This window comes from Schistocerca nitens, chromosome 9, assembly GCF_023898315.1.
Source record: "Schistocerca nitens isolate TAMUIC-IGC-003100 chromosome 9, iqSchNite1.1, whole genome shotgun sequence".
In the NCBI taxonomy this organism is placed as follows: Eukaryota; Metazoa; Arthropoda; class Insecta; order Orthoptera; family Acrididae; genus Schistocerca; species Schistocerca nitens.
In genome coordinates, this window is record NC_064622.1 from 382,053,646 (window position 1) to 382,125,734 (window position 72,089).

Here is a 72,089-nt window from a genome sequence, read left to right on the forward strand (position 1 = left end):
CATGTTTCTGCTGACTGGAGAGTAAATTTTTTCATCGTACTTTTTTCCGGTCTTTGGACCAAACTGAGCAGCTACTGAAGGCGGTTTTTGATAGAGTGGTTACCTGTGGTTTTATGAACGTAACATAATCTTTTATTTCTGATGTTTCTGGATTATGTAGCATCCATTTTGTTTTCGGTGTCTCTCTGGAGGCATATGATGTACTTAAGTATGGGGTCAGAGGATAGCAACGAAAACTTGACCAACAGCTTTGCCAAGTAACCACTCATTACCGCAAATTACAAAAAAAAAAAAAAAAAAAGATTGTAAAAATGACTAAAATCACATCACTTTATAAGTAATCACCCCATTCTCCAAAGCTTTGCTATACAGAAATCCAAACTGTAGCCTAAAAAGCAGGTTTTCTGATATTCTAACAGACAGTCCAGTCAAAGACAGAATCGCAACTGGAAAGGACAATAAGAAGAAACGGCGTGCATAGTAAAAAAGGGCGATGTGGCTAAAGTTTGCAAGAAGAAAAGACTTCCCGGAAAACGTCGAGCAGAATTTTCTTCTGTGGGTACTCATGACAGAATGTCAGACATTAGCTGTTCCGAAAGTAAGAATAGCTTGGCTGTCCTTAATGGTAGTTCAGAGACTGGAGAACCTCTAACAGGCGAAGACCTTCCACCGTCAGCTTCCTGCCAAGAGGATGATGAGGACTCCCGTTTGGAACTCCCAAGAAGCCTGGAGAATCTCAAAAAGATGCCAACAGACCACATCGAAGAAGACCAAAGAATCTCCAATAGTCTCAGGGTATCCTTATCGTCCTGAAACCATGTAAATGACATTGTTTTGATGACGTATCCTGCCGGCCGATACCCAGGAAATACAGCCAGAACCGATGGCAGTTATATTTGCTTATCCGCCATGGTCAAAATGAAAAAAGCTGGGGATGATCGAAGGAAGATGATTCAGTTTAATGCAACCAAAGTAAAACTGTGTCAAAATTGAACTCACCTATTCAAATAAATGAAACCGTAACTGCCATAGTCGACTTAAAAATTCGAGTTAATTATGTCTGAATAACTATATGTAGCTATAATAACTTACGGTATTTATTTTTCTTGAAGAATTCATTGTCTGTTCGTACATTACAGTTCATGCTGCCGTTTATACACTGAAAGAGAATTTATAGTTGTTCAAGTAATCTTGAGCAATTTACTTTTTAAAGAATTTATTCTTTGAAAAGGAAGATAACCAATTTTATGAAATAAAATGTTTGTCCTAGAAAAAATTAAATTTTAGCTTCTGTATGAAAATGTAATTTATTGTATTAAAATATTAAGAATTATATTTTATTTAAAATTTATGTTTTGTAGCATTTTTATTCTGGTTTTCTTCCTATTTCTGCTGTAATAAGATACATTGTTACATTGTTTGTGCTTCATGCAAGTAAGCATTACAGAGAGGGAGAGAGAGAGAGAGAGAGAGAAAGAAAGGGAGAGGGATGGAATCTAATAAAACATTAGTGGAGTTCACAAACATCACCACTTAGCAGCTGCCTCAGCACACTTTCACACTGGCTCAAGCTCTCTCTCTCTCTCTCTCTCTCTCTCTCTCTCTGTCTGTCTCTCTCTCTCTCTCTCTCTCTCTGTCAGTCTGTCTATCTCGAATTACGTATGTAGTATCATATATTATGTAAGTCCTCTTGGTATTTCGTTTGCAGCTGATAAGTTCCTTGTAAGTAGTGGTTTGGTTGACGTATTAAAAGATGGAATTTTACATAACATTAGTGGAGATGACACGCATTGTCTCTTAGCAGCTGGCTCACACGTTACCTAACATCTCTACCACTGATGCGTGAGGGTCACTTTCACACTAGCAAAAGGTTTGTCTCTCTCTCTCTCTCTCACATACACACAATTCCTGGATTAAGATAGATGAATTCATGGCTGCAGTATTATTAAAGTGAAGTATGAAACGCAGAGGTGTGTATGTCGAAGGGTGTGAACTTACACAGTTCAAGTAATGATGCTTACGTAAATTTTTTGGACGTAGCTTTAATTCAAGTGAAGGTTACATACGTTTTCTACAAAGCTAATTCTGTACTATTGGCAAATATATTTGAACAAGGCGCCAGTTTTACGCAATTCAAGTGAAACTTAGTTTTTTTTTACCGTCATGTAAATATTGTAGTATTGGCAAATATATTAGGACATGATGCCATTTCTGGCTGTGCTCATTTACAAACGTCTCTACCACTGATGTATGGAGATCAATTTCCAACTAGCTCAAGGTCTTCCTCTGTCTGTCTACAGAATTCAAGTGAACCTTATGTAAACGCGCAGTTACACTGCAATTAGCTGTTTCTTTTTAATGACCGCTGTGATTGTCTTGTGTGGTTGACATTTGGGAATGGTGCGGGACAGGGAGGTATACACCTGGGATAGTTCTGCACTCCCGGATTTTTTTTTTAAATATGCTACTACTGCCACTGTCATATTCGATTTTTAAATGTCCTGCCACTGCTATACCACTTTGTAAAATTTTCTGGCAACGCCATCTTGCATTTTTTAAGTTTCACGCCGCCACCATCTTGGATTTATGATTTTCCCTCTGCCTCCACCTTGGACGGTTTGGCAACTGCAGTGCCGACTAGTGGCAGCTGCTTGAACTGCGCATCACGTTGTATATACCCATACTTCACTTGGTAAGATTTCTTGGAAGATCCATGTGTTTTAGGTACGTTTTTATAGTCTTCTTGTGTTTTTTGACAAACAAGTGCATCAAATCGTTATGTGGAGTCGAGTGGCACGAAGGACCAGCTTCTGCACTACTTCACGTAAAACTGTTGGGTACTGGCTTAGTGTGCCAAGAGTCACTAAAGTAGACCATAAAAAACTGATAATCGTTGATCTAGACAAATTTATAGCATGGAGAAAGAACTTCTTCCTACAAGCTGTGAATGCCCTGAGGAAATTCCTGTTATTTTCTGTTGACCAAGAGAATTTTGCAGCCACCTGTCTACTAGACCTACCTTCTCCTGAATGACGGACTATAACCGTTGCAACACGGAGAGAGAAACGCTTATGAAGCATCATACCACTAGACCAGCCCAGGAAATTGAGGTCTTAAATTGCACAGAAAGTCACTGGAGCAGTTCAGAGCTGCAATTAACCGTGAAACGTTCCGAACTGCGTAAAAATGAAGCACAATGCTGTTCCTTACACCATGAACCTTCAGTCCAATCCAACGGTCATCGAAGAAGTGAACAGTTGCAGTTTACGCTCCTGTCAACGACGAGGTTTTGGAGCCCAAGCATCGATACGACAGTTGTGAGTAATGAAAATAGCCTTTTTTCTTACGAAAATCACACTATCTTCTTCAGAGCGGATTTAAGGGTTCAAGGAAGCTGAACGACTATTTGAATCTGATTCCTCGCTAATGCTGGTCAGGTTTCATCCAACTCACAAAGCAATCATTGATACTCTTGCATGTGTTATTAACAGAAGAGGCACTAATTAAGTTACTGTCTGGGTAGTTCATCGACTACAAAATACGCCAGGGAACCGAAGAAATGAGTTATTTAATTATGCTTGGCTTTCATTTAGATCTCAAATAACGCTCCACTTATGTCGAAATGGAAAACTACTCGTGAATGGAAGAAACCAGGGGACAGGGAAAGCCGTTGGAAGACGGCCCATTGCTCTTGCAGCTGCTATGAGTAACCGGTCTGCCTTGAAATTGTAGGCGATGCGTGTGGAGCGGTGGTGGAAAAATATGAACTCGAAAGCCGCGCTTCCTGGATAACGCGTTCCGCGTCTCATGTACCGGTGAACTTTGGAGCCGAGATCCTTCTGACTTCCTGCCCTGTGGCGGCTGTTACGTGTACACTGGAGGCTAGTATACATAAGGCAACGCTTAACGAAACCTTGGCGAATTGGTCTCTCATTGCGCAGGAGAGTACAGCTTCCTGTGACACCTCCACAATGATAAACCCTCTGTGCAGGACTCAGGACCCGATCCTATATGCTTGCCTTTACGGATATTGCATTTACCGATTGAGTTATCCAGGTATGAGACACTATTCGCTTCGTAGACTCAGTTCTGTCAGATTCAGTTCTGTCTATGAAGGCAGATGCTACTTTTAATAGTTCATTCGATGAGATCGTTGGCTGCTAAGGGCAAGGATTAGAATCGAATCTGTGAACGATGCGGACTAGTTCCGGACGAAACACAAAAATACATCCTAAGGGCGCACCCGCACATTTTCCGGTTACCTGAGATTTATACTCCTTCAATATTAAGTATCCGTATTCCGCACTTTTTCTTCCCACTTAAGGGGAGCCGGAGGTGGTCAAATCCAAAAAATTACGATTTTCTTTTTTTGCTACCGAAAAGTAATTGGAACATTCCTCTTTAATGTAAACTTTGAATTATTGTTCAACTCGCCCTAGACGTGGAGTTATTACAATTTTCCCCCACGCCTGTAGAGGAAATGGGCGGCCGCTGAATGCATCTAACACCCTCTCGTGACTTCCTGGCGAACTGCTTGGGATTTTCTCTGCCTGTTACGCATACAGCGCCTTACGTTACGCATACAGCGAGTGTGCAACGGTTGGCTACATTGTTTACTGTGACAAATATTACCCGCATTTCCTTACAGCTTACTCCTATTTTCCTCAGAATTTCGAACATCTTGCTCCATTTAATATTGTCGTACACTTTTGTTCTGGTTACGATGCCACGTTTTAGTAACCGTGTATATAAGAAGAGGAAGAACGTAGGGAAAAGAAAATTAACACCAATACCAAGTTGCGATACTACAATGAATAAGAGCGCGGAACATCGTCTCTTTGCTGTTTACCGTTTCGAATTTGTTCAGTGTTGCGCCTGTTGTTGGTAGTATTGTACTTCTTGTGTAAAGCGGGTAATATGCAGTATGTACGAGAATCAGGAGGGAACAATAAAACCAATTTTTCATGACTTAGCACAGCCAGAATTGTTACACAAATGTCTACACGGAAAGACGCGGAATCCTAATGAGAGTGTAAACAATTTGATTTGGAAAGTGATTCCTAAAAGGGTGTTTGTAAGCATAAAAACACTGCACTTTGGCATTTATGATGCAATAGCAACCTACAACCAAGGGAACAGTGTGAAGTGTGAAGTTCTGAAGGCATTAGGATTTACAGCTGGGGTGAACACTGTACGGGCACTAAGAAATATTGACAGAGAAAGGATAAGAGGAGCAGAAAGAAGAGAAAGGCATATGAAGTATGATGGAACAACACGCCAGAAAAGAAGGCAGAAGAGGAAGCTTTTGGAGGATGAAGAGAAGACCCTGATAATCCATCCTATAGTGCAGGAATGTATTGAGAAACTTTGATAGCCATTTCCCGTAAATTAGAATTTTTCGAATATAAGGAACATTTTCTCAAAATCCATTCAAGCTAGAGAGATGAAATTTTTATACAGCACTCCTAGTGGTCAAACGTACATTGTAACACAGCCATATGGCAATATGTTCAGTAGTTTCATTTCAGTTTAATTATAAAGCAATTATTTGTAAAATAAATTGGGTCGTTAATAAAAAAAAATAATTGGAAGGAAACTAGAAAAGATACTCCAAAATCCCTCTGTCATAACTGCAATACTAAACCACTCTATATGTAAAAAAAATTCAAATTTTTCTATTTGGTAGTTTATTCATAAATGTTCCTCAAACTTAGTGATTTTAACACGGGCAGCATAGGCACCTCCGGCTCCCCTTAATAAGAGTGTGGGTTGGCCAGCAAATGAACTAGGACTTGGTAGGCGTGATTAAAAACGTGTATACGAAGTATTGTAACATATACGGCAAAGTTGTTTGCCGTTTCTTCCTGTACGGCATCATTGTATGTTTCCTTCTACGGCAGAAATTCGTATGCTAAGTCAGGGAAAAATCACCGTGAGCACTGACGGAATCATACCACTACAGACGCTCCAGACTGAAAATACTCATTTGGTAAAACACCATGTGTTGAGGCATGAAGAAATACGTAACTGCCTGCTGCACGCCTTCGTCCAACAGGTATCATCGACCCTTCAAGGCCTTTCTTAAGGGACCGAAGGTGTGATAATCGCATGGGAGAGAGATCAGGACTGTCCGCATCTCATGGCCTAGTGGCTAGCGTCGCTACCCCTGGATCAAGGGATCCCGAGTTAGATTCCCGGCCGGGTTGGAGATTTTCTCTGCCCAGGGACTGGGTGATTGTGTTGTCCTAATCATTCCATCATCATCACCTTCATCATTTGTGATAGCGTCAAGACTGGATGCTGAAGAAAATGGACTATGTAAGAATGGGCACTTTGTACGGGCGCTGATAACCGCGCAGTTGAGCGTCTAACAAACCAAACATCATTAGAGATCAAGACTATAGCGCGGCTGGTCGACGGTCTACCATTTGAGTTGGGATAACTTATGCGTTACGGCATTTTGGGTATAGAAACGTGCGTTATAATGAAGCAGCAGCACCCGTTTTCGCGGTTTCCCCGGAAGTTTCGCCTTAATTGCACACTGTGAGCTCTCCAGCATTACGCCGTACCGTTCCCCAGTGATGGAGATATCAGGTTCCTTAAAGTCAATAAATAATGATAGACCGCCCCGGTATCATAGAAGATGGCGAGAATCACCTTTCCGCATATGACCGTCTCTTGAATTTCACGGGAAGCGAGGAAGATGGATGAAACTACTATAGCGTTGACGATTTCCACTACGGTTGCCAATGGTGGCTGCAGTTTTTGTCGCCTACAACAACAAGGAACATGTTGCCTTCAACGTTGAAACAGAATTTGAGGCAACTTCTCACAACGGTGGTTTTCGACAAGCATGTTCTTCGTTCTCCGATGGATATCTGCCTGTGTTTGTCCTTCGGCAACCAAGGCAAAATGAAAGCACCTTGGACCTGTTTTGACTCATTTGGCAATAACATCGCCATAGTTCGTGTTTCGCATTTACCACACGCACGGCGGAAAAACACGAATACCACATTAATCACTTGGCTACATGTCGGTGCTTCTACAGCTACACTGGAGTCCCGCTACAGTGCATATACTCCGCAGCAACGCCCTCAAACGAAATCTTTTTGATTGCATCTTATACAAATGGCCAAAGTCATTATTTTTAATGAGCACGCATTCCACGCGGTATTACTACAGTGAAGCGTGCTCGTACTTTAAGAAGCCTGCGCTTGCAGCAGTGCTATGTAGTCCGCACAGGACGCCTCAGACATGTGTGTGTGTGTGTGTGTGTGCGTGTGTGTGTGAAAGAGAGAGAGAGAGAGAGAGATCACCGTCAGAGACCGCCTCAGTCTATTTAAGGGTATCCGAGCCACTCTCGGCCTCAGTTCTCTATGTGTATTATTACAGCTCTTTGTGTACGTAATTGTTTCTGCTGAATGCTACTTAAATAATGTGTTCAACATGTTAATGCTTCCATACAATAGAGTGTTAAGTCTACTAGTCGTGATGTATTTATACCTACTTCCAAAACGACTGGCAACGAGTGTGGTTCGTTCTCCGCGCAAATTTCTACTTTGGTTGGTCCTCTGTTTATTCTCATAATGACTGATGGTGTTGCTGAGGACATTTTACGTCGGTTAGTCGAATAGCATCATTCGCCACGGCCTTGCACCACCAGTCAGAGGCGCTGGACAATCAAATTCAGGTACTTCAACCACTGATTCTGTTGTGTCTAGTCGGCATGCTCCTCAGCCTCTGTCGCCTGCTATTTTGTCCTCCGCGGCCCCCATGGTTTTCCGACTTCCCTTTTATACATACGATGATGACTAGGACGCAATCGAGAAGTGTGTGCGACAGTACTCTCAAACTTTTGGGATTACTGACGCTGTTTTCTTTCGTACCTTGTTCCTTTCTTGGATAGCGCAAAGAATGTATCAAGTCCTATGTCAACTAGCCCCTTTGCAGGATCCATCTTCTTTAACGCTGTACCAAATGTGAGAACATCTTTCGAAATAGTACTATAAGCGCACCAATTTTATTGCATCCCGGGTTCAGTTTTGTCGCTGAGGAAGCAATCACATCAATCCTACCGAGCATGGGCGGCTGAACTCCATGGGCCAAGTCGTCATTCTCATTGTGTGGCCGATGTACATAAAGAACCGTATGCTATCAAATGGTGAGAGGTGTTATCATTCGTTTACCTCCGGATCGCGAGTTGCTCGATCGTGCTCTCCATTGTGAAAATCGACCCCTCTCCGAGGTTTCAGCTAAGGCGCAGTCGTTCGAGGTGTCGCGAGCTGCAGGTAACCAACTTGTGTCATGGTTTGAGGTATCGGGGACCCAGCACTCTCCTCCACACCAATCTTCAGATAGTTCTCAGGTGGAAACACGGCACAATCACAGAGTCAAGCCGACCGGCGTCGTTGCGAGCAGCAGTCGCACCAACAAAGTAAACAGGCAAGTAGACTGCAGCGAATGCGTTCCACGGCCGGCCGCTGTGGCGCTTCAGTTCGGAACCGCGTTGCTGCTACGGTCGCAGGTTCGAATCCTGCCTCGGGCATGGATGTGTTTAGGTTAGTTAGGTTTAAGTAGTTCTAAGTCTAGATGATTAATGACCTCAGATGTTAAGTCCCCTAGTGCTCAGAACCATTTATTTGCGTTCCACGCTCCCGTCCCTCCCTAATTGTTTCATTAATCATGAGCGCCCAGACTGTCCAAACGCTGGACTGCCTAGCATAATAGCAAGTAAAAAGGTCACAATGCTCCTGCTCGTAATGCAAAAGTTCGGCACAACGAACGTGCTGCAGACATGAACGTAAACATTGTATCGGGCATTTCTGTTGCGCCGAATCAGCGTTTCATTGATGTTATGGTTTTTCGTAAATTTCGACATATGCAAGTGTATAAAGAAGCTAGAGTAACCTCTTTAAACTCACGAACTTATAAGGACTTGGGCACCCCTCCGCGTCTCCCTGTGTCACGAATGTTAGAAATTTCTAAACAGTACTCCTATTCTCGGCAATTCCTTGTCCCAGTGACCTACAAGTCAGTAGTTCAGTAACTTAAATTTTTTGTTGTACCTAACATAGGTACGTAGAATCTTTCTGGATTATATACTTTTAAGTTGTCTGGTTTTACCATTTCAGATGAAGTGAATTTACTGTCTGAAGAAGTGCCGTATGAACAGTTAGATGCATTACGTTCTGAGTTTTCCTCTTTGTTCTCTCCTGGATTGCGGTGTGCCAACAATTTTCAAGCAGACATTACCATGAAACCTTCCTCTCGGCCTCGTATCTACCGGGCCCGACCTGTTCCAGTGGCCCGCAGGGTACAGGTCAAAGATGAGTTAGGTCACCTCACGGAATCCGGCGTGGTTCGGTCTATTGCATCGAGTGAATGATCTACCCCTTACTTGAGTAAGGAAACCAGTGGGCCGGTTACGCCTCTGTGGCGACTTAAAGTTTCTGTGAACGCACAGTCTATAGAGGGTAAATACCCGACATCGCGACCGGCCGAACTGTTTACAAAGTTATTAGGTAGCCAATATTTCTCAAAAATTTGCTTGGCGGATGGCTCTCTACAACTCTCTTTAGATACAGAGTAACATAGTATGTTAATTGCCAATATCCCTTTTGGAATCTACCAATACGTAATTTTTTTTTCTGCCTTCCAAGCGGCCGAATAGAAGTGTAATTTAGAAAAATTACAATTTTTTTCAACCCTCTATCGTTTCTCGCGTTGGTCTCAAACCCCTGCATCAGCACGTTGTTGCTGTTGCGTCGCTTTCACGCCCTACATTAGCAAATAACTTCAGGTTTTTCAAGGGAAAGTCGTCTACTACAAAATTTTTTTACCTGGGGAAGCGACAATGTCCCAGTAGCTACATGCGTTGGTGCGCAAAGGGCCTCATTTTCGCCGATTGCCGGCTTGTGAAACAGCGTTTTCCGCCCTGCTTAGTGATGTACGAACCACGCCTCCACTTGGCTCCACAGTACGGATTGGCTCATAGCTATCCCGATGGCTCCGAGCTGCCTATTGCTAGCGCCTCAAAAACGTCGACTACTGCTCAAACTAGAGATAGCAAAAGAAGCCGTGGCCATTGTGGGAGTGTATGCTGTGAACAAATACAATGTTTTTCTCTACGGTATCAAATTCCACCGCTCAAAACCATTGGTTTCCTTATTCAGTCCTTTTTCGTCGTTACCAGCTAAAGCGAGACATCGAATTCAACGCTGGGCTCTTTTTCCTTACGTGGAATGACTACGTGATCCATTTGCCCTCTACGAGTCAAAATGCAAATGCCGATGCATTGTCGTGTCTGCCGGCTGGTTCAGACCCAGGAATTGGTCAAGATGAATTGCTTTGTTTCCTCATTGATGTTGCCGCACAATAGTCGGTTGAAGGTTTACCTGTACGTAACACGAAGGCTTTAGCATCGATTCCGTTTTGCGGAAGATCATAACATTCGTACAACAGCTTGGACGGATTCACCGCCGTCTCGTACATTCGAGCCCCTCCATAATTATTACATCTCAGTTGTGGATGGTGCTCCCCTTTTATACACGGATCACCCAGCCACTTGGATAGTGATCTCCTCAGTGCTTCGTTCGAATGTTCTCCGGTTATTACATGCAGATCATTGGGTGTATCAAGGACCAAAACATTGGCCCGTTGACACGTGTTTAGGCCCGGCTAGTACCGTGACGTTACCCGCTTGTATGCCTCTTAGAGCGCCAAGTAACTGCCGGCCGGAGTGGCCGAGCGGTTCTAGGTGCTACAGTCTGGAGCCGAGCGACCGCTCCGGTCGCAGGTTCGAATCCTGCCTCGGGCATGGATGTGTGTAATGTCCTTAGGTTGGTTAGGTTTAATTAGTTCTAAGTTCTAGGCGACTGATGACCTCAGAAGTTAAGTCGCATAGTGCTCAGAGCCATATGAACCATTTGAACCGAGCCAAGTAACTCCCCGGGCATCAAAAATGGCTCTGAGCACTATGCGACTTAACTTCTGAGGTCATCAGTCGCCTAGAACTTAGAACTAATTAAACCTAACTAACCTAAGGACATCACACACATCCATGCCCGAGGCAGGATTTGAACCTGCGACCGTAGCGGTCGCTCGGCTCCAGACTGTAGCGCCTAGAACCGCACAGCCACTCGGGCCGGCCCCCGGGCATCGTCGCCTCCTTGGCCGAATCCGTCGCACACATCAGACCGTATACGTGTGTATTTCGCTGGTTCCTTTCTCAACGCGTTTCGGCTGTTGGTCTTTGACGCATATTTTCATTTTCCGTATGTCGTTCATTTTGTTTCCACATTCACAACTGTTACCGTCGCAGCCTTATTCAAAATTTTTCACTCGAAGCCTTGCACACACCGTTAGTGTCCGATAACGATCCACAATTTTCATCGCAAAAGTTTGCGGAATTTTATGATTCACATAGTATCCAGCATATCCTCGCCCCGCCATTCCATCCACAGTCTAACGGTGAGGCGGAACGCCTAGTGCGAACGTTCAGAACTCAGACGAAAGATATGTTGCCAACTCTTCGTACGACATTGTCTAATATCGATTTCTCTCTTCGTTCCGTTTCACGACGTTCGGCTAGAAGAGCCAGGAAGAGGTACTCCACGGGTGCGAGCCGAGGACACTGCTACGCCTCCTGCGTCTTCACCTGGACGTCAAACCGCGCAGCCGGCGCTCCTCTTTCGGCCGCGTGTGGCTGTCTACGAGGGCGGTTTCGGACGTCGCCCTAAATGGATTCCAGCTGTCATCGCCAGATGCCGTGGGGCGGCGTCTCTGCGACATCCGTATGGAGGATGGCCTCTGCTCGAGTCAGCATGACAGCTTCTCCTTCGACTGAACGGGTCGGTACCCCACGATGTCACACCATCACCTCCGAGCCCGTCCACATCGGCCGTCACATCATCTGCTGTTCCCTGTTCTCCTCTCCCGCGCGGCCTACGGCATCCAATGGCCGAACCAGCAGTTTCTCTATTGCTTCCGTCAACCGTTCCTGAGCAACCGCTGATACCAGTATCATCAGCACTGGGAGCACGTCACCACAACCGATGCCCGAGGTCAACATGGAAACAGCTCCGGCGTCGCCGGTGTTGCCGTATGGTTGGACATGAGAAAGTGAACGCATTATGCGTTCGCACCCGAAGCACTGCAGACCGTACCCTCTCATTGCAGTACGCCACCTTAGCCAGAGCCCAGTGGAGGAGGAGGACAGCATGGACGTCTCAAGAGTCTGTGGACACCATGAGAGAGGAGGAATTCATTGGAGCGTTCGCGTACTTTCAAAAGGCCGCCTCAAAAAAGGTTCAAATGGCTCTGAGCACTATGGGACTTAACATCTGTGGTCATCAGTCCCCTAGAACTTTGAACTACTTAAACCTAACTAACCTAAGGACATCACACACGTCCATGCCCGAGGCAGGATTCGAACCTGCGACCGTAGCGGTCGCGCGGTTCCAGACTGAAGCGCCTAGAACCCGCTCGGCCACCACAGACGGCAGGGCGCCTCAGATTTGGGTGTGTGTGTGTGTGTGTGTGAGAGAGAGAGAGAGAGAGAGATCTCCGTTAGAGCTCGCTACGGTCTCGGTCTATTTCAGGCTATTTTAGCTACGCTTGGCCTCAGTTCTCTATGTGTATTGCTACAGCTCTCTGTGTACGTAACTTGTTCCTCCTGAATTTTTCTTAAGTACTTTTTTTCAAGCTGTTAATGCTTCAGTGGAATAATGTGTTCAGTCTATTAGTGGAGTTGTACTTATACCTAATTACAGCATTTACACTTTCTGTTTTCGTTTTATCCAGTTTACACTTGAGTTGTGCCACAGGATGCGCTCCGTAGCCAGACAAGGAGAGAATCAGAAAAGCGTAGCATGTCAATCGCTAACTCGCGAGACTGGAGGTGAACCATACTGGAGTCTAATCCCAGCTCTGGATTAACATCCGTTGGTTCAGTAGAGAGGCCAGCCACACTGCAGTCGCCAGCCAGTTTCCTACTTGCTTCTAGATGAATAATCGGCTGAGTGGTCACTTTCGCCTAATGAACAGTCACAGTATGCAAAGAAGAGAATTAGAGCGACCGTGTCATCTGTTGTTGTTGTGGTCTTCAGTCCAGAGCATGATTTTATGTGTGTTCCCTACGCTTGGCTTCCCCGTGCGAGTATTACCAAGTAGTTAAAAAGTTCCTGGGCTTTGACACCACAGCATCCCTCTTCTGGGAAGGAGGTCTCAACAAGACAGACGAAATGTCGGATCCGAAGGTTCTGGGAAGAATGACGTGGTGTTAACACTGGAGAAATTTTAATTTCATAGATGGCGAGCATGAAAGTCTCCCTTCTTACGTCCTTTCTTATATATGACAGTTGCCAACATCACTAGCGTGGAAGTAAATATCCTCGGAGTAATGTAGCAACTTTCATCACTTAGTAAAAGCAAGTCTTCTGGTCCAGACTGTATAGCAATTAGGTTCCTTTCAGAGTATGCTGAAGCATTAGCTCCATACTTGTCAATCATATATAACCGTTCGCTCGACGAAAGATCCGTATCCAAAGACTGCAAAGTTGCACAGGCCACACCAATATTCGAGAAAGGTAGTAGGAGTAATCCACTTAATTACAGGCCCATATCATTAATATCGACATGCAGCAGGATTTTGGAACGTATGTTGTGTTGTAACATTACGAATTACCTCGAAGAAAACGGTCTATTGACACACAGTCAACATGGGTTTAGAAAATATCGTTCTTGTGAAACACAACTAGCTCTTTATTCACATAAAGTGTTGAGTGCTACTGACAAGGGATTTCAGATAGATTCCGTATTTCTGGATTTCCAGAAGGCTTTTGACACTGTACCACACAAGCAGCTTATAGTGAAATTGCGTGCTTATGGAATATCGTCTCAGTTATGTGACTGGATTTGTGACTTCTTGCCAGAATGGCCACAGTTCGTAGAACTGACGGAAAGTCATCGAGTAAAACGGAAATGATTTCTGGTTTTCCCCAAGGTAGTTTTTTAGACCCTTTGCTGTTCCTTACCTATATAAACGATTTGGGAGACAATCTGAGCAGGCGTCTTAGATTGTTTTTGCAGATGACGCCGTCGTCTATCGACTAATAAAGTCATCAGAAGATCGAAACAAATAGTAAATCGATTTAGAAAAGATATCAGAATGGTGCGAAAATTGGCAGTTGATCCTAAGTGTGAGGTCATCCACATGAGTGCTAAAAGGAATCCGTTAAACTTCGGTTACACGATAAATCAGTCAAATATAAAGGCCGTAAATTCAACTAAATACCTAGGAATTACGATTACGAACAACTTAAATTGGAAGGAACACATAGAAAATATTGTTATGAAGGCTAACCAAAGACTGCGTTTTATTGGCAGGACACTTAGAAAATGTAACAGATTTACTAAGGAGACTGCCTACTCTACGTTTGTCTGTCCTCTTTTAGAATACTGCTGCGCGGTGTGGGATCCTTACCAGATAGGATTGGCGGAGTACATCGAAAAAGTTCAAAGAAGAGCAGCACGTTTTGTATTATCGCGAAATATGGGAGAGAGTGTCACTGAAATGATACAGGATTTGTGCTGGACATCATTAAAAGAAAGGCGTTTTTCGTTGCGGCGAAATCTTCTCATTAAATTCCAATCACCAGCTTTCTCCTCCGAATGTGAAAATATTTTGTTCACACCGACCCACACAGGTAGAAACGATCTCCACGATAAAATAAGGAACATCAGAGCTAGTACGGAAAGATATATAAGTGTTCGTTCTTTCCGTGCGCTATACGAGATTGGAATAATAGAGAATTGTGAAGGTGGTTCGATGAACCCTCTGCACAGTATCCATGTAGATGTAGATGTAGATATGTACACTGATGAGGCAAAACATTACGACCACCTACACTCCTGGAAATTGAAATAAGAACACCGTGAATTCATTGTCCCAGGAAGGGGAAACTTTATTGACACATTCCTGGGGTCAGATACATCACATGATCACACTGACAGAACCACAGGCACATAGACACAGGCAACAGAGCATGCACAATGTCGGCACTAGTACAGTGTATATCCACCTTTCGCAGCAATGCAGGCTGCTATTCTCCCATGGAGACGATCGTAGAGATGCTGGATGTAGTCCTGTGGAACGGCTTGCCATGCCATTTCCACCTGGCGCCTCAGTTGGACCAGCGTTCGTGCTGGACGTGCAGACCGCCTGAGACGACGCTTCATCCAGTCCCAAACATGCTCAATGGGGGACAGATCCGGAGATCTTGCTGGCCAGGGTAGTTGACTTACACCTTCTAGAGCACGTTGGGTGGCACGGGATACATGCGGACGTGCATTGTCCTGTTGGAACAGCAAGTTCCCTTGCCGGTCTAGGAATGGTAGAACGATGGGTTCGATGACGGTTTGGATGTACCGTGCACTATTCAGTGTCCCCTCGACGATCACCAGTGGTGTACGGCCAGTGTAGGAGATCGCTCCCCACACCATGATGCCGGGTGTTGGCCCTGTGTGCCTCGGTCGTATGCAGTCCTGATTGTGGCGCTCACCTGCACGGCGCCAAACACGCATACGACCATCATTGGCACCAAGGCAGTAGCGACTCTCATCGCTGAAGACGACACGTCTCCATTCGTCCCTCCATTCACGCCTGTCGCGACACGACTGGAGGCGGGCTGCACGATGTAGGGGCGTGAGCGGAAGACGGCCTAACGGTGTGCGGGACCGTAGCCCAGCTTCATGGAGACGGTTGCGAATGGTCCTCGCCGATACCCCAGGAGCAACAGTGTCCCTAATTTGCTGGGAAGTGGCGGTGCGGTCCCCTACGGCACTGCGTAGGATCCTACGGTCTTGGCGTGCATCCGTGCGTCGCTGCGGTCCGGTCCCAGGTCGACGGGCACGTGCACCTTCCGCCGACCACTGGCGACAACATCGATGTACTGTGGAGACCTCACGCCCCACGTGTTGAGCAATTCGGCGGTACGTCCACCTGGCCTCCCGCATGCCCACTATACGCCCTCGCTCAAAGTCCGTCAACTGCACATACGGTTCACGTCCACGCTGTCGCGGCATGCTACCAGTGTTAAAGACTGCGATGGAGCTCCGTATGCCACGGCAAACTGGCTGACACTGACGGCGGCGGTGCACAAATGCTGCGCAGCTAGCGCCATTCGACGACCAACACCGCGGTTCCTGGTGTGTCCGCTGTGCCGTGCGTGTGATCATTGCTTGTACAGCCCTCTCGCAGTGTCCGGAGCAAGTATGGTGGGTCTGACACACCGGTGTCAATGTGTTCTTTTTTCCATTTCCAGGAGTGTATTTAATAGCAAGTTGGTCTGTCTTTGGAACGAAATATATCATTGATTCTCCATATCTGGGATGTGACAGTTTGTTGGTAGGTTTGTAGAGGTATGTGGCATTAGATGTCTACGCACAGATCATATAGTTCGCGTACATAACGGGCCGCTGATTTGAGTATACAGTGATGGCGCCCGATAGCGATCCAGATGGGTTTCATAGAATTTACACCAGGCGAAATCAGTGTCCGAGACAACAACGTGAGCGCACTACAATGCCACTGTAACACGCTTGTAGCTTCGAGACACGTGCAATTATATTACTGAAAGACGACGTCGACGTCGGGGAAGACATCAAGCATGAAGGGATGTACGTGGTTCGCAGCTGTCACGGTGTCTTCGATTACTACCACAGGGACCACGCGAGCGCAGGAGAACGTCTCCCATTGCATAATACTGCTCCCATCAGCCTGCGTTCGTGGCGCGCTGCACGTTTCGAGCCGCCGTTCTCCTCGAGGACGGCGTTTGTGGAGACGACCATTGAAACAGAGTAGCAAAAATGTGTTTCACCCAAAGAACCGACACGTTTCCATTACTCGGTGATCGAATCCCGATTGTCCTGTGCGCACTGCAGTCGTTATTGACGATGCCGTTCAAATGGTTCAAATGGCTCTGAGCACTATGTACTCAACTGCTGTGGTTCAAATGGCTCTGAGCACTATGGGACTCAACTACTGAGGTCATTAGTCCCCTAGAACTTAGAACTAGTTAAACCTAACTAACCTAAGGACATCACAAACATCCATGCCCAAGGCAGGATTCGAACCTGCGACCGTAGCGGTCTTGCGGTTCCAGACTGCAGCGCCTTTAACCGCCTGGCCACTTCGGCCGGCCAACTGCTGTGGTCATCAGTCCCCTAGAACTTAGAACTACTTAAACCTAACTAACCTAAGGACATCACACACATCCATGCCCAGGCAGGATTCGAACCTGCGACCGTAGCAGTCGCACGGTTCCGGACTGCGTGCCTAGAACCGCGAGACCACCGCGGCCGGCGACGATGCCGTTGGGTCAACATGTGAACACGTAGGGGAGTCCTTCAGCGGAGCTCGATGTTCAACAATTTACGATGAACGGTGTGCTCCGAAACACTTGTCCGTTCATCGACACTGTGCTCTTTTGGCGGAGGTGCCACAGATCACCATGTAATCTACATTAAGAGCAGTTGTTGGTGAATAGTCGTGGATGTCCAACCATGTAGTGCCTAATGGTAGTTTCACTGGCCTTATACCCCTTTCCATAGATGATCATGACAGTAGCACGTGAACATTCGCCTAGCTTCGCGGTTTTCGAGATTCTCGTTCACTTCGTTAAAGTCGATTACCTCAATAGCTTTCCCCACTTGCAACCCACATCTCTGCTAGCGTGATCCCCTGTCCTTGTGTGCTCCGCTCACAAACTTTCGTAACCGCGTCACGTGCCCACAACGACAACGGTTGGCATCTAACCTCGCGGTGGGCATTTGTCACAACTTTTTGGCCTATCAGTGCAATTGCTGCACGTCACACCTCCTTGACCTTTATTACTGCATTGAAGCACTCTTGTCCGTTTGCCATTCCTAACCCACACATTTCTCTCCATTACTAAAGCTACTATCCGATGCTACCTCTATCTCTACATCCCTTCGTTTGCTCAAGAGATGTTACAAATTTCGTTTCTCCTTTATTCGTTTCTGTGCCTCTTCATTAGTATCATCCGATCGAACAACCTTGCCGAAAACCCGATAAAATTCTGGTCATAGGCAAAATCACTAATCGGGTCGAAGACTTCTATCCCACCAATCGTCGGTCAGTCTGGACTGTCAATAGAAACAGCAAAAGGAAAGCTTAAGTTCTAAATGTCACGTTTAAGAAGTTATCCACGCAGGAGGATCGGAAAAACATACCACCGTTTGAAACTTCCTGGCAGATTAAAACTGTGTGCCCGACCGAGACTCGAACTCGGGACCTTTGCCTTTCGCGGGCAAGTGCTCTACCAACTGAGCTACCGAAGCACGACTCACGCCCGGTCTCACAGCTTCACTTCTGCCAGTATCTCGTCTCCTACCTTCCAAACTTTACAGAAGCTCTCCTGTAGGAGCTTGTAAAGTTTGGAAGGTAGGAGACGAGATACTGGCAGAAGTGAAGCTGTGAGACCGGGCATGAGTCGTGCTTCGGTAGCTCAGTTGGTAGAGCACTTGCCCGCGAAAGGCAAAGGTCCCGAGTTCGAGTCTCGGTCGGGCACACAGTTTTAATCTGCCAGGAAGTTTCATATCAGCGCACACTCCGCTGCAGAGTGAAAATCTCATTCTGGATACCACCGTTTGTCTTTCGTACTAAATCACGCATGCAGGATATAGACACGGGCATCCCTCGCGTAGAGAAGCAGCTGAAAGAGTCGACAGCAAATAAATCGTCAGAATCAGATGTAATATCAATTCGGTATTACAAACAGCACTCTGCGGCATTGACCCCTTTATTATCTTGCAGTTATCGCAAATCTTTCGCCCAGTCAAAAGTACCAAGCGACTAGCAAAAAGCTGAATATGAAAAGGGTAGAAGAATTGACGCGACTGCTACATATCAGTATCCTTAACATCGGATTGCGGCGGAATTAACACTTTCTGAGTTCGAATATAATAAATTTCATTGAGACACGAAAATTTCTGTCCACAATCAGATTCAGAAAGCACGACTTGTGTCGAACTCAGCTTGCCCTCTTTTCACACCATGGATAAAGGGCAACAGGCGGATTCCATAATCCTACATTTCCGGAAAATGTTTGACACGGAGCCCCACTGCAGACTGCTGACGAAGGTCTGAGTATATGGCTTAAGTTCCAAAGCATGTGAGAGACTCGAAGACCTTTTAAGGAATAGAATCCAGAATGTAGTCTTCGCCGGCGAGTGTTCATCAGAGACAAGGATATCTTCAGGGGCGACCAAGGAAGTGTGATAGGACCACACTTATTCTCTACACACATACTAATCTGACAGACAGGATGAGCAGCAATTTACGATTATTTACTGATGACGCTGTCATGTACGGAAGTGTTTCGACGTTGAGTGACTGCAGGAGTATTCAAGATGACAGACAGAATCTCTAGTTGATGTGATGAATAGAATGAACACGTCAGGTTGGCATTAGGGAATGTGAATGCGCGAATGAGAGAACTATGGGAAAGTGTTGCTCATCCTTAAAGGAGAATGCATGTAGAATACTAATGACAACCATTCTTGAGAACTGCTCGCGTGTCTGGGATACGCCCCATGTCGGATTGAAGGAAGACATCAAAACAATTGAGATTTGTTGCAGCTAGGTTCGAACAACATACAAGTGTTAGGGAGATGTTTCGGGAACTAAAAAAAAATGGTTCAAATGGCTCTGAGCACTATGGGACTCAACATCTTAGGTCATAAGTCCCCTAGAACTTAGAACTACTTAAACCTAACTAACCTAAGGACATCACACACACCCATGCCCGAGGCAGGATTCGAACCTGCGACCGTAGCAGCCCCGCGGTTCCGGACTGCAGCGTCAGAACCGCACGACCACCGCGGCCGGCACTTCGGGAACTCAAATTGAAATCAGTGGAGGGAAGACGACGTCCTTTTCGAAGAGCACTATTGACAAAATTCAGAGAATCCGCATTTGAGACTGACTGCAGAGCGATTCTACAGTCGCTAACATGTTTCGTGTCAGGACCACGAAGATAATTTTCCAGAAATTAGACCTCGAACGCAGGCTTTTAGACAGACGCCTTTCCCTCGCTCTGTTTGCGAGCGAAACGGAAGAGGCAATGAGTAATAATGGTACGTAATACCCTCAGTTCAGCATCATACGGCATACGTAGTTGTAGTTCTCAAATGTCAGCTCATATTTTTATTACTGGACACTTGATTAAAATTATTACATGAATTTATAAATTTGCCGCTGAACTCAGTGAGCTGTCACACGGTCGAGTCACATTAATGTGATCACCGCCTATGTTCGACATCAACGTGCGGTGTGGTACATTTTCATAGAGGACAGGTGGTAGCACTAACTGTGGAGAGTTTATAAAGCGTGTCGGTGGAGGACGCCGAAAACAGTGCCCTCGTTGTCGTAATGCGGAAACGGAGCGATTTATCTAACGTCCAGGAGGGCACAATCATCGGTTCTCGGGCCAAGTGCGGAAGCATTCCTGAAATGGCTAAGTTTCTAAACTGCTCGAGTGCCGCCGCTACGGTCGCAGGTTCGAATCCTGCCTCGGGCATGGATGTGTGTGATGTCCTTAGGTTAGTTAGGTTTAAGTAGTTCTAAGTTCTAGGGGACTGATGACCTTAGAAGTTAAGTCCCATAGTGCTCAGAGCCATTTGAACCATTTTTAGTGCCGCCGTGGTTGAAATACACTCCTGGAAATGGAAAAAAGAACACATTGACACCGGTGTGTCAGACCCACCATACTTGCTCTGGACACTGCGAGAGGGCTGTACAAGCAATGATCACACGCACGGCACAGCGGACACACCAGGAACCGCGGTGTTGGCCGTCGAATGGCGCTAGCTGCGCAGCATTTGTGCACCGCCGCCGTCAGTGTCAGCCAGTTTGCCGTGGCATACGGAGCTCCATCGCAGTCTTTAACACTGGTAGCATGCCGCGACAGCGTGGACGTGAACTGTATGTGCAGTTGACGGACTTTGAGCGAGGGCGTATAGTGGGCATGCGGGAGGCCGGGTGGACGTACCGCCGAATTGCTCAACACGTGGGGCGTGAGGTCTCCACAGTACATCGATTTTGTCGCCAGTGGTCGGCGGAAGGTGCACGTGCCCGTCGACCTGGGACCGGACCGCAGCGACGTACGGATGCACGCCAAGACCGTAGGATCCTACGCAGTGCCGTAGGGGACCGCACCGCCACTTCCCAGCAAATTAGGGACACTGTTGCTCCTGGGGTATCGGCGAGGACCATTCGCAACCGTCTCCATGAAGCTGGGCTACGGTCCCGCACACCGTTAGGCCGTCTTCCGCTCACGCCCCAACATCGTGCAGCCCGCCTCCAGTGGTGTCGCGACAGGCGTGAATGGAGGGACGAATGGAGACGTGTCGTCTTCAGCGATGAGAGTCGCTTCTGCCTTGGTGCCAATGATGGTCGTATGCGTGTTTGGCGCCGTGCAGGTGAGCGCCACAATCAGGACTGCATACGACCGAGGCACACAGGGCCAACACCCGGCATCATGGTGTGGGGAGCGATCTCCTACACTGGCCGTACACCACTGGTGATCGTCGAGGGGACACTGAATAGTGCACGGTACATCCAAACCGTCATCGAACCCATCGTTCTACCATTCCTAGACCGGCAAGGGAACTTGCTGTTCCAACAGGACAATGCACGTCCGCATGTATCCCGTGCCACCCAACGTGCTCTAGAAGGTGTAAGTCAACTACCCTGGCCAGCAAGATCTCCGGATCTGTCCCCCATTGAGCATGTTTGGGACTGGATGAAGCGTCGTCTCAGGCGGTCTGCACGTCCAGCACGAACGCTGGTCCAACTGAGGCGCCAGGTGGAAATGGCATGGCAAGCCGTTCCACAGGACTACATCCAGCATCTCTACGATCGTCTCCATGGGAGAATAGCAGCCTGCATTGCTGCGAAAGGTGGATATACACTGTACTAGTGCCGACATTGTGCATGCTCTGTTGCCTGTGTCTATGTGCCTGTGGTTCTGTCAGTGTGATCATGTGATGTATCTGACCCCAGGAATGTGTCAATAAAGTTTCCCCTTCCTGGGACAATAAATTCACGGTGTTCTTATTTCAATTTCCAGGAGTGTATGTCGTACATGGTTAAATGACGCTATCCAAAACCGACACGGAGGCAGTTGTGGTCCACCAGGGGCGATAGACGACACGGTTGCAGAGACGCGGAGGGCGAACAGATGTTGAGCAGCTGGTCGCCGATATGAACCAAGGGGCTACCGACAATGTCACCTCAACGACTGTTCAACAAAAGTTTCGGCGTGGAGGCCTCCGCAAGAGGAGCCTGGTTCATGCACCCATGCTGATTGCTGTTCACCAGTGTCCATGGCTGGATATTTGTAGGGCAATACCGCAACTGGAAGTCAATTAAGTGGCAGCAGGTGACTTTTCAGAAGAATCACTTTACGCCATCGGACAGATGATTTTTGGCGTGTACGGCACGAAACATTTGAAAGCAAACAGACTGCACGCTTTATGGCCTGGGTGATCACGTCACTTTGGATGGCGCGATGTATCAGCACAATTATTATCTATCCTTGGGGACTACGTCCATTCCTACATGCAGTTTTCTCCACGACACAATGCAACGTGTCAAGCTTGCAGTATGTGAACGTGGTTTGAAGAGCAGCTAGATGAGTTTACCGTACTATCATGGCCACCGAACTCTGGATTTAAAGGCAGTCGAGATTCTGTAGGCCTACCTCGCTCAGGTCGTTTGCGCCAGCGATCCCGAACCAAGAAACGTAGAGCAGCTGGCGAGGGTAGTGGAGCATAGGTGGCTCCACATCCCCGTCGACACCTTCCAGAACCTCACTGACTCTCCTCCTGCAAATCTCGCAGCGGACTGCTGTGCAAAAGGTGATTATTCAGACTTCTGACAAGCAGTCACATTAATGAGACTGGGCGAAGAATCTACAGCTACGTCTACGTCTACATGATTACAATACGGAGTTAAATTCCTGGTACTGTGTTCATCTAACTACCTGTAAGTCACTTCTCTACCGTTCCACTATAGAACAGGGCGCGGGTAAAACGAATAGTTAAATCTCTTTCTGTGCGAGCTCTGATTTTTCTTTATTTTATTATGATGAAAATTTTTGTCTTCTTAGTCGGGCGGCAAAAAAAAAAAAAAAAAATTGTTCCAAACTCTGAAGAGCAAGTTGATAATTGAAATTTCATGAGAAGGTCCTACCGCAGGGGAAAACGCCTTTGTTTTAATGATTACCACCTCAATTCGCGTACGTTATCCGTGGCACTCTGTCCACTGTTCCGCGACAATATAACACGAGCTATCCTTCTCTCATCTTTATCGATGTCACCTTCATACCTATCTGCTACGGATCCTACACAGCACAGGAGTACTCGAGAAGAGCGTGAACAAGAGTAGTGTAGAAGTCTCTTAAGTAAAAGTGTTACATTTTCTAAGTGTCCTCCCACTAAACCGCAGTTTTTGGTTTGCTTTCCCCACAACATTACCTACGCGATCATTCCAAAATCCCTAAGTTTTACTCGAGTTTACAGATTCTAGATTTGTGTGAGTTATCCTGTAACTGATATTTAGCGGATTCTTTTAATGTTCGTGTAGATGACTTCATACTTTTCACGATTTAGAGTCAATTGCCACTTTTTGCACTATACATACAATACTGGCTATTAAAATTGCTACACCCCGAAGATGACGTGCTACAGACGCGAAATTTAGCCGACAGGAAGAAGATGCTGTGATATTCAAATGATTAGCTTTTCAGAGCATTCAGACAAGGTTGGCGCCGGTGGCGACACCTACAACGTGCTGACATGAGGAACGTTTCTAATCGATTTCTCATACACAAACAGCAGTTGACCGGCGTTGCTTGGTGAAACGTTGTTGTGATGCTTATTGTAAGGAGGAGAAATGCGTCCCATCACGTTTCCAACTTTGATAAAGGTCGGTTCAAATTGTTCAAATGGCTCTGAGCACTATGGGACTCAACTGCTGAGGTCATTAGTCCCCTAGAACTTAGAACTAGTTAAACCTAACTAACCTAAGGACATCACAAACACCCATGCCCTAGGCATGATTCGAACCTGCGACCGTAGCGGTCTTGCGGTTCCAGACTGCAGCGCCTTTAACCGCACGGCCACTTCGGCCGGCGATAAAGGTCGGATTGTAGCCTATCGCGGTTCTGCATTTCTTCTTGCTGTAGCATTTTTAATGGCCAGTAGTGTACATCTTATTTAAATAATTTTGCAATTCTTTTTGATCATATGATAACATTACGTGACTGTAGATGGCATCGTCATCCGCAAACATTCTAAGAGGACTTCGCAGGTTGTCTCCTAAATCGTTTATGTAGATCAGGAACAACAGAAGGACTGTAGCACTTCCTTGGGGAACGCCAGATAATCCTTCTGTTTTACCCGATGACTTTCCGTCAGTTATTACGAACTGTGACATTTCTGACAGCAAATCAAGAATCCAGTCACACAGTTGTGACGATACTCCATAGGCACGCAATTTAATTCGAAGTTGCTTGCGATGAACGGTCTCAAAAACCTTCTGGAAATCTAAAATTATAGAATCAATTTGACGTCTCCTGTCGGTAGCACTCATTACTTCTTGAGAATAAAGAGCTTGCTGTGTTTCACAAGAACATTATCTTTTGAATCTGCGCTAGCTATTTGTCAATAATTCGTTTTCTTCGAGGTGCTCCATAATGTTCGAGCACAGTATATGCTTATTCCAAAATCCAACTACAAGTCGATGCCAGTGATAAGTGTCTGTAACTCAGCTGATTACTCCTATTTCTTTTCTTGGGTATTAGTGTGAGCCGGCCGGAGTGGCCGAGCGGTTAAAGGCGCTACAGTCTGGAACCGCACGACCGCTACGGTCGCAGGTTCGAATCCTGCCTCGGGCACGGATGTGTGTGATGTCCTTAGGTTAGTTAGGTTTAAGTAGTTCTAAGTTCTAGGGGACTTATGACCACAGCAGTTGAGTCCCATAGTGCTCAGAGCCATTTTATTGGTGTGACTTGTGCAACTTTCCAGCCTCTTGGTACTGATCTTTCTACGAGCGAGCGGTTGTATATAATTGCTAAGTATGCAGCTATTACATCAGGATACTCTGAAAGGAACCTGACAGATACACAATTTTGGACCGGAAGCTTTGCCTTTCTTAAGTGTTTTAACGTGCTTCGCTGCACCTACTTCTAAGTTACTCACGTTGGCAGTTGTTCTAGATTCGAATTATGGAACATTCAAGTTGGTTCATCCCTCCCACATCGGGTCCTCCACACTCGAACTGCTGGAGAATGCCCAAAGGTGGAAGGATCGAGTGTTAACCAACATTAAAGAAGTGGAGCCAACAGCGGTGGAATATAGAGACCAGCAATGGTGTACTACATCCATACTAGATAGGGTTGATACAAGAGATAGAGAAGATCCAACGGAGAGTAGCGCGCTTCGTTACATGATCATTTAGTAATCGCGAAAGCGTTACGGAGTTGATAGATAAACTCCAGCAGAAGACTCTGCAAGAGAGACGCTCAGTAGCTCGTTACGGGCTTTTGCTGAAGTTTCGAGAACATACCTTCACCGAGGAGTCAACCAGTATATTTCTCCCTCCTACGTATATCTCGCGAAGAGACCATGAGGATAAAATGAGAGAGATTAGAGCCCACACAGAGGCATACCGACAATCTTTCTTTCCACGAACAATACGAGACTGGAATAGAAGGGAGAACCGATAGAGGTACTCAAGATACCCTCAGCCACACACCGTCAGGTGGCTTTGCACACGTGGCTTGCACACGTTTAACCGTCTATCGTGTACTATTGCATTGAGCATTTGTCGATTTTTAGTGAGAATTTGTTGTACTGAGACGTCTCCATGAAGATAGTGTGAAGTAAGACTACTGTTTAATTCAGTCATCATTTATGTAACTGTGGAAAGAAAAATGAAGATGTAGTCTTCTTGCCAACCTCTACCAACTTTGGATACAATTCGGGCGACAATACACACTCCGTATTTCCAGTTTTTCCCTTTGAGTAAAATACAATAAGTTTACTTTAATAAAGACTTGTAAGAATACCTATTTCGGATATTCCAGTATCTAGCACGCTAGACTCGAGTTCGGAAGAATGACAGTTCAAACCCGCGTCCGGCTGTCTTCATTCAAGTTTTCCGTGATTTCTGTAAAACGCTTCAGGCAAATGCCGGGTGGTTCCTTTGAAAGAGACGGTCGACCTCCTTCCCCATCCTTCCCTATTCCGATGGGACCGATGACTTCGCTATTTGGTCCCCTCCCGCAAATCAACCAACCAGCATCATCTGACACAATAGAAACTATCTGCCACTGATATAGACGCCATCTGTGGGCCAGGCGGAGTAACTTCCACGATCTGGAGGGAGCTGGCTACGCCGTCAGTGAGCTGCGCGGCTTGGCCCGCACCCTGGTGGTCTGTACCGGAACTACGGCGAAGTTCTGGCGCGAGCCTAATAAACTCTAATAACTGCGTCCACTGACAGCATAATGGAGAAACTGAAGTAAGAAAAGGCACCTGAATGGTTGTTCAACGACTCGTTCCATTTTATTTCATACTGACATTTAACATGGTTTGATTGACACTTTCATTTCTGTAAAATGAGCAAAGAAGTACTTTAATAATACAGAAAGATACATGCCTCTTTGTTAAAGATAGAGAAAGTGATTGCTAATTTGAAATCAGTGTTGTTTGTCTCGTTGTAAAGTAGGGATTACAATCAAATTATATGAGTTTGTAGTAGCCAACTCAAAAGTATGTTAGTATGTCGAGTGAATACCTGACAGGAATAGTAACGTTAATGGACAGGACTTGTGTCAAAAGTAACATTGCATCAACCTATTACATAATTCCCTAGACAAGTCGGTTGTCTTAACTTTGATTAAATGAGTCAACTGATGACAATGGAATGGTAGATTTTTGTTTTGTTCGATTATTGCCATTTTATTCCCCTACTGTAGGTGGGGAATGAGAAGGCTCCTGTTCACTTTTTCAAAATTGTAAAATTCAGCATAGTTAAAAAGTATTAAAAGGTGAAACAACAGATTATATTAGTAATGATCGTTAGATTAGTAGCGACTGTTCTCTGCAGAGGAAACATTGTGGCGTTTATTTTGTACTAAATAATGATGATGACTGTTTTGTGGAGCTGCTGGAAGATCTCTATCGGAGACATAACTCCACGTAAATAGTTGACTCGAATCTAAAGCCAACATGTCTTCACGTTGCATCCACCTGACACTGGTTTTCGTGTCTGGTGGCTATCCTTCGTTCTCCTGTAGTGCAATATAATGGTTGTGCTGTGGTAGTATTATGGGGACATGAGTGTTCCATATGGTCGCAATCACATGGTGACGGTTAACAGGATATCTTCTATCTCTTTCGTATGAATGTGTTTTTCAATTGGAAAAATTTAAGATTATCCTTTAATGTCCTCAGGCTTTTCGGAAACGAATGTGCTCGAATATTCTGGAATACAACCAAACCGAACTTGGAATAACATTGATCTGCGCTCCACAACTGATGAGTTGTGCAACGTAGTGAAGACAGAGAAACAACTTGAGGAATTAACAATGGGAAAACTTTCGATGCTGACGAAAACCAAATGCGGAAGGAAAATTTGGGCAGTGTTTGGGACTTTTTAAATAGGATGATTCTGATACTGTTCACTGATTCGTGTGACGGAATCAGAAATGAAACAACAGTCAAAGAAATGAATGGATGTTGGTGTAGTTAGAGGATAAATCGATGTCACCTTCTGGAAACCTTATGCAGTCAGTCTTCTGTGGGATACAAAACACGTCCTAGCTTTCGATTTCTTTATAAACCGGAAAACTCTACGAAGTTATAAGACAGTGTGCATCCAACACTCAAATGACAGCATATTAACATTAACTACTTAGGAATTTAATTTGCTTCTCAGCATTAAGTGATCAAGTAGAATATATGCCACAACTTCAGTTGTTAAAAATTTCTCAGCAAACCTGCTGAATTTTTATGGTAGTGTGGAGTCATGTAGTTTGGAACATTTTTCAGACTTTATCCTCTAGCCGGTTTTGTAATAGAAGTTTACTACCGCTTCTAACTCTCTTCTTAACTGATAGAAGTCACTTTTAAATTGCTGCAATCTTTTTCTGAAATACTCCATAAAACTAAAGTGTGAAAAAGAGTTACAAGGTACAGATTGATCATATACCTAGGAACACATTTGCTACTGAAATTTAAAAGTGTTGCAATCGAGAAAATCTAGCCAATACTGTATTAAGTAGCCCATCAGATATGTCATTACTCGATGACATCTCAATAACCAGTAAGCGAAATTAAATTAACTAGAAGTACTATCAAGAACGAGTTACGACTTGTATACATGTTGCAACAGAAGCTCCTGAAAAATAACAGAAATTAACATTTTCAAGACAGAAAAAATTATTGTTGTTGTTGTTGTGGTCTTCAGTCCTGAGACTGGTTTGATGCAGCTCTCCATGCTACTCTATCCTGTGCAAGCTTCTTCATCTCCCAGTACCTACTGCAACCTACATCCTTCTGAATCTGCTTAGTGTATTCATCTCTTGGTCTCCCTCTACGATTTTTACCCTCCACGCTGCCCTCCAATGCTAAATTTGTGATCCCTTGATGCCTCAAAACATGTCCTACCAACCTATCCCTTCTTCTAGTCAAGTTGTGCCACAAACTTCTCTTCTCCCCAATCCTATTCAACACCTCCTCATTAGTTATGTGATCTACCCACCTAATCTTCAGTATTCTTCTGTAGCACCACATTTCGAAAGCTTCTATTATTAAGACGTTAAATAAACTCAGTCGTTCGCATATCTCACGTGGTCGATGGTAGATCTTCTATTGGAACATACAGTATGGTGCATGATATCTATCCATGCATTATACAACTGGTTTAAAAAGTGTACAGAATTTTACTCACTATGAAATTCTATAACTGAAGAATTAACAGTATCTTACAAATACCTTTCAAATTCCAGGTTATTACGAATGACGGAAATTATTTCATAAATTCACTGTGGCTAAATTAATTGATATATTGTCACAAAACTGAACACTCATACAGAAAAACTCAAAAGCTTTGTATTGTTGCAGCTGCACTTCGCCGGCCGGGGTAACCGAGCGGTTCTAGGCGCTACGGTCTGGAACCGCGCGACCGCTACGGTCGCAGGTTCGAATCCTGCCTCGGGCATGGATGTGTGTGATGTCATGATGTTAGTTAGGTTTAAGTAGTTCTACGTTCTAGGGGACTGATGACCACAGAAGTTAAGTCCCATAGTGCTCAGAGCCATTTGAACCATTTTTGAGCTGCACTTCATATATCTGTTACGAGAGCGCAATAGTTATCAGGTAGCCAAGATGGCGTGTAGCATGCAGGATTGGTAAGAGTCTGCATTTGTTTTCAAGCATGCACTTCTTGCGGTGTTTTCGTATTTTTGTCCAACTTTTTATGATATTTGATCAACAACGGCATTTGTGCAATTTGCTCAATATGTTGCAGGTGGGAGCCGTGATCAGGACAGTCTTCTGTGTAGCTGTGGGAACATTATACCGGAGCTAACTGAATTCCAAGGTGGGGAAATTTTCGTGGTTGTATTGTTGTTGCTTCTGTAACCACGGTAGGTGAAGTCTTTGGTGTTGCAAGAGGCGCCATATCAAATAATTACGTAAAGCATACAGGGAAAGCGGAAAAGATCATCTGTAAAGCCACAATGTTGAACAAGTGTGTGATGGTTGATCGTGAAAGACTCTCGTTGGTGAGGATTATGAAGAAAAAGAAGAAATCAACAGGTACAAAAGCCACTGAAGATCTGAATGTCGCACTGCTGGACACTGACACCAGCAAAACAACTCGAAAAGAGCTACAGAATTTGTAAATTGAAGGGCTGAAGTTCTAAAACCACACATCAGTGACGGAAACGCCCGTAACAGGAAAACGTGGTGCCGCGGTGTTAAAACCTGGACTTTTTAGCAATGGAATGGTTCAAATGGCTCTGAGCACTATGGGACTCAACTGCTGTGGTCATAAGTCCCCTAGAACTTAAAACTACTTAAACCTAACTAACCTAAGGACAGCACACAACACCCAGCCATCACGAGGCAGAGAAAATCCCTGACCCCGCCGGGAATCGAACCCGGGAACCCGGGCGTGGGAAGCGAGAACGCTACCGCACGACTACGAGATGCGGGCTGTAGCAATGGAGGAAAGTCATTTGGTCGGATGAGTCCTGTTGCACATTGTTTACGACTTCTGGACGAGTTTACGTCCCAAGGGGGAAACATGGTGGATGTTCGATGATGATTTTGGCAGCCATAGCATGGTACTGCATTGGCCCCTTGGGTACTCAGTAAAGCTGAATCACTGCCAAGGATTATGTGATCATTTTAGCTAATCATGTCCATCTCATTCCAATGACGATGCTATGTTCCAAGACGAGAGGGGTTCTGTTCACACAGCTCGCATTGTCCAGTACTGGTTTTGTTAGCACGAGGAAGAATTGTCATCTTTTCTTACCACCTCCGTCACCAGATCTCAGTATTATTGTCAGAGAAGGCTGCATTTTCAGTATCCACCTCCGACATTGTTAATTCAATACGCCACTGTTTTGAAGGAATGTGGTAAAAAAAGATTCCTTTGAAAACGGTACAGGACCTGTATTTGTCGATTCTGAGACTACTGGAATCTGTTTTGAATGCCATCGGTTTTCGTTACAATATTAGCTATGGAAGTGTGTTGGGTTTTTTGGTATTTCCATTTTTTTGTCCCCTTGTACATTCCAGTGAATAAATATTCATTGAAATGACGTTTTGTGACTTCATGGTGCAGTTCGTTAAAGTAGAGGTGAGTCTATCGACAAGTGGACTCAAATCAAATAAGATTACCTACTGCCACAATGCCACGCAATACGGTATTCTGAACATTATATACTAAGCGTCAAAATTTTGCAGGTTTTCGTTTGCCGTAATTTGCTGATGCCCTGTATCTGCAACTTAACCTAAGCCGAAACAAGGCCCCCAGACATTCTGTTAGGACTACTGACAGCCTTGAGAGAGTCAGCCGTAACAAAATGTGCAAGATGTTGGAGATAGGCGAACTACCCTCAGACTTCAAGAAGAATGGAATAATTCCAATTCTAAGTGCTGACAGATACGAATATTACCGAACTATTGAATTAATAATTCATGCTTGCAAATACTAACACGAATTCTTTACAGAGGAATGGAAAAATGGTAGAAGCCTACCTCTGTAAAGATCAGTTTGGATTCCAGAGAAATGTAGGAGTAGGCGAGGCAGTACAGAGCCCAAGACTTCTCTTAAGAGATAGATTAAGCAAAGGCAAACACACGTTTATAGCATTTATAGACTTAGAGAAAGCTTATGACAACTTGACTGGAATACTCGCTTCGAAATTCTGAAGGTAGCAGCAGTAAAACACAGGGAGCCAAACGCTATTCACAACTCTGTAAGAGTCGAGGGGCATGAAACTGAAGCAGTGGTTGAGAAGTGAGTGGGACAGGGTGGCTATCGCCGATTGTACTCACTCAGTACATTGAGCAAGCAGAAAATGGAACCAAAGAGATATTCGGAAAACGAAATAAAGTTCATAAAGGGGGGGGGGGGGGGGGAGAATGAAAACTTAGAGGTTTGTCGATGATACAGTAAGTCTTCCGGAGATAGCAGAGGACTTGAAAGAGCAATTGTATGGAATGGACAGCGTCTTGAAAGGTGGATATAAGATTAACTCCAACAAAAGCTATACGAGGGTAATGGAATGTATTCGAATTATATATGGCGATGCTGAGGGAATTACATTAGGAAATGAAACACTAAAAATAGTACATGAGTTTTGCTACTTGGGCAATATAATTACAGACGACGGCCAAAGTAGAGAAGACACAAAATATAGACTGGCAGTGGCAAGAACAACGTTTGTGAAGAAGAGACAGAATCGAGAACATACACATATCGGACACAGCAACCCTCATATCATTCGACGTCACATCAGTGTACACTTGCATTCCAATAAATGAAACAATCAGCATCATCACATAAAAATTAAAACAACAAGGAAACATACCAGACACACACATCAATGAAATAACAATCATACTGGAGACCATAACATCACAAAATTATTTTTTATTCAACGAAGAATTTTATTCTCAACACGAAGGACTGCCAATGGGATCACCACTCAGTGGCCTCCTAGCTAACATATTCATGAACAACATGGAGAACATGATCTTTAGACACATAATAAAAACAAAGAACTACAATGTTTTATACTGGTACCGTTATGTCGATGACATAATATGCCTGATTGATGAACCACATACACACGTAGAGCAGCTACACAATGAAATAAACAACTTACACCCAAAAATTAACTTCACATTAGAAACAGAAACTAACAACGCACTACACTTTCTAGATCTCACCATACAAAAAACAAAAAACACACACAACTTCACAAGTCAGGAAACCGACAACCACAAGCACAACCATTAACAACCTGTCGAGCCACCCATTGACACACAAGCGTGCAAACTTCAGATTCAAGCTCCATAGATTAGACAGAACACCCATGAACGAACAGAACTACGTACAAGAAAATAAATAGCAGTAGGAAATGATTATACTATCCATGTGGTAGACAAGTTAAATAAAAAAAATATGCAAACAGTACAAAAATGAACACACCACACACACACAAATCCTCACCCAGCACAGAACAACACAAAACACAAACAATGACCACACACAAGACACAACAGAGCAACAACACACATACAGAACGAAATGGCACATACTCACCTACAATAACAAGATTGTTAACAGAAAAGGCAACGTACTAAAGAAACAGGGACTCCAAATAGGATACAGGACAGAGAACACAACACAGAAAAAGATGAGAACACAAGAAACACCCATGGATAAATTTAACATATCAGGAATATATGAACTCACATGCAACACTTGTCAGTCAGTGTACATAGGACAAACATGCAGAAACGTCAAAACAAGATATCCAGAAGATCTCAGAGCTTTAAAGAGCAACAGCTCCCATAGCACATTTTCTGACCACCTTGTAGCAAACAATCACCACCCAACCACAACAGAAACAGGCTTAAGAATACTAAAACCCAGTCACAGCCTATACAGCAGACTGGCCTTTGAGGAAAACTTCCACATACAGAAGGCAATAGCAGATGGAAAGCAGGTCTTAAACAAATACACTACACTTTGCAAGGGCACACTATTTAACACATTACAGGAACTTTACAAATAAAAACAGCACAAACAGATAAAGTCTACACACACACACACACACACACACACACACACACACACACGAAAAATAGATACACTAACATATGCAAAGATGCACCATTTACACACAAAAGGAATACCATATAAGAGACAACACACACAGCTAAGAAACGCACAGAAAATACACACACACGCACACACACACACATACATACACACACACAAACACACACACACACAAAAAGATAAAAGGCAAAGAAAATTCAAATTTGGCGCCGAACTCTCTGGTGAACAAATGAACACTGACTGGGCTGGGACACATAACAAACCACAATCACACTGTGTTCTGATGAAGTGAAAAGTTTTTTACTATGTTGTTTGTGGAAAATACTTGTTATACGTACGTGTGCATCACAATACTTCAGCAAAAGGTGGAGAATGGAAGTGCTTGTCACACGAAAACGTAAGTAAAAACGAATATAGGCGCGAAAACATCTCGAAAATCTAAATTACATTCTATAAGATAGATTAACTCCCAGCAAAAAACTTTCTCATCAACATCGTTTGGTTGCAAATGACAAGCTACCTGTAGTAATTAACACACGAGTGATCCAGAAAATTCATGCACACCAAATGTAAAGGTATTTACAAAAAGAAACGATCTGTTGTTTGAAATAAAAATGCACATAATTTTATAATCATTTAACAAAAATGTTCACATTGCAGAATAAATAAAAACGAAAACCCACTGATAATGGCACAGTGGTGCCGAAACATGTTAGGGTACTGAGAAAAACGGTATTTTGCGTAACTGGCGTACCTCACATCCAACAAAGAGAAATTTGCTAACATCAAATATAGATATACGATGGAAGGCCAAAATATTACGACCACTGCCCACTGCGACATTGGCTGCCGTTGGTGGCGTTGTGGGCACGTGACGCCGTAACAAAAGTATGTAAGCGGAGCAGACAGCGGCGGAAGATCACTCAAGCAGAGGTATGGGCTGCAAATGGGGAAATACATTGAGGTAAGAGACTTTGACAACGATGAAGCTGGTCGAAAGTTCACGTGCTAATGTCGTGATCATCTACGGAAAGAGGTAGAAAGACAGTGAAACAACCACTAGGCGCTAAATGGTTGGATATCTATGACTCTTCACAGAACGTGGGGTTTGGAGGCCTGTCTGCTCCGTAAAGTAGGATAGATGCTGATCTGCGCATCTTTGCCGAAAGAGCACAATGCTGGTGTACGCACAAGTGTCTCGGAGCACATCGGTCATGGTACATTGTTGAACATGGAGCTCCGCAGCAGACCACTCCTACGTGTTCATATGACCCAACGACATCATCAATTACGATTGCAGTGGGGACGGGACCATCCGGATTCGACCGCCGATGAATGGGAAATGTCGGCTTTTCGGGTGAAGCTCATTTTTGCTGCACCAGGTTGCTGGTCGTCTCCACAAACGTCATCATCGAGGTGAACGACGTCTCGAAACGTGCAGCGCGCGACGGACGCAGGCTGGTGGGAAAAGTATTATGATACGGGATACAATCTACTGTGCTTACATGGGAGCTGCGGTAGTAGCCGAAGACACACTGACAGCTGAGAACCACCTGCATCCCCTCATGCTTGATGTCTTCCCCGACGACAACGTCATCTTTCAGTAGTACAGTTGTCCGTGACTCGGAGCCAGAACAGATCTGCAGTGGTTTGACGAGCATTATAGTGAACTCACGTTGATATCTCGAAAACCAAATTTTCCTGACGTCGGAATTTTACAGATGACAATGCGGCCTCAAACCGAGAAGAATTTTGTTAAGCAAGATTAGATTAGACGAGTACATCATGTAACTAACGAGGAGATACGAACAGAACTGGGGAAAAAAGGAAGCTGTGACAGAACACGTTCTGAGACATAGTTTAGTATTGGATGGATTTAGCCAAAACCAAAAATATGAAAAAAAATCCAGCTGCTTCGTATTCCGTCGTGGGGAGGATTGGACATACACGGTACGTCGCAAGATATACTACAAGATATACAGAAAACAGACATCTGTCAGTGTAAAGAGCATGTCTCCATCTAATTCATATTACAGGTGCTCACTGTGGAGACTGTTTGCGATGCGGCAAACGTTAAAACGTACGATCGGTTCACTGACACGTATTGTCCAGGAAGGTGCGGCTGCAGCCCGGATTGCAAATGTGCAATTTGGGTTGCCTACCTGCAGGCGCGAAATCATTCGGGTGATTATACGGAGAGGAGGGTCAACCATGTAACTTGAAGACAGCAGAACCAACAGGTGTGAACGTAATTGTAGGACCTCTGCAAATCATTAGCGTGCCTCCCTTTGTTAGTGGGACATTTATGAATAGCAACAACATGCAGCAAATTTCAATAGCTCCCCTCATAATCTGTTGTGGGATGCATAAGTCCCAGTGGTAGACAGAGGATTAAAGGGTACATCACACTTCACTATGAATCACCACTATCCAAAAAAGGAAACGTTTTTTGCCAATCTGGTTGTAAATGATGTACAAGCAGGTGCTTATTAGTCCTTGGCTTTATGTAGAAAAATACTGTTACGAGCTTGCAAAAATTTATTTACTGAAATTATTCCCTGTTGAGCACGACAAATTTACGTTATCATTGTTCCAACGTTTTTAACCTATCTAAAAACGTTATTTTGTGCTGCAAACCATTCACCTGCAGCCTTTATGACTTGCTAAATGTTCAGTCACGGTATGAGATGTTTCTTGAGGTTTGGGAACGCACGATGGTCTGAAGCAGCCACGATAGGTGACTACAGTGTATACAGTCAGTTTCACAAGAAAGTGTAAAGCATAATTTTAAATGTAACGTCCACAGCGACATCTCTGGTAGTGGTATCGAATCTATAATCAATGCAGTGTGAGAGTTGAATATTTTGTTTTTGTCAGTTGCAGTTTAAAATGAGTGCAAAATACCTGAAGCATCACGAAGCAGTGTTCCTTGTAAATCATCTTTTTGAACATGGTCTCCTCTTTCAAAAGCCTTGTGTACGAAGCGTTAATGGTTGCTTCAACGGACTGTCAGACACTCGATAAAACAGCATGTTTGGGAATGTTTCTCTAAACGCGGTTTTTGGTATTTGCCTTCGTTTATATCCAATTTCAACGCTGCAATAAAGTGCAATATTTACCAAAAATGCCTTCTGAGATCCGTTAAGAAACTATTTGGTTCGAACGAGGCAAACTGGGTGCTCTGTACAGCATGGAAACAAGACAACGTGGTGCCCACGATGGACTGACCTGTAGCATCTCCGGATGCAAATCCCATCGGAAAAGTTTGGTCGTATATTAAGATGAAGCTTAAAGGAAAACCAATATGTACTTTGAAGCAGCTGACATACACTCCTGGAAATGGAAAAAAGAACACATTGACACCGGTGTGTCAGACCCACCATACTTGCTCCGGACACTGCGAGAGGGCTGTACAAGCAATGATCACACACACGGCACAGCGGACACACCAGGAACCGCGGTGTTGGCCGTCGAATGGCGCTAGCTGCGCAGCATTTGTGCACCGCCGCCGTCAGTGTCAGCCAGTTTGCCGTGGCATACGGAGCTCCATCGCAGTCTTTAACACTGGTTGCATGCCGCGACAGCGTGGACGTGAACCGTATGTGCCGTTGACGGACTTTGAGCGAGGGCGTATAGTGGGCATGCGGGAGGCCGGGTGGACGTACCGCCGAATTGCTCAACACGTGGGGCGTGAGGTCTCCACAGTACATCGATGTTGTCGCCAGTGGTCGGCGGAAGGTGCATGTGCCCGTCGACCTGGGACCGGACCGCAGCGACGCACGGATGCACGCCAAGACCGTAGGATCCTACGCAGTGCCGTAGGGGACCGCACCGCCACTTCCCAGCAAATTAGGGACACTGTTGCTCCTGGGGTATCGGCGAGGACCATTCGCAACCGTCTCCATGAAGCTGGGCTACGGTCCCGCACACCGTTAGGCCGTCTTCCGCTCACGCCCCAACATCGTGCAGCCCGCCTCCAGTGGTGTCGCGACAGGCGTGAATGGAGGGACGAATGGAGACGTCTTCAGCGATGAGAGTCGCTTCCGCCTTGGTGCCAATGATGGTCGTATGCGTGTTTGGCGCCGTGCAGGTGAGCGCCACAATCAGGACTGCATACGACCGAGGCACACAGGGCCAACACCCGGCATCATGGTGTGGGGAGCGATCTCCTACACTGGCCGTACACCACTGGTGATCGTCGAGGGGACACTGAATAGTGCACGGTACATCCAAACCGTCATCGAACCCATCGTTCTACCATTCCTAGACCGGCAAGGGAACTTGCTGTTCCAACAGGACAATGCACGTCCGCATGTATCCCGTGCCACCCAACGTGCTCTAGAAGGTGTAAGTCAACTACCCTGGCCAGCAAGATCTCCGGATCTGTCCCCCATTGAGCATGTTTGGGACTGGATGAAGCGTCGTCTCACGCGGTCTGCACGTCCAGCACGAACGCTGGTCCAACTGAGGCGCCAGGTGGAAATGGCATGGCAAGCCGTTCCACAGGACTACATCCAGCATCTCTACGATCGTCTCCATGGGAGAATAGCAGCCTGCATTGCTGCGAAAGGTGGATATACACTGTACTAGTGCCGACATTGTGCATGCTCTGTTGCCTGTGTCTATGTGCCTGTGGTTCTGTCAGTGTGATCATGTGATGTATCTGACCCCAGGAATGTGTCAATAAAGTTTCCCCTTCCTGGGACAATGAACTCACGGTGTTCTTATTTCAATTTCCAGGAGTGTATAAAATCAGGGTCATATGGAGATCGTTACTGAGAGAATACGTAGAAAATCTCGTGAAAAGGATACCAAAAAGGTACCAAGCGATAATCGATAATGGCGGCAACTGGATTAACTATTAGACCTACATCTACATTTATACTCCGCAAGCCACCCAACGGTGTGTAGCGGAGGGCACTTTACGTGCCACTGTCATTACCTCCCTTTCCTGTTCCATTCGCGTATGGTTCGCGGGAAGAACGATTGCCGGAAAGCCTCCGTGCGCGCTTGAATCTCTCTAATTTTACATTTGTAAGTAAGGGGAAGCAATATATTCGATACCTCATCCAGAAACGCACCCTCTCGAAACCTGGACAGCAAGCTACAGCGCGATGCAGAACGCCTCTCTTGCAGAGTCTGCCACTTGAGGTTGCTAAACATCTCCATAACGCTATCACGCTGTAACGAAACGCGCCGCTCTTCTTTGGATCTTCTCTATCTCCTCTGTCAACCCAACCTGGTACGGATCCCACACTGATGAGCAATACTCAAGTATAGATCGAAAGAGTGTTTTATGAGCCACCTTCTTTGTTGATGGACTACATTTTCTAAGGACTCTCCCAATGAATCTCAACCTGGCATCCGCCTTACCAACAATTAATTTTATATGATCATTCCACTTCAAATCGTTCCGTACGCATACTCCCAGATATTTTACAGAAGTAACTGCTACCAGTGTTTGTTCCGCTATTATATAATCATACAATAAAGGATCCTTCTTTCTACGTATTCGCAATACATTACATTTGTCTATGTTAAGGGTCAGTTTCCACTCCCTGCACCAAGTGCCTATCCGCTGCAGATCTTCATGCATTGCGCTGCAATTTTCTAATGCTGCAAATTCTCAGTATACTACAGCATCACCCGCGAAAAGCCGCTATTAGCGTTTTTTATTTTATACCGATAGCAGCGTACACTTGTTTATGGAACTAACGGTCCTTTAGGAATCATTCCATGTAGGCTTTCACGGCCGGCGTCTTCATCAGTAAACACTTCCGGGCTAAGTTGCCGTGGTCGATCTGTAGAACTTCTTCTCCCTCACGTTTCGTTCTCAACTACTGAGAACATCTTCCGAGGTGAGTCGACGACTGGCTGCTAGGAGCTGGGGCCGCCGCTTATATGGAGATCGTAGGGGGCGCCACCACACGTTACGTGGTGTCGATGTGCAGCTATCTCTGGCTATCGTCTGTTCTCTCGATTACAGGCAATCGATTGTCACGTGATTGATGCAACGTATTGATGCAACGTCGACCGTCATATCTTATCCAATTTTAATCCTTCTTCTTTACAATTAAAATTGTATTGATGTTTGTGGATTTCATCCTCTCTATACATACGTGTATAATAGTGCGACGTCCTCGCTAGCACGCTTGTTTCACCAAATTTTATTTCGTGATCTCCATCCTTAAAAACATGTTCCGCTACTGCCGATTTGTCGATATGTCCCAAGCGACAGTTTCTTTTGTGCTCCGTCAACCGTGTATTGATGCTTCTTTTTGTACTTCCTATGTAAACCCTGCCACAACTACACGGAATTTTATATACCCCTGGGGTGGCTAAGGGGTGACGAGCATCTTTTGTTGATCTTAGGCATTCACTAATTTTCTTAGTAGGTCTAAAAATGGTCTCTACCTGAAACTTGGCTAGTACTTTTCCAATGTGATCCGTGATATTATGGATGAACGGAAGAAATACTTTTCCACCTGATGGTTGTTGCTGTCTCCTATTTTTAGGCATTTTTCTATTTGGGTGAAGTGCTCGGTTAATCTCGTTTTTCGTATAACCATTTTTCGCAAAGGCCATTCGTAAATGATTTAGTTCTTCTTGTAAGTAGCCTGGTTCACAAATATTATTGGCCCTATCCACTAGTGTTTTTATGGCCCCCCTCTTTTGCATAGGGTGGTGGTTTGAGTTCTTATGGAGGTAGCGATCAGTATGTGTACCTTTCCTGTAGACCTTATGGCCTAAGGTCCCATCCGCCCGTTGGTAACTGATACATCCAAGAAGTTAAGTTGTCCATTCTTCTCCTTCTCCATAGTAAATTTAATCTTTGGGTTGATGCTATTTAAGTGTACCAGGAAATCATTCAAGTCCTCTTCCTCATGATTCCATATTACAAAGGTATCATCCACATACCGATACTACCACTTCGAGGGGCTTTTTTTGGCCGACTGCAGTGCTTGATGTTCAAAATATTCCATGAATAAATTCGCAATTGCGGGACTTAGGGGGCTTCCCATGGCTACCCCATCGATCTGTTCATAAAATTCACCATTGTACTGAAAATAAGTTGAGGATAGACAGTGTTGGAACAAGGCTACTATATCAGTAGGGAACAAATCGGCTATATGGGAGAGAGTTTGATCAACTGGAACCATCGTGAACAAAGACACTATATCAAAACTGACAAGGATGTCATTGGGACCGACAGTAATTTCCCTCAATTTCTCAATGAAGTGTAGAGAGTTTTTAATATGACTCTCAGTTTTGCCTATGTAAGGTTGTAACAAAGAGGCAAGGTGTCTGGCTACTTCTTGAGTAGGAGCTCCAATTGCGCTGACTATTGGTCTCAAAGGAACATTAGGTTTATGTATCTTTGGTAATCCATATAATCTCGGAGGATAAGCCTCCGTTTTACAAAGATACTTTTTAACTTCTGTAGGAATGGAAGACTGTTTTATCAGACGATTGGTGGCATTCAGCACATTCGTTGTGGGATCCTTTTTCAACTTCTTGTATGTGCTGGGTTCCAGGAGATCACTGATCTTCTTGTGATAATCCTCAGTATTCATTAAAACAGTAACATTTCCCTTGTCAGCGGCAACTATAAGGATTTCAAAGTGTGGATCTGACAATTTTTGCTGCGTGATGGCCGCCTTGTGCGGAGGGGCATAGTCTTGTAGAGGCGAAGTTCCTTTCCTCAGCTTTCCTCGAGGTTTGGGGACAAATTATTGCCTCAGGTTCTCGAGTAGTTCAGTATAGTTCACTGTCCTAATCATTTTACTGTGGTGCAAGTAGGCGGCCGCTGTGGCTGAGCGGTTCTAGGCGCTTCAGTCGGGAACCGCGCGCCTGCTACGGTTGCAGGTTCGATTCCTGCCTCGGGCATTGATGTGTGTGATGTCCTTAGGTTAGTTATATTTACGTAGTTCTAAGTCTAGGGGACTGATGACCTCAGATGTTAACTCCCATAGTGCTTCGAGCCATTTGAACATTTTTTTATGGTGCAATAAGTAAAATTCCATCTCTACCCTAAAAAACGCATCCGATCAACTTGGCGGCTGACATTTATATTTTGAACTTCTTTGGACGTGGAGAACCACTGTGTCTCCATTCTTTGGACTCAAATGGTTCAAATGGCTCTGAGCACTATGGGACTTAACATCTATGGTCATCAGTCCCCTAGAACTTAGAACTACTTAAACCTAACTAACCTAAGGACAGCACACAACACCCAGCCATCACGAGGCAGAGAAAATCCCTGACCCCGCCGGGAATCGAACCCGGGAACCCGGGCGTGGGAAGCGAGAACGCTACCGCACGACCACGAGATGCGGGCTTCTTTGGACTGTTCTCTGGTGTATGAATCATAAGTTTATATCCATGTTTCATCCATGGTGACGAGATGATCAGAAATTCCACAGGATCCTAGTGAAATTGGGCCAAAATGGAATCGTGTTTGTCGGCGTTCAGACATTTGAGAATCTATTTGCCTGAGAGCTTTCTCATGCCAAAATTGTCATGAATAATATGACCCACACGTTATCGGGAAGTGCTCTGGGCCTCTGTTATTTTTTTAGCAGTTATTCTCTGATCAGCGAGGATCATGGAATGAGCAGCATCCAGTGTCTCCAGAATGTTCACCTTCCATACCGCTCTTCGTTTTCAGTACTGAAATGCCCTGTTTTAAATGCAGCAATCCAATTCTTTATAATGGAATAAGAAGGGCAGTTACCACCCAGTGTACTAGACATAACTTCAGAAGTTTGTTCAGCTGTGTTTCGTTTTTTTTAAAAAAAGGATAATTAATCAGAACACGACTGTCTTTTACCATGAATTCTCTATTTACTTGTAATATGATCACTTCAAATCTGCACAGAAAAATAAAACCCATATTTACTGCTACGCAATTACTATCACATATAATGTAAAGAACAGCGTTTAGTGCCGAAACGTCAGAATTAATCTACATCCGTTTAAACTAGGAAAAACCGAGGACATATCAGCACCTCCTTATGTAGACTTTACCAAGTATCAGTTCACGAATTGAAGTTTCGAAAGCAGTTAGTTTACTTAAAGACGAAAGCACAAACAAAGCCTAAGTTCTCTTTCCTTCTATAGCTCTTTTTCCTTGTGGGACGAAGTACAGGAGAGCCTCGCCCAACTCCACTAGCTCGCTGTCGTCTAATGTGGAGCTATAATGTGGTTCTTGCAATAACTTGTAGAGCGGAAATGGCCCGGTAATGTTGTCGCAGATGTGGCTGCAACAGGAGTGGGCACAACGTTGTCGGACAGCATTATCGAAGTGTATGTTCGGCAGCATGCCACTTCTATGGCCGAAGTAAACGTGTCATAACGAAGATTAGGAGCTGTCTCACCGAGCGAGGTGGCGCGGTGGTTAGCACGTTGGACTCGCAGCTGGACGACGGTTCAAACAGTTTTAGGTTTCCTGATTTAGATTTCCCGTGATTCCCCAAATCGCTTCAGGCAAATGCCGGGACTATTCCTTTGAAAGGGCACGGCGGACTTCCTTCCTTGTCCTTTCCTAAACCGATGGGACCGATGACCCCGCTTGTAGGCCGCTTCCCCAACAAATGCAGCGCACATTTCCAGAATCATTCCCATTAATTTAAATCCTGTAATAGCCTTAGTTCTACGGATTACACGCGTACGTACTTTCTCGTATCTCATCTAGTTATTTAAATGTCGCGTCAGTTTCGGCAGTTTATAACAAATCTTAAATCAGACTTCACCAATGACAACAAAATCGTGAACGGAGAAATGCTGAACTGTTGTCGGCATTATAACAAAAAATCTATGAGCGAGACAGCGACTGAATTGTTCTTTGAAAACAATGACTCTTCCATTATACGTGTTTACATGTCTCCATTATAAGTCAATCATTACGAATCAGAGAAAATACACTGCCCACTCACATTAATGTGAGCACCTGTCAAAAGCTTCAATAGCCACCCTTCGCAGTGCAAGACGTGCTGGAAGAGTATCAGTGAGCTGCTGGAAGGTACCAACTCGAGTGCCGAGGCCACAACGCTGGGTTACTCGGTTGAGGAACCGAGACGCGAACAGCCCGATGGAGATGGTCCCGCAAATTCTCGGTGGGCTTTAAATCCTGTTGGCAGATGCCAATGCGCCGAAGAACAAACTACACCTGGAGGTGGATGTGGTTCCCAAGGTAGATGCATACGAGTGTTGATCTACTATGCCTTCCAGAATGGCGTGAGCGCCCAGGGAATGCAATGGATCATTACCCAGACCACAACACCCCCTCCTCCGGCCTGGGCCCACCCGACGATTGTTGAAGGGTATTTTCTATCAGACGCCAACGGCCTTGCCACAGTGATAACACCGGTTCCCGTCAGATCACCGAAGATAAGACCTGTCTGCCTTGGATGGGTCACAGTGCTGGTCTACCGAGTGCTGTTGGCAAGCGGAATGCACTCAGTCCTGGTGACGGAAGTGAGGAGCTAATTGTCTGAGAAGCACCGATCACAAAAAGTAGCAACGGCCGGGAGACCGGTGTGCTAACCACATGCCCATCTCTGTCCGCATCCGGTGACGCCTAAGGGCTGAGTATGATACGGCGGCCGGTTGGTATCGTGGGGCCTTCAAAGCCTGTTCGGAGGTTGTTTCTCTTTTCTTTTTTCCTTCACCCGCTACACGCGAACGGCCATCTGCCTGATGGAGCATAAAACGTGATTCATCTCAGACGATCACCTACCACCACTCAGTGAACATCCAGTTACAGTACTGGCGTGCAGATTCCAGCCTTCGTCGCCAGTGAACAGCAGTCAGCATTGGCTCATGAACCAGACACCTGGTGTGGAGGTCCATACGCCGCAACGTTCACTGAACGGTCATTGAGGAGGCGCCATTTGCAGCCCACTGGTTCATCTGAGCGATCATTTGTCCAACAGATGGACATCTGTTCGTCCGTGCACAACTCCGCAGACGTCCAGTTGCCATAGTTGCCTCGGCGCCGGGTTGGGAAAGTACCATTTTGCCACATTCGTCATAGTTTAACCACGGTGGCACGCCAACAGTTTACAAACTTAATCATTTCGGAAAGGCTTCCACCCATGGGCCGAAAGACAGTGATCACGCCCTTTTGAACGTCAGATAAACTTCTCCCTTTCTTCATTTCGATGACGGCTGTTCTGTTTTCCACGTCCCCCCGACACGCTTTAGATACTGCTAGTGCTATCGCCTGCCGTCTGTGAGTTGTTGTTGCACACTGGCGTGGAATATGTGCGGTAGTGACAATAATGTGACTGGACAGTAAAGAGAATGCCGTGCGGCTAGGGCCTCCCGTCGGCTAGACCGTTCGCCAGGTGCAAGTCTTTCGATTCGACGCCACTGTCGCGCTGACCACTTTTTGTTTTTTGTTTTTTTTTTTCACAAACATCTAGCCTGAATTATATTTAACAAACGAAATTCAAAGAGCTGTGCTGAGTAATTCATACAATGTTGGAAACAGGGAATATTCTTTTCCGTGGGGAGAGGTCGCATGGGGAGTCCCACAGGGTTCAATTTTGGGACCAGTCCTATTTCTTAACCACTCAGCTACTTGGGGCGGACAACTGGATAGTATACTGCCGGCTATTGTAGAACCGGTAAATGGCAATTTAAATCGGCTGTAAATTCTTTATTAGCCGTTATGTATTTTGTTACAATCATACAGCGCATATACTATCCCATAGAGAACAACATCGTGAGTCAGCGCTCTGAATACGTTACTTTCTCTACCTGACAAACCTGTTACACACTCAACGTCCAAGAAGATGGTCTGTGTACAACGGCTGAATGTTGCAGCTGGTTGAGGCAAATGACCCGCTATCTGAACAGTCATTTACGGACAACTGTGAAGAGAACATGGCAGAAAATCGCGAAATAATCAGCTTTGAATCTTTTTCTTTTTCGTGGTATTATCCTGTATCTTCACGATGTCGGCATATTAATTATGAGATTTAGCAATGTTTATGGTGTAGTGTGGGTGAAATTCCTTCCTATTGGCACCCCTCCCCACCCCCTCCCACCAAGGACGGAATTTGTGAACCTCAGCTGTCCTGTGAAAGCATGCAAACGTTTTCGGAATGTTTGCAAATTTTGCAACTGAAGCGGTATGTACGTAACAGGCCGATATTTACCTAGTCGGGTGTGGGAAACCACATCCCGCCTCACCGGCACACCGGCCCACGTCGTTAATCCCCCAGGTGCTTTCGATCCGGCGACAGTGCGCTTGCGAAATACTGGAAGCAGCGTGCTAACATGTACAGCTATGTAAAGTAAACAAAGTTGAACGTGGCATAATAACCAGCACGAGACTCATGGATCAGAGTGTAGCGCACTTTACACGGGAATTAGGGTTTCTAAGGTCAACACTGTCTATGGTGCGTCTTCAGTACCGCAGTGAGGACTTTTCCGTACGTGTAAACCGCCGCATATTACGACCACAAGTGTTTGACGAACTCATGGCGCGTGCCTCCAAAGGCCCTTACGGCACAGTCGAATATCTGCTTTGAGTGAGATCGACGTCGATCTGAATGTTCGTCTTCAAGAACACATTTCTTTCACGGATGTACGGAGACAGATGTACCGCTCAGGATTCAGCAGCCAACGAGCGCCTGCGTCCAGGGCGCCCTCATGACTTCAGTCCAGTTGGTGAATACTAGGGACCTAAGGTCGGCCGACAAAATTACACGGACTGTTCAGGAATATTTTCTGAGTACTTTAGTACACGGACCAGTAACAGCAATGTGACCACCGCCAATGTTCGACGTCAAAGTGCAATAACCACTCGAGACGGCATGTGGCAGTACTATAAGTGGAGGGTATATAAAAACGCGTCGGTGGGTTGCGGAAAACAGCGCAGTCCTTGTCGTAATGCAGACATATCTGACCCCAAGAGCATGGTTATTAGCTTTCGGGCCAAGGGTGGAAACATTTCCAATACGGCTAAATTTGTAAACTGTTCTCGCACCATTGCGGTTAAAGTATGCCATTCATGGCAAAATGATGCTATCCAAAACTGGCACCAGGCAGCAGTAGTGCACAGGTGGCCATAGATGACAGCGGCCAATGACGGTTGGGGGTATGTATACCGGCGGATAGATACGCAACTGTTGGGCAACTGACCGACCAGATAAATCGACTATGTCTCCTCAACGACCGTTCAGAGAACGTTGCTGGGAATGGGCCTCTGCAACAGGTGCCTACCTGGTGCATGTACCCATGGTGACTGCTGTTCATTGGCGACGAAGGCTTGAGTTTGCACGCAAGTTCCATAACTGGACGTCCACCGAGTGGCGACGAGATGAATCACGTTTTATGCTCCATCTGACAGATGGCTGTTGACGCGTACGGCATGAAACAAACACCCTGCAACCACTGTCGGACGTGTCCAGACCGTAGGAAAGGGTGTTGTGGTCTGTGGAATGTCTTCACGGCATTCGCTTGACCATCGCGTCGCTCTGAAAGGCACAATGGATCAACATATGCATTCATCTATCCTCGAGGACCACATCCAGCCCTGCATGCAATTTATCTACCACCAGCCCTGTGCAGCATGCCACTCAGCTCTCTGTGTGTTGTTCGAAGAGCGCCAGATGCCTTTACCTTACCCCATTCGCCACCAAACTCCTCGGATTTAAACGCAATGGAGGATTTGTGGGACTACCTTGATCGGGCTGCTCGACCAGTGGATCCTCAACCGAGGAACCTAGCACATCTGGCCCAGCCACTGAAGTCAGTATGGCTCCACATACCAGTCGGTTCTAATGGTTCAAATGCCTCTAAGCACTAAGGGGCTTAACATCTGAGGTCATCAGTCCCCTAGACTTAGAACTACTTCAACCTAACTAAGGACATCATACACATCCATGCCCGAGGCAGGTTCGAACCTGCAAACGTAGCAGCCGCGTGGTTCCGGATTGAAGCGCCTAGAACCGCTCAGCCACCAAGGCCGTCTGCTGCCGGTTCCTTCCAGAATTTTACTGACGCTTTTGTTGCATGTTCGTGTTGCAAAGGTAAGTTATTCAGACTTTTGACGGGTGGTCACATTAATGCGACTGGACCGTGTGTGTGGGTCAATCGGTATCCGGTAGAGAAAAAGACTTTCCATTTTCTTTACCCCTATTTATTTTTATGTCTGTACTGTACTGCAGATATCTGCACAACGGTGCCATTGTCGACGGTATGCGTTACATGTTTTGTTTGGAAATAATCTCTTTCCATTCGCTCATGGTACTTGCTGTCGACAACCGTAATGGCCAATTTACTCTTCGCCCATAAACTTGCGTTCAGTACAGCTCAGTTATCTCTCTGGTTCGCTTTTCTGGCAGTGTTTATTGTACATACACAACAATGTGGGTAGGTTTAGTGATGAGGACTCTGCTGATAAGCACCTCGTGTATGGGAGAGATGAATGCAATGGAAAAGTGGCACAGTGATGCTGCTCTGAGCTGTTCCTGCATCGACGGCAATCACATCACTGTAGTTTCACACCCTTCCGCGTTAGAATGAATGCATTTTACCGGATTTTTCGCTGTTGTGAATTTTACGTAATAGAAACGAAGATAATTGAGGGAAAAAAACATTAATTCGTACTTCCAGTAACAAGCAACTGGAGGCGACGCGTACCTTTCACCAACATACGCATAATAACGGCATGAGGGAACACCTAATAGCTGCTGTAAAGTGGTTATTTCACAGACAAAGTTGCGATTAAGCAAGCATCCTCAAGGGAAAAAACTTAAAAAATATCACTGAACGACTTTGTCGGTATAGTTCGGGTTCACCGCGTACACTAAGGACATTAGAGTTCCTGTAACACTCCCCAGAGGCTCTTTCGATGTTACCTTCTTTGCTGTTGTATGAGGATACTCGAATCAAAACTTGAACACCCCCCCCCCCCAAAAAAAAAAAAAACGTGGCCAAGGAATCATTCTGTTGGAAAGCAATATTTACACCCCTGGGAGACGACACGATAAGTTCCTGTTTCGTAGCACGAGGTCGGCAATTGATGAGTCCACAATCGCAACCACTCCTACATTTCCTCATCCGACTAAAAGCAACCACCAGGCATATCTTTCTTCAGGTCGCCTGAGGTGTGGGAATCACACGATGAAAGATCCGGGATGTACGGAGGACGTTGCAGTGTTTCCCAACAATATCGGTGAAGCGTAGGCTTCGGCGGTTGGCAGTGTGGGGGTGGGCGTTATCGTGTGCAACGAGAGGATTTCGTCCGACAGCAGTACTGAGCGTTTCGACTTTATGGCACGTCGAAGTTTCTGAAAGGCGTCTTCATAGCGCTACGTGTTGATTGTGGTTACACGCTCGAGGAACTAGGTGAGCAGAGCGCCCCTGCAGTCGATGAAGTACGTCATCATGACCTTACCATAACTTACGCGAACAACTTTTGATTCCTTTTTCAGGGGAAATGTTGGTATTTTCACTGTTGGCTTCGCCGTTTGTCCTCGGGCTTGAAATGGTAACATCACATAAAGTCACGAAACTTCTTCGACTGTATGAAATTGGAAATTTGTGGTAAGTTCTATGAGACCAAACTGCTGAGGTCATAGGTTCTTAAGTTTACACACTACATAATCTAACTTAAGCTAACTTACGCTAAGGACAACACACACACCCATGGCCGAGGGAGAACTCGAACCTCCGACGGGGGGAAGCCGCGCGAACCGTGAGAAGGAGCATAGACCGTGCGGCTATCCCGCGCGGCTTTCGACTGTAGAGGCACTCTGCTAGTCGAATTCCTCGAGCGTGGAGCTACTCGTATAATCAATGCGTAGCACTAGAACACTCTGAGTAAACTGCCCCGCGCTATAAAGTCAAATCGCCCAGGAGTGCTATCAGACAATCTCCTCGCTGCACGATAATGCCAGCTCCCACACTGCCAATCGGACGAAGGCTACGCTTCGGTGACTTGGCTGGGAAATACGCCAATATCGTCTGTAGAGCCCGGATCTTTCACCGTGTGGTTCCCAGTCTTTCTCAATCTGAAGAAAAACAAATGTGGACGTCGGTTTCAGTCGGACGGGGAATTGCAAGAGTGTGTCCGGTTGTGGATCCATCAGTGGCCGACCGCGTGCTACGATCGTGTCATCTCCCAATGGGATAAATGTCTATATATACGTGGTGATTGTATTGTATGTATAGTATGTTAACCGGGGGCCTAGAAACGATGGAGAGGCTCCGTCCCCGCCGCAGCCGCAGTGGTCCACAGCCCCACGACGCAGTCCCCATCCCCCTCCCCCCCCCCCCCCCCCCCGCCCCAGCGATCGTCCCACACCAGACGAGTGTAAGGAATAAGGGGAACCAGCCCACATTCTCCGTGGCGGATGGAAACCGCCTAAAGACCGTCCACAGACTGGCCGGATCTCCGGACCTCGACACAAGTCCGCCGGGCGGATTCGTGCCGGGAACAGGCGCTCCTTCCCACCCGGAAAGCCGTGTGTTAGACAGGTCGGCTAACCAGGCGGGCTTTGTGTAAACGAGAACTGTTTACAACATACCACAGTGGTGCAGGTAAAGTCCAGACGAACAAATTGACATAGCACGCTAACGATCTATCAGGCTGGGAAACAACATCAAATTAACCTGCGGACTCCTCATAAGCTGCAGCGCATGCTTGTCCCGCAAGACATTAGTTAAAGTAATCCTTGAAAATTAAAAACCCCTTGTTCTTGCACCTGTAATACATAAATTGCCGTTTTCGTAAATTTTACCTCAAAATATTGCGAATTTTAACAGCATAAAACAACAATTACATCGATTTGTCTGTGTGTCCTTGTCATTACGAAATTAGGATGCTTCTAAGATTAAGTTTAGACCGAGCTGTAGACGTAATTAGCTTTTGCATATCTCTTACAAAAGGGCCGGCCGCGGTGGTCTAGCGGTTCTGGCGCTGCAGTCCGGAACCGCGGGACTGCTACGGTCGCAGGTTCGAATCCTGCCTCGGGCATGGGTGTGTGTGATGTCCTTAGGTTAGTTAGGTTTAAGTAGTTCTAAGTTCTAGGGGACTTATGACCTAAGATGTTGAGTCCCATAGTGTTCAGAGCCATTTGAACCATTCTTACAAAAGGTCTTTTTCATTACCATGAGGAAAAATTTTAAACTATGAATGTTATGCAGAGAGCCGAAAAAGCCGTTGGCGTACGGGAACAAGAGGATTTCAATAACAAGCGCGGCAAGCATGTACTGTAGCTAAGATTGCTTCTGTACGATAATCTGAGATTGTTTCTCGGTTTAATAGATCGCAAGTGTCCTGTATCAAATTCTATGCCTCGGCTTGCCCTACACCAGTGTAGTACGTTATAAGCAGTTATCGTTTATACCCTTTACTAATGAACGCTTTTTGCAATCTACGAAGACGAATCGATGTGCACGTACTGGATGGTTATCATTAAAGTACAGCTACTCACAGAGGTCCAGTGTGGGCTCTAATTATCGTACGGCAGCGAAACTTGACAGATATCCTAATGCGCTCATGCAGAACCACTTTAGGCTGGAAAAAACTGGTTCCAATTTTGGGTACCATGTACAAATCTGGAGCTGTGAATGCAAGCAAGAGGTATAGAAATGTTTCCATATGTAATGGATTAGGAACGGAATGAGGGCAAAAAAGGTCAAACAATATTTGCATATTATGACTTTGTTATTAACGATTAACAGTTGCTTGTAACAGTTCTAGTGGAATCTGAGCAACATGTTTCTGTATCCTGGCTAGAGACCGAGCGTGCACCTGAAGAACGTTCTTTTAGATATCCATAAAGCCAAAATTCAAATGGATTCAGAGCAGTCGAAAGCAGATCTTTCACTGCGAGAACGATACGTCGTGTTGTCACGTCTTACCTGAAAACAGTGGATTGCAAGCAGCTTAGTTCTTCCAAAGCAGGAATCACTTGCTGTCAGGCCCCTTGGTGTGGTATCTTCAAAGAAGAACGGACAGAGGATAAAGGTGGTTGTGAATCCACACCACACAATCACATACGGCGCGTGCAGTGGCTGTTCGTGCACAACATGCCGTTTCATACTACTCTAAATTTGGCAGTTCAGGGTATTCACTGCACCGTGTAGCGTAAAATGTGCCTCGTCAATCCATATAATGTTGCCCAGCCATATGTTATCAATTTCGATCCGTGCCAGAAACTGAAGAGCAAATTCAGAACGCTGCTACGGATTATAAGGTTTCAGTTGCTGCGCCGTCTGGATCTTGTAAGTGCACCATTGTAAAAGAGACCGCAAAGCTTACCGTATTGTTGACCATGGGATGGAGAATTCTCAGGACACCAACCGGGGCACATTCACTATGGTCAAATACAGCAACAGCAATCTCGGATATAGCTTCCATTGTGGTGGTTGCCACAGCAAGCTCATTTGTGCTTTTGAATTTCATTACATCTTCTTTATACCATCAAGTCTCTTTTCAGGCCTTTCAGTCGGCGATACTCTCTCGATGCAGCACTGGAATTTTTGCCGTTCACGTAAAGCAGTTTCAGGAACAGCACACGGTCTCTCCTCGACAGCTATACTCACGTTATGGCTTGTCACGTAGTGCTTTCGTCACCTAGAATGAGATGAATGCTACTCCTGAAATGACGTTGCACAGAGCCAGATTTTCACCTGGTGTCCACAACTGGAACTACGTTTTTTCGCCGTAAATCGATTCCGCATTAATACACTCCTGGAAATTGAAATAAGAACACCGTGAATTCATTGTCCCAGGAAGGGGAAACTTTATTGACACATTCCTGGGGTCAGATACATCACATGATCACACTGACAGAACCACAGGCACATAGACACAGGCAACAGAGCATGCACAATGTCGGCATTGAAAAAATCGGTAAACTTGTTCGACAAGATCGCCGTTTAACAATCAGAGCAGTGTCTGAGTTAACAGGAGTTGACAAGGAAAGTGTCGAACAAGTTTATCGATTTTTTCAATGTTTGCATCAGTTTTTGCTGACAATGGTCTGCCAGTGCGAGTGTCATCACTGGTGTCTTCGCGGCCATCTTTAAATCGTTTAAACCACTCAAACACTTGTGTTCGCGATAAACAATCATCGCCGTACACTTGTTGTAACATTAAAAACGTTTCACTTGCAGATTTTCCTAGTTTGAAACAAAATTTGATGTTAACACGCTGTTCTTTCTGTACACTCAATATTTTCCGACGCACAGACAAAACGTCAACTACTTAAAACAGACGCCACGGGCAGACTGAGTGCAGGAGGCAGATGAAACTCGAGCAGTAGGCGGAGCAAGAGTCACGTGACAGGCCACGCGACTTTCAGCCTTATTGCATTCGTTTTATTGTTTCACCAGTACTAGTCCGGTTTTTTTCTAGCCACACCTCGTATGTATGTATGTGGGAGGAAGTATCATGTTGTCCAACTCTTCCCGGCAAATACTCTCTCGATATTTTAGTAGTGATGCACAATGCATCTCTTGTAGCGTCTGCCACCGAAGTTCCTGCAGCATCTCTGTAACTCTCTCGAGCTGATTAAATGTTCCCGTAACGAAACGCACCGCTCTACGTTGTGTCGTCTCTCTCTCTCAGGCCAGTCCGTCCTTGTAAGGGTCCCAAACTGATGAACAGCACTCAATGATCGGTGGAACAATCGCCTAGTGGGCCACTTCTGTCGTCGACGAGCTACATTTTCTTAAGTGTTTTCCTACGAATGTCAGTCTGGCATCTGATTTTACTATTGTTCGTTTTATGTGATTATTCCACTTACGGTCACTCTGTATAGTTGCTCCTAGATGTTATACGGTAGATACTGTTTCCAGCAAATTTTCATCAATGGTGTTGTTGTACAGTAATACGAGAGTTGCCCAGAAAGTAATGCACCGCATTTTTTCCCCCAGCCGAAAACAATGCTAAGAAGCGAAACGTTACTTATCCTGAGTGACCGCACCAAGTTTCCGTCAATAGCGTAGCTGCAGGTCAGTTTCAAATTGGCGTCTGTATGTGATGAACGTTACAGGCAACGTGCCGTCATTGAATTTCTTACTGGAGAGAATGAAACTGTGGAGAACATTCACAAGCGCTTGTGCAGAGTGTATGGTGCATCTGATGTCGACGGCAGTACAGTTCGTCGCTGGTCATAGAGGGTAAGGCGCTTCGGCGGACCTCAACGATTTGCGGCGGTGGGGGAGACCATCCACGGCTGGGCAACCCGAGATTTCTTTTCCCTTGTGTTCATGGTGTATTATATTTATTCCTGTTCAGGGTTGATTCAGGGCCGACTGCTAGTGGCTACATCAGTCCTATGTAGGTCATTTTGGAAATCGATACTGTCGTCTAAAGTTCCTAGTTTTGTATAGACAGCAGAATCAACAGTTAAAAGTTTTAAAGAGCTTCCGACGCTTTCCACTAGACCATTTATATACACTGCAAACGGAACAAGTCCTATGACACTTCCTTGGGGTACATTGGGAATTAATTTTACATGTATCAGTTTTGTTTCGTCGAGAGCGAAGCACTGATCTGTCCGCAAGGAATTCTTAAGTCCAGTCACAAAAATGGTCCGATACTCAGTAAGCTAGATTTTCTAAACGGCGGTGCGGGACCATGTCAAATGCCTTCCTGAAGTCAAGGAACAGAAGGATGTCGTCGGTTCTCCCTCGACCAGTCAATCCGATATTCACCAGTCTCTTGGAACAGCTTTCTTTTCATGCAAATAAATGAAAATAACGGTTGTTATAAACAAAAAGATCATTATCTATACATATAACTAAATTAAAGATCCCCGCCGCGTTTTCTGTCTGTTGCTGTAACTTAAACTCAGAAACTACTGCAGGGATTTTGGTATATTTCTCACTACTAGATAAACTGATTAAAGAGGTAAATTTGAAATGTAGTTCCTAATTATAGTCAATAGGAGTCCATTACATGCAGGAGGTGGCTACATGGGTAGTAGGGGCTCTGTGACGTTTTAGATTAGAGGGTCTTGGGGAGACACAGAAAGGGCTTCGGTCGCGAAAGGTGCAAGTCGAACACAGGAAGAACGTATATCTAAGAACAAAAGGTGTAACAGTTTTAAATTGTCGTTCCTGTGTTGGGAACGTACAAGAGCTCCAAGTGATACTAAAAAGCACTGATGCTCAAATCATTACAGGTATTGAACGCTGGAAAAACAGGAGATAAGTTCAGGGGAAATTTTGAGAAGGACCTAAAGGCGCTCAGAAAGGGTAGTCTAAGCACAGTTTGCAGAAAGATGTCTTGATTCTGCCCAACAACGCGAAGTTTCGCTCGTTACACTTTTAGATAAATCAGTGAATGTGAAGCGCAGCAGACGTTTATGGAAAGTAGTAGTTTCATTACTTAACGTATCACCACATCCGTAGCTAAAGGGTAAACCACATAAACGTGGTAATAAAATGTCAAAAGCAACAAAACTCTTTCCCAACACAGAAGAAAACAATTCCAGTATTCTTGCTACATTTGACGCACAACTGGCAAGAATATTCTGCATATTCGCTGTTGAAGCAAGACTATTTATATTTAGAAAAATATTCGTGTATTAGAAAGTCGAATAAAGTGTAAGAGTGGGTAACCATTAGACACCTTTAAAAAAAATTTACATCTCAAGAAAAGTGCCTATCATTTCAAGAACAGACCACAACAGAATTATATGCTTCTTATGCATGAAACTGTATTTATATTCTCTTGCTGTCGGCAGAGCAAACTGCAGCTATACACATATGTGAATGTATTTCTTCACGAATAAGTTGTAGTTTATGTCGCTGAATGTATTAAATTCGGTTGTTTTTACATTTCATGATAATCACGTCTCTTGATAATTTATTAATGCCTACAACGCAAAAATGCGACGGTTATTTCGTTAATTAAGTAGAAAAAAGAATAAAAACGTACATTATCCTTACGAAGCATGTGTCTGCCGCCTTTCTTACCACTTGGAGTGCTAGTGCCGCTCCAGCTGCCAAACGGTAACAGATTTCACACCATATAGAGGGTGGTGACTGTGTACTAGGCTTTGGTAACAATTTATTTCCGACTACTGTTCTCTGCTAACGTCTTCCACAGTTCCCACTTACTCGAAAGTACGACGTTTCAATCTTTACCGCTGGTGTTCTGGACCACGCAAGCAAGTGTAGTGCTCCTACATCGCATCTTGGGATTTACTGAATTTTTTATTTCCCGATGAAAGAGAATGTTGTGCCATACAATCCATGTACGTGACTAAATGCCAATTATTTCCTTGGGATTAATAACCTATTCCTTGCTGATCAGTTTGCCTTTCATTGCAGGAGACAACATGGACAAGTTTCTGAACGACGACTGGGAAGAGATCCTGAAGGAGCTCAGGCCGACAATTGAAGAAGCATTTTCTGTGGCCTTTAAGGACATCTCCAATAATTTATTTCAGTAGGTGTCATACAATGACATCTTCCCACCAAAGTGAAAACTGCACTCCCCTCACAGACTCATTTAGACTGAAAGAATACTCATTACTGCTTTCCCATTTTATACATTTGTACAAAAATACGCCTGTTACCAAATAAACTTGTTTTTAATACTTATTCGTTTTTCATTCTCTAGCGTTACAAAAATCCCACTGAACAAAATATGTTGTTGGTATCCCAGTAAGTTACGGTGATATTAAACTTTGAAATGGAAATTCTCTGATTTCAAAATTCCGCTGGATATTATCCAGTTGCAAACTAAGCGCCCAACGGTACAAGAGCTACTAGAAAGGTTTATTCTAAATCCCATTCAAGAGGTCATTGATCAAATAATCCTCGTCGAAAAGTTGGCTTTAGAAAACACCAAATCTACTGCTACTAGATATTAATATTGGCAACTCTAGCAGAAGCTGGATTTCAGCGAGGTCTCGAACCTGTTGCAATTTTTGTAGATCTAGCGGCAATTTGTGGCACTGTATGGAGGGAGCGATTGATGTCAAAGTTCGTTGAAATCATCCCAGGCCAAAAGCTGGCGTTTGTAGTAAGCAGTGTACACTGTGATAGATGCTTGAAGATTTTCGTGAATGGACATCAGTTCTGGCAGCAATTCGTAGGCCTATTCACTCTGAGATGATATTTCGTCAGCTTTTATCCACATCTACTTCATCTACTACATCTAAAACTTCTAGATTTTCATGTAATATTCTAATGAAGTAAACAGAACCATAAAATGGGTGAATGAGAATAACTAATTTCCAAAAATTATTACGTCTGATGATATCCATCATCAAGTGGTTATGATGATATGGATGCTCCTGGTTCCAAAAAGCTTTGCGTCCAAAAGTGACTGAAATGAGTGTCTATTTAAAACGTCACTTGCAACTCTCGCAACTTTATGTCCTAGCTTTATTGGTGGGATACAATGTAGTCATTTTACAAAGGAGGTTACTTACTAAATATTCACATGGCCCATCCTAGGACACAGCTGAAGTGTATTGGATCGATACCAAACAAGACTGTTGGAAGACATTGAAAATATACAAATAAGGGCAGTACCAACGGTCACATGTTCGTTTTATGATGAGAGAGTGTCACGAAAGTGCAGAAAAAAATGCTGAGCCGAAGAAGCTTAAAGTTGGACGCAAATTCTCTAGAGACAGTGCTTGTAACGTTTCAAATACCAGCAATATGTGAGGCATTCACGAATATACCATAGCCCCATGCGTACCTGTTTGCAGTGATTATGAAGATAAAAGTAATCTAATTACAGCTTGCAAAGCATTATTTAAGAAGTCATTTTTCCCTCACTCCATGCCTCAATTAATGGAACGAAGAGAAGTACCTTCGGCCATGCAGATTATGAATGCACATGGAGAGCAGAAGTAGATGTACATTGTGAAAGAAACCCCGCAATGAGGAACAGCCAAACACGGCACTGCAAGTGTGACCTTGAAATAGCCAATCGCGGCTCAATTTTCAGAAAATGCGACGGTAGTCGCAGTGCGTAACACAAACCTGCCCTACTACCACCTGGTGACCCTTGTAGCGAGCAGCAGTGGAGCAGGTTACATTGGCTGGTAGGACGCTGTGGGCTCGCTTCATCGTCGCTGGATCATGGCGGAGAGCAGCGAGGTGGCAGCGTAAACGCACCAGAAGAGACACGCCTTTAATATGATGCTGCAGTAGGATGCCGTGCACAGAAAGCGAAATGAATCTACAAGGAAAAATATTGCAACAAGCTGCATCTTAATTGGAAGAACTGTATCGAAATTGGCGGAAACTGACGACGAGAAACTGATTACGAGGTAGTGCGCCAAACCACAGAAAGCAGAAAGACTGGGAATGTTAGGGACTTTGCCCCATGGCCCCAGATCTAAACAAATGCGAATCATTTAGGCAGCTTTAGCTAGCAGACAACAGTGTGTAAACGAAAGCAAACGACACAGGGAGTTGAAGAGCTTGGAAACGGTATATACAGGGCGCAGATAAAATTTGCTCACTCGTACTTAACAGTGCGATTCCTCACGTACTAGTAATACAAAAACATTTCTCACAAAATTTCATCCTGTGCATATTTCAGGCAGTAAATGGGCATTAAATATATGCAGTCTGGCAACACTGTAATCACGTGTACGGTAACTGTCTCTGTCAGTGCACCTGATCAGCATTGTGCAATTGGTGCAGTGAATAGTCTTTTTGGCTTAGCCTGCAGGAGGTCGAGGGTTCGATTCTGGATCGAGGCTTATTTGTTTCAATTTGCTAAGACAGCAATTACAGTGGGTCTTCTACAAAACATTTGCAGTTACCTACTACGAACACAGGAATGGAAATACAATCGTTTTCATAGGTCAGTTTTTAAAGAAGTCTTTTGCATGGCGTGGATGTGAACGGTTTCGCACCACTCCATCCACTAAATTCCAAACTTGTTTTGTGCGTACCCTTCCCCAACGGTCCCATCGATTAATACCAACTACAATCCGGCGCGCAGGTCGCCCAGTGCGATGTCGAATGTAATAAGACCTGCACCATGGCGGCCGGACCTGCCCCGTAAGGGGCCTCCCGGCCAATGACGCCAAACGCTCATTCGCATTTTCCATACCAACTACTATTCTTGCCAAGTTTAGGTCCATTACATTTCATTGGGCCTTCACCAGTAAGACTAGCAACGTGCTTTGCAAATAATTTCTATGGGACCAGTGGGGGAGGAAACACACAAAACAGATTCGGAATGTAATAGATGCACTGGTGTCAGACAATTCGCGTCCACGACGTGCAAAAGACTTCTTTGAAAGATAACCAGTGAAAACGATTGTACTTCCATTTCTGTATTTATAGTATGTAACTACATATGTTTTGTAGAAGACCCACTGTAATCGCTGTATGACGATTAAGACGCCAGATACCGTACCACGCAGACAACTTTTAGCAAATAAAAACAAATAATCCTCGACCCAGAACTGAAGCCTCAACCTCCTGCATGCTAACTCAAAATGCTATCAACTGCACTAACTGCACAGCTTTGCTCTACTTGCCCATAGAGGTAGTTGCCGTACATGTGATTACAGTGTTGCCATATTGCCAACCTTTAACGTCCATTTACTGCCCGTAACTTGGGCAGGACGAAATTTTGTGTGAGACATTCTTGTATTGCCAGTACGTGAGGAATCGCTATGTCAAGTCCGAGTGTTCGAATTTTTCTTTATCCTGTATATAACTGAATTTGAAATGATATGAAATTATTGACCCTTTCAATGGAGATAACTTTTGCACCTAGCATTGAAAGCTAAGTTTCGTATCGGCTGAGGTCAAGTGCATATCATTTTGAAGTCACACACAGTGTTTCGACCTGTATCGAAACAGTTACTACAGTCAGTCACCGGCCCGAGTGTCCTCTCAGAGGAGAGATTAATACACAAAGCGACAGGTCAGACGGTACGCAATGGCGCATAAGGTCACGTACAAATGATATTCACTGCTATAAATTACTAATAACTGAAACGAAACACAGCGCTAAATAACGATAATGAGACTGGATTTTCAAGCACTATCAAATCATAACACATGCATCCATTCATACAGTATTATATCGTGAGGCATAGTGAGGTAACAAAACAATAAAAATATGCGGTATTGAAAATCAGTTTTATAATAATTTCTATTTTGTTCTATTGGAGTACAGAAAAACCATTTTTTCCAAATCACCTTCACTTATGCTCATACATTTTTGCACATAGGAAAACATTTTTGCACATAGAAAATAATCTTTCTGCGTCAAAGGAAGTATTTACATTTTCACTACAAAATGTTAATTTGTCTGTTTCATAATTTCAGAATCAGGATTTGATCCGATAACTTTGTGCATCTTATTTTTTTGCTGCAACTCCAGATTCTGAATAACGTGAATGCAAAGATTTCCAACTTCTTCAGTAAATGTCAAAGATTTCACCATTTACTTTTTGCTTCCAACTTCGTTACTGTCGCAGGCAAATACACAGAACTCCATTTGATGAAAATCAGATCTTTCTTCAAATTGGTTTTCTTGTATGCCACATCCACAAGCTGCATTACTCGCTTCGAAAGTGTTCGCGAACAAACACCGACAAAAATAATTAAATCACAGTAACTTGAAGATTTTCAATACAGTGAAGCAATCGGATGTTTACTTCAATAAATTTGCGAAAATTTACTGTCTATTACCGACTTAACTTCATTAAAATTATCACTGTAAAAGATGGCAGCATTTATTCAGATACTCCATTATGTTAAAATGGGTTGTGGTGGTAAAGCTAAATCTGGCAGTGTATTTCTAAATCCGGCAACACTGATAAGTGCTTTCAATATCATCACTACCAAAAAGAGAAAGTGTAATTCATGTGACTTAACTAATGGTGTCAGAGTTATTAAACCTCTGTAATATGTGCCTCCATTTACCTTTATTGTGAAGGATATCAGCGTGTTCACATTGTCGTTCTTTACACGCTCTGTTTCAGCTATACGATGTAGCGCATGGGCTAAATATATAACGTTAAGGTGAAATATTTTAATTGCTTTCCTGGGCTTCATCATACATGAGGCAGGGCCGTTTAACGACAGGACCCTTTGTTACTTAAATTTACTGTCACAAAATACGTTGACTTCTGCCAAAATCTGCCGAGCCGAATCGGGACGCCTGCGATCACTAAAAAGTTTACGGACTATAACAAAATACGCGCAATTCCTCATGTCCTGCGCTTTTGGCTTAATCCATAAGAAAAAAAATCATCAGTAAAAGGTGCTATCATTGAATCTATTGGAATATACCCATTGAGGCTAGAAAAATAATGTAGTACGCATTGTAAGTGTCTACATTCATGCAATTATATCAACGAGATTTTTGAAATATGCGTTTATTACGCAAATCGCAAAAGCCTGGCTCCACTGACAACTATGTAAGGCCTATCGCGCACAATATAATTTCATCGCCAAAGTTGGCTGAAAAAAGAATCAAAATATTGGCAGCTTGAATTCAAGCGATGTTTACCGGTACGTTACTAGGAAGACGAAAAACCAAGGAAGTTCGGGTGCACTGTACCGGCATTCAGATACGAACTGCACTTGTACCGCTAAACCACATTATTTATTTACACGTCAGCAGAAACAACACCACATTTCATTCCTTTTTTACAAGACACTAATGTTAAAGCAATTTATGTCCGACAGAAAAACAGCTTAGTATTTGAAACCAGTCTATAATTGTCACAAATTCTTTTAAAACGTGTTATTTTTTGTGAGATCTGCTTGGAGATCGTGTGCTTCAAGGCATCATGGTGACCCGCTGGAAATCGAACAATGTCTGTACGAGCGAATTCCGAGATCAGTTGCCACAGAAACGTCCTTTTGAGAATGTGTAACCTGCAGTAACCAAATTTTCCTGTTTTTACATGATTTGTAAAATTCATTCGCATCCAAAGAAAACTGCCTCACAAAAACCTTGATAAACTGTCTGGAAGACTTTTTTCCAGAATAAAATTACCCTCAGTATAAATGTGACGTCGAAGATCTCCATATCCATTAAACATACATGAATATGAGATGCTCTGCAGTGCTTCCACAGAAAGGTATAATCAAATCGACGTACGTATTTTGTGTTTTACGGAAGGGAGGAATTCAGGCGTTTGCTTATTGCTTACCTTCTGACGGCTCTTGCATCGTTGCTGCGTGTTCTTACTGCAGTCCACGGTTTTCTTAATATTATTCTGACTGGTAATGCACACACTCATGTTGTTCTCAAGTCACCTCGCCTCAGACTGTTGCTAAGCAGCGGCGTGCGCCTCTGAAAAGACTCCTGTATTGTTAAGAACTGCGTCACCACGCGATATGTTTGTTTTCTCTAAGAGGGTATTCGGAAAATAATAGCCGTACAGCTGAGGAAACTATCAAGCGATAGTAGCGAGAGGGTAACTACGTGAGACGGCCGCTACAGTGCCCGCGAGGCTACAGAGTCTCTGGAAAGAAGAAAAAGAGGAGAATATTAAAACGGAGAAGGAAAGTGGGAAAATTAGTAAAATCGGTAAGTCAAGAGAAGTCTTTCACTATGACGAAATAATTAAAGATTTTTATGTAAATCATCTTGCGAAAAAAAATGGCTCTGAGCACTATGGGACTTAACTTCTGAGGTCATCAGTTCCCTACAACTTAGAACTACTTAAACCTAACTAACCTAAGGACATCCATGCCCGAGGCACGATTCGAACCTGCGACCGTAGCGGTCGCTCGGTTCCAGACTGTAGCGCCAAGAACCGCTCGGCCACTCCGGCCGGCTCATCTTGACGACAGATACGCGAATCATTTACCTGATTTTCCCATATAAAAGATCGATCTACATTTGTATACCAACATAAGTAAACTGACTGTATAGAACGAAAGGGTGTTGATGTGAGCAAGTGTTTCTGCCAAGGTTCTGACGGAGCATCCACGATGAGCGGCGTATAGAATGATGTGGGAAGAAAAATCAAGCCACAGTTGAAATTTAGGCCTTAATAGCGCTGTATAGGCAAAGAGACTTATCAGAAAATAATCCGATCTTACAAAACAATTAAAATGACATTTTTTTTCGTTACATCATGGGACGGCGATAGGATTTTAAAATTTTTCCCGAGGTTACTCCCAAGGTAACGCTAAAGAGACCAAGTCCAACGCATTAGGATGGCGACCAGAAACCAGCTGTACACTTAAACAGTCATTCATATATATTCGTAAGGCTCAGACACGATTTGTTCGTAGGAGTATGCTTTTCAGGTCGAATATGAATGAAGAGGAAGAACTGATGCAACACCTAAGGACTTGAAGTCTAAGCCTGTGGACATTGCAGCTACACATCGATTTTTAAGGACGACGTTGTCAGAAATAAAAATGGAAGGTTAGCGTTTAAAGTCTGTCGACAACGAGGGCATTAGGGACGGAGCACAATCTCGGACAGGGGAAGTGTGGATAAAGATATCGACCGTATAATTCATGCGATTTGGGGGGAGGGGGAGGAAATCCCGGAATACCTTAATCTATATTGGTGAGGGGGGTGGGGGGTGGGGGGTGGGGGGGCGTCGCGGATGTGCCGGGATCTCAATAGCCACCCTCACGAGCGCGAGTCCAGTGTTTCACCATTACGCCACCACTGTGCGTTACCGTCAGAAATAACTGGCATCAAAGTATCATTCGACAAACTGCTTGACAAAACTTGCAACATGTGTGAAAGATACGCTATTAAGGAACCAAAATCTTAGTCGGTTTTACGAAATTAGTGAGAGACACTGTATTGCAATGATACCTAATCTCCTATCATGTACTTGGTACCAGAACTGCAGATGCAACAGGAACTTTATAGTGACAGTTTCACAACTTCAATTACGTCACGGGAGACTCCGGGAACACCTCTACCGCCTCAATGTGGACACACGTTTTCCATGTGAATGTGGCAGTGAGAAAGTTGTTAATCACATTTCCCTCAGCTTGCACAAAAAACTAATTCAGCGTCTGATGTCATCTGTCTACAGTTTACTAACATACACTCAAACTCCTTTACCGACAGAGAACTAGTGTATGAATTCCTGTGTGATTTTACAGCACAAGGACAAAGAAAAATACAGCAAAAGCCATGTATTTTTTATTTTATTTATTTTCCAGTTTTTTCCATTATAATATGTAGGACAAACTCGGCGAGAACTGCATGCTTGAACATAAACGCAGATACTAGCCAAGCCTACAGGTTAAGCTTGTTATTGTGACCACGAACGACACATGTCCAAAGTCGTCAATAGGTTCTAAGTGACAATCATGGTCAGAACAGTGTTTTGTGCAGTTGTGAGTGCGTTATGTTGGCACAAAGTGAATTCGAACGTGTGAAAACTGCTGGTTGTCGTACGGTTGATTGGTGCTTCCGTAACCAATGGAGATGAAGTATTTGATATTTCAAGAGGCATCGGTCTGTAAGAGGATGGCAGCAGAAAAATGCGCTGCCGAAATAAAAAAAATAATAATAAAAAAAGAAAAAAAATACGAACGGATCTCCATCAGCCGGGAATGGCAGGACGAGCTGGAATTCTGTAACCATTCATAAGTGATGCTGATGCCCATAACGGGAAAACGTGGTGCCGAAGCCAATGAACATGGACTATGGAGAAATGGAAGAAAGCCATTTGATCGAATGAATCTTGCTGCATGCTGTTTACAACCTCTGGTCGAGTTTACGTCCCAAGAGTGAAACATGGCTGGGGTTCGGTGATGATTTGGGAAGCCATATCGGTAGTATTCCACAGACCCCGTGTGTACTCTGGAGTTTCGCAGCACTGCGAAAGATTATGTGACCATCTTATTTTCTCCTCAGTGCTGATTCTGTGCTCTAAGACGACACGGATCCAAATCACATAGCTCGTATCGTGCAGGATAGGTTCTTAACTCGAGGATGAGGTAGTGCACTCCCATGGCCATCACATTTAGCAGATCTGTTATTGAGCCACTGTGGTTTACTTTGGAGAGAAAAGTGCGTTATCGCTATTCACGTCCATCATCGTTATCTGAACTTGCCACATTTTGTAGGAAAAATGGTATAAAAGTCTCTTGAAAACCATACAGGGCCTGTATTTATCCGATACTAGATCATTTGTGCAACTCTCTTTATAAATGAATAGATATGATTTGTGTTATCCTCTTTTCATATCAATGAACATATTTTAATTTCATCAGATAATGAACTTACTTCAAGTCAAATGAATATAATGGGTAATTATTGTTTTTAATGATTCTGACTGTTATACATATAATTGTTAAAAATTTGTTTTGAAGGTGGCTTTATGGATGTAGCCGAAAAGCCATTAATAAATTGGAAAATAGACAATGAAGTACTTTAATGAGCGTTGAGAGGACGATTGACTGACGGAGCAAATAACTGGTCTTAAAGTGATATCCAATGACGGAAAACATTTCTTCTTGGATGTAAGGAATGATGAATAGTATAGATACATACATAGCAATACAACTTTTTTTTCATACAATCGTATGTGACGAAGACTTAAAACAGAGCACTTATGTATTTGAAGACATTTTATCATCACATTCCCTTCTGTTTCCAACAGAGCTGATTTAGATAAGAATTACATTTGAAGCACACGAATAAAATGTATGTGGTGTACTAGACTTAGCAAATATGGCACCGAGTTACAGTGAAGTAGGCAGGGACGTTGTGATGTGTCTGACAAAATCTGCGGCTGCTACAAAAATTAAGGGTTCCTTCTTTAAGAGAAAAAATGCGTTTTTCAAAAAACAACATTCACATTCTACAGTGAGTCAGACATGAATATTCTGTTTTGCACTGATATCAATAGGAGAAGGATGGTGAAAATGATCACAGGTTTGTTTGACTGGCGGAAGAAACAGAAACGACTAAAAATGTTAACTGGCAGAAGTCGAAGCAAGCAGTCGTACATTCCTCGAGAGCTTGCTTGGAAAATGCCAAGGCAGGTATTTCAGAGAACAAACCGTCAACGTTCATTAGCGCCCTACTTACCCGTCCCGCATAAAGCGTGCAGAATGTGGCCTAGCGTAAGAGTCGTAGAACAAGTCGTTCTTCGCACGAATTCATTTTATAGTTCAATAATAAGTATCCTTTCCCACGTACGTTACAATGATTTGCAGAGTAAAAGCAGGTGCCTTGCCACGGTTTGAGTGGTTCCCTCTCGTCGGAGGTTCGAGTCCTCCCTCCAGCATGGGTGTGTGTGTTGTCCTTAGCATAAGTTAGTTTATGAGGAAGTTAGATTAAATAGTGTGTAAGCCTAGGGGCCGATGATCTCAGTAGTTTGGCCCCATGGGAATTTACCACAAATTCCCAGTAAAACAGAGTGGCAGAGGTATAAATCTAGAGGCGGTGGACAAAAATATGGAAACACTACAAATACAACACATTAGTTTGCCTAAAACAGTGTAGTAAAACAGCTTCCAGTCGTTTCTAAACGGGTAACTACAAGTCCTGAGACGTTATCAAGCGGAGGTTATGCTACAAAAGAGTGGTAAGTTCAGGTAATTAAATTTGAGGCGTACAGGCTCAATAGCATTGAGACCTGGTGGCCAAGGGAGACGCGAACAGTCACCTCCATTTTCTCAAATCCAATGCTGGACGATACGATCTATGTGAGTAGAGACCTTGTCTTGAAACTCACCATCTTCATTGGGGAGAAAACGTTGTACCGTGTGGTGGACCCGATCAGCTACACTGATCACATAATCATGGTAGGATAACGATATGGCTCATGTAATACCACGATACGGCTGCTCAAATCATCACCGAATACCATCCACGTTGCACTGTTCGGACGTTAACTGTGCCAGAAGTTAGAAACACTGTGCAACAACACTCATCCGATCGAAAAGCTTGCTTCATTATCCAGGTTTCATAGATTCATCACCACGTTTCCCTTTTACGGTCATTTGCATCACTGTATTTGCTTTGGAAATCCCGGTCGCCTGCAATTCGCTGCTAAGGGGACTCCATTACTGTTAATCAAAATATCCACGGGTGTGCTGCCGGTCTATAGTGTCCAACGGGCACAATATTTCGGCGATCATACATGTCGCCATCATCAGGTGAACTGACGGACTGAGCTCCGGTGAACGTGCCGGCACGGAGATCCGTACGCTGTGGATGCTCAGAGGGAACTGGGTTCGGTCGCGGCAGATTCAACGTGCTCTCCGCCCAACCACTATATCACAACCCGTAGAGATGGATGAAATCACGAGGGAGGAGGTAGGCACTGCGTTTATTCCATATACAGGCGCACTCTCGGGGAAAATCGCCCGCGTTTTGAAGAAACACCGGGTCGGAACTGTGTTTTGTCCTCCGAATAAAACTCGTGCACTGGTGGGGAGCGCCAAAAATGACCTCGTTTTGAGGAAGGCCGGCGTGTACCAGATTTCGTGTCAATGTGGCAAATCGTATATTTTTCAGACGATGCGTACCGTCGAGGATCGATGCCGTGAACACCAGTGGCACACTCAACTGATGTATCCGAGCAAGTCGGCGGTCGCTGAACATTGTTTGTCGGAAAATCACGCTATGGAGTATGAACGCACGAGGATTCTGGTACAGACGTCGAGATACTGGGACAGCGTTGTTAGAGAGGCCATCGAAATTCGCACCAGTGACGACCTCATAAACCGTGACTGTGGCTATAATCTTAGCAAGGCTTGGGAACCAGCGATTGGGTTAATCAAGAGTAAATCGAGCAAACGTATGGTTGTGACGACCACGGCGGACAGAGCCATCACACCGACGTCATCTCAGACGCCGTCGCAATCTGTTCCACCGCGCGACCGTGGCGCGGGGCGCGGACGGCGGAGGGAGCGCGCCGCGGGCGGAGGGTATTTAAATCGGCCGCCGCCGTGACCGAACCCAGTTCCCTCTGAGCAGCCATAGCGTACGGATCTCCGTGCTGGCACGTTCACAGGAGCTCAGTCCGTCAGTTCACCTGATGATGGCGACATGTATGATCGCCGAAATATTGTGCCCGTTGGACACTAGAGACCGGCAGCACACCCGTGGATATTTTGATTATCAAATACGCCGGGAGAAACTCAAGAATCACTCCATTACTGTTGTTTTGGTACTGCTAAGGTTCACTAGCATGATATCCAGTTCTGGAGTGACTTTTGCATCTGTCATTATCTTATTTTCCGTCACGATCCTTTTCAATGACCGTCTGTCACGAGCATTCAACACACACATTCGCCCGCGCTGTGGCGTAGTAGAAAGTGTTTTCCCGCTTTTCCTGTATGGGGTGCAGGTCGTCGATGCGGTGCCTCTTGAAACACAAAACACTTCAGCTACCTTGGTTACGGAAGCGCCCACCATACAAATACCAACAACTTGACCACATTCTAAGCCACACGTGTTGGGAACATCGCACAGGTGCCGGTCGGCACAACTTAACAGGCTTGGCCAGTATCTGCATTCACGTCCAAGCACACTTTTATCGCGGTGTTTCCATATTTGGCCAAACCTGTAATCAAACACTGTCTTTCAAGCAAAATTAATTTTCAAAATAGCTATATTTTGGCCCCGAGCTTCGACTGAAATACATCAGTATTGTGGAAAATTGTAGAGGTGAAGGAAAAAGTAGTCGACAAAGTGTATTCGTTTGGAGAGAAAATACATAAACGTAGAATGGCTGTGTGAGCGAACAATTTTTTGTAACAAAAAATTAAGTAGATCAACAGAAAATCAGCGAATTCAGAACATAGTGCTGCAGAAAGCAACTATATTGAAATCCATCGAAACAATGACGAAACAAACCGAAAACGCGAACTTGCCAACAGAAAATCTAAATGCACTCAATGTTCCCGGTGTGCTTTCATGAAAAAGTTTCTAAACGTCATAGAAGCTGCATTATTCACCAGAAATAAAAAGACAAGGCAGTATGTATACAAAGAATTCGACTCATTTCAACACTCTTGCCATTAAACTGTGATAAAAGACTTTAATTTCCGGTAAGACTAGCATACACAAGTACAGTGCTGGGAGAATCCTTTCTTTTTTACACGGAGAGGTACACGTAGCTTGTTCACATGTTTGTCGACCGCCAAACTTATTCGTCATTGCACCCGACAGAAAAACACTAAATGTAATTTATGAGAATAATATTTGAACAAGTTACGTGCTACAAAAACTAGTCGATTGATTGCACAATTTCTTACAACGTAGAAATCAAAATGAAGAAGACCAAATGAAGTGGGTGCCTTTCATCTATTATAATGTATTGTCCCACCGGACCACAAACAAGTCCAATATCGGTAGGAAGATAATCTTGACCTGCTGACCCGGTGATGATATTTATAACAATTACGTCTTGCTGAAAGCTGTGAGATATTTTGTAAATGTTGATGTGATTTACGTTTGACACATTTAGAACTTATATCTTAGAGGAAACTCATCTTACTTCATCGGTTTTATAACTTCAAATGCGTTTTCGTCTTGTAGTATAATATCTACTTTCCAATCGCATTTCGCCGTTATATATTAAACACATCTTCAGTGGATGCTTTTAGTTAATCGTTTGTTGTACCAAAATCTGCAGTTCGTCTCATCTAGTTGCAACGTAGCGGTTAATGTTGTTCACCGTACAGAAAATATCCTCACCTTTCAATTATATCTACTTCTGCAGTTTTTTGCACACGCTTTCCCTGTCAGAAGAATACGTAATGTTCGTCGGATAGGAAAAGCTGTCGCGGAAACTAGAAGCGCTACACATCTCTGCAGGTTACATAAAATATTATCTGGTAACGGGTTAAGTGAGCTTTTAAGGGATAGTGAAGGTGAGTGAAAACTTCAGTATATTGTAACTTGTTTGTTACAAAGACACCGCCAATTTCGTGCTAATCTGAACTAAAAATTTTGGTATTCAAACGCGATAACACTCAATTGTAATTGTCAGCTTATGGTATTTAATATAGCCCATTACTGGAAGAATTATAAAATGAATTCTCTGTGACAGAATGCTCGCTCAAATATTCGACAACGCCATGCGTTCAACCTTCAGTCCTCGGTTGCGACTTGCACAATATACCACACGGTTTTAGTTAATTCAAAAGTCACAGTTTACACATAAAAATCAGAATTTCGCGTGCTAGTCTTTCACAAAAGTTCGCGTTCATTTTGTGGGACTCCAGTGTCAAATTTAAGTCATAATTCCGCAAAATTATCACATCAATTCAGAGTTCCTTTTACCCGCGTTCGAACTTGATCAAGGATGAGCTCCGGACTGTCCATACACTTCACAAAGCAATTCTTTAGCTCCAAAAAGAATTGCAATTCTACTGTTCTCTGATTGACTGATACACGTCGTAACCAATCCAATATCAATATTAAACCGCACAATCCCGCTTTTCTTACATCTGACCCGTCACAATTAAACGGTTTTTACGAGCAGCTTACTGTTGTTGTTGTTGTTGTTGTGGTCTTCAGTCCGGAGACTGGTTTGATACAGCTCTCCATGCTACTCTATCCTGTACAAGCCTCTTCATGTCTGAAAATCTACAGCAACCCACAACCGTCTGAATCTGAGTACTGTATTCATTTCTTGGCCTCCCCCTACGAATTTTACCGCCTCAAATCCCCCCCCCCCCCAATACTAAATCAGTGATACCTTGATGTCTCAGAATGTGTCCCAAAAAAGCGATCTCTTCTTTTAGTCAAGTTGCGATCAAATTTCTTTTCTCCCCAATTCTATCCAAAAATTCCTCATTATTTACATGATCTACCCATCTACTCTTCAGAATTCTTCTGTAGCATCACCTTCTTCTGTTCTCTTCTTGTCTAAACTGTTTATCGTTCGTATTTCACTACCGTACGTGGCTACACTTGAGACAAATACCTTCAGATAAGACTTCCTGACACTTAAGCCTATATTCGTTGTTAAGAAATTTCTCTTCTTCAGAAACGCTTTTCTTTCCATTGCCACCCTACATTTTACATCCTCTGTCATCAGTTACTTGGCTGCCCAAACAGAAAACTCATCTACTACATTCAATGTCTCGTTTCCTAAACTAATTTCCTCACAATTACCTGATATAATTTGACTACATTCCGTTATCTTTGTTTTGATGTTCATATATCCTCCTTTCAGGACACTGTCCATTCTGTTCAACTGCTCTCCCAAATCCTTTGCTGTCTTTAACAGTATTACAATGTCATCGGCAATCCTCGAAGTTTTTATTTCTTGTCCTTGGACCTTAATTCCTACTCTAAAATGTAGTTTTAGTTTCCTTTATTGTTTGCTCACTGTACCTACCGGGGATAGGCTACAACATTGTCTCACTACTTTCTCTACCACTGCTCGTCTTTCATACCCTTCGACTCTTATTATTGCCACCTGGTTTCTGTACAAGTTGCAAGCAACCTTCCGCTCCCTGTATTTTACCCCTGCTACCTTCAGAATTCGAAAGAGAGTATTCCACTCAACATTGTCAAAAGCCTTATTTAAGTCCACAAATGCTTTAAATGTAGGGTTGCCTTTCCTTACCTCATCTTCTAAGATAGGTCGTAGGGTCAGTATTGCTTTGCGTGTTCCTACATTTTTCCTAAATCCAAACATATCTTCCCCGAGGTCAGCTTCTACCAGTTTTTCCATTTTTCAGTTAAGAACTCGTGTTAGTATTTTGCAGCTATGATTTATTAAAGAGATAGTTCGGTAATTTTCACACCTGTCAGCAGCAGCTATCTTTAGAATTGGAATTATTACATTCTTCTTCAAGTGCGAGCATATCTCTCCTGTCTCAAACATCTTAAATTCCAAATGAAAGAGCTTTTCCATGGGTGGCTCTCCAAAGGCTATCAGTAGATCTGACGGAATGACATCTACTACCAGAGTTGTTTCGACTTAGGGCTTTCATTGATCTGTCAAATTCTTCTCACAGTATCACATCTCCCATTTCATCTTCATCTATGTCCTCTTACATTTCTATAATACTGCATTCATCTCCCTTATATAGACACTCTATATACTCCTTCCACTTTTAAGCTTTTCCTTCTTTGCTTAGGATTGGTCATCCATCTGCGCTCTTGATATTCATACATCTACATCTCTTTTCTTGAAAGACCTCTTTATTTTTTCTGTAGGCAGTGTCTGTCATTTCCCTAGAGAAATATGCTTCTAAATCCTTGCCGGCCGTTGTGGCCGAGCAGTTCTAGGCGCTTCAGTCCGGAACCGCGCCACTGCTCCGGTCGCACGTTCGAATCCTGCCTCGGGCATGGATGTGTGTGATGTCCTTAGGTTAGTTAGGTTTAAGTAGTTGTACGTTCTAGGGGACTGATGACCTCAGATGTTAAGTCCCATGGTGCTCAGAGCCATTTGAACCATTTTTTTATAAATCCTTACATTTGACCTCTAACCACTACCGTTTAGAAATTTTGCACTTCAATTATTCGACGTTTGTGTTCCCTTTCACCAGTTTAATTTGTTGCATTTTTCCATTTTCTTCTTTCTTCACATAAATTCAATATCTCCTCTGGTACCCGAGGATTTCTACTAGGCCTTCCCTTTTTACCTATTTGATCCTCTGCTGCCTTCATTATTTCATATCTTAAAGCTACCAATTTGTCTTCTACTCTAACCCTTTCCCCTGTTTTAGTTAACTGTTACCTAATGCT